This window comes from Rhinopithecus roxellana, chromosome 8 (assembly GCF_007565055.1).
Source record: "Rhinopithecus roxellana isolate Shanxi Qingling chromosome 8, ASM756505v1, whole genome shotgun sequence".
Classification (NCBI taxonomy): Eukaryota; Metazoa; Chordata; class Mammalia; order Primates; family Cercopithecidae; genus Rhinopithecus; species Rhinopithecus roxellana.
The window spans coordinates 77,218,808-77,290,653 of NC_044556.1; the positions used below are offsets into that span (position 1 = coordinate 77,218,808).

The 71,846-nt window shown below is 42.7% G+C and overlaps 1 protein-coding gene and 2 non-coding genes across 4 annotated transcripts; all 3 read left to right on the forward strand.

Annotated features, from left to right (window-relative positions):
- Window positions 1–6,471: 6,471 nt before the first annotated feature.
- Window positions 6,472–44,737, forward strand: NUCKS1 (nuclear casein kinase and cyclin dependent kinase substrate 1). 2 transcript variants are annotated; one of them, XM_010362475.2, is made up of 7 exons: window positions 6,472–6,790; window positions 27,720–27,769; window positions 29,508–29,613; window positions 33,610–33,665; window positions 37,000–37,152; window positions 38,269–38,418; window positions 39,455–44,737. In XM_010362475.2, exons 1-7 carry the CDS (start codon window positions 6,774–6,776, stop codon window positions 39,652–39,654), a joined length of 732 nt encoding a protein of 243 aa, XP_010360777.1. In that variant the 5' UTR covers window positions 6,472–6,773; the 3' UTR covers window positions 39,655–44,737. The 2 variants fall into 2 exon arrangements, with proteins under 2 accessions (XP_010360777.1, XP_010360778.1); XM_010362476.2 differs by having other exon boundaries at window positions 38,272–38,418.
- On the forward strand, window positions 25,650–25,742 carry LOC115899424. The gene has a single exon (XR_004059132.1). It is a non-coding gene; the product is annotated as a small nucleolar RNA SNORA72 (small nucleolar RNA).
- Window positions 26,002–26,089, forward strand: LOC115899425. The gene has a single exon (XR_004059133.1). It is a non-coding gene; the product is annotated as a small nucleolar RNA SNORA72 (small nucleolar RNA).
- Window positions 44,738–71,846: the final 27,109 nt, after the last annotated feature.

The following is a 71,846-nucleotide window of genomic DNA, read 5'->3' on the forward strand; positions in this document are numbered from 1 at the left end:
GTCAGGCTGGTCTCGAACTCCTGATCGCAAGTAATCTGCTTGCCTCAGCCTCCCAAAGTGCTGGGATTACAGGCGTGAGCCATTGTGCCTGGTCCGTGGAGGTATTTTAAGTAGAGTAATATTAGATTTGGCCTTGAGAAATCTCTCTGGTGGTAGCTTAAATGCTAGTACAGTTTAGCCTTTATTGTGGAAGCTGTATGGACTTATTGAAAAATTAAGTATGAGAATGATATGAGTACTGTGGTTTAGGAAGGTAGTATTGCCTGTTATATCTACTACAGATTACAGAAAAAGGAGAGAAGAAAGACTGTTCTAGTAGTTTAAGCATGAATGGTGACAGTGTAGATGGCAAGTGAAAAATGAATTTGAGAAATGCAATGAAGAAGGAATCAAGAAGTTTCTACATTGATGACTAACAGTGAGGCATAAGACGGAGTCAGTAGTACCAAGATTTGAACACAGATAGCTAAGAGGAAGGTGATAACGTACAGCAAAGAAAACAGTCTACAAAATGAAAAGGCAGCCTACAGAATGGGAGAAAATTTGCAAACCATGTTTTCAGTAAGGCATTAATATGCAAAATATATAAGGAACACATACAACTCAATAGCACAAACCCCCCCCCCACACACACACACAAAACCAAATAACCCGATTTAAAAATGGACAAAGGACCTAAATAGACATTTTTCCAAAGAAGACATACAAACACCCAACAAACACCCAGCAGGTGTATGAAAAGGTGCTCAACATCACAGTCATTAGGGAAATGCAAATCAAAACCACAATGAGCTGGGCACCGTGGCTCACGCCTGTAATCCCAGCACTTTGGGAAGCCAAGGTGGGTGAATCACCTGAGGTCAGGAGTTTGAGACCAGCCTGGTCAACGTAATGAAACCCATCTCTACTAAAAATACAAAAATTAGTCAGGTGTGGTGGTGTGCACCTGTAATCTCAGCTACTCGGGAGGCTGAGGCAGGAGAATTGCTTGAACCTGGGAGATGGAGGTTGCAGTGAGCTGAGATTGCACCATTGCACTCCAGCCTGAGGGACAAGAGCGAAACTCCACCTCAAAAAACAAACAAACAGGCCGGGCGCGGTGGCTCAAGCCTGTAATCCCAGCACTTTGGGAGGCCGAGGCGGGCGGATCACGAGGTCAGGAGATCAAGACCATCCTGGCTAACACGGTGAAACCCCGTCTCTACTAAAAATACGAAAAATTAGCCGGGCGAGGTGGCGGGCGCCTGTAGTCCCAGCTACTAGGAGGCTGAGGCAGGAGAATGGCATGAACCCGGGAGGCGGAGCTTGTAGTGAGCCGAGATCGCGCCACTGCACTCCAGCCTGGGCGACACAGCGAGACTCCGTCTCAAAAAAAAAAAAAAAAACAAAAACAAAAAGAAAAAACCACAATGAGATACCACCTCACGCCTAGTAGGATGGCTATTCTCAAAAAGTCAAATGTAACAAGTGTAGGTGAGGAGGTGGAAAAAAGGGAACCCTTATCCATTGTTAGTGGGAATATAAATTGGTACAGCCATTGTGGAGAACAGTATAGAGATTCCTCAAAAAATTTAAAAGTAGAACTACCGTATGATCCAGCAGTCCCACTTCTGGATATATATCCAAAGAAAATGAAATACCTCAAAGAGGTATCTGCATGCCCATGTTCATCACAGCATTATTTGCAATAGCCATGATATGGAATCAGATTGTCAGTGGATGAATGTATAAAGAAAATGTGATACGTGTGTTTATATACATACACATACACACGACAGAATATTATTCAGCCTTAAAGGAAATTCTGCTATTTGCAACAACATGGATGAACCTGGAAGACATTACACTAAGTGAAATAAACCAGGCATAGAAAGACAAATACTGCATGATCTCATTTATCCAGTGTGTGGAATATCAGAAAAGTGGATCTCATAGAAAAAGAGAGTAGAGGATGGCTACCAGGGGTCAGAGGGTGGGGAGAATGGGGAGATGATGGTCAAAGGGCACAAACAAACTTGCAGTTATAAGTTGAACAAGTTTTGGAGACCTAATGTACAGCATGGTGACTACAGTTAATATTTTATATACTTGAAATTTGCTAGGAGAGTAGATCTTAAGTATTCTCACTACACCAAAAAAAAAGATAACTGAGGCCATGGACATGTTAATTAGCTTGATGGTGGTAATCATTTCATAATGTATCAAAACATCACAATGTACAACTTAAATATATACAATTTTTATTTGTCAATTATACCTCAATAAAACTGACAGGGGAAAATGATACAGAGGACAGGAATGGAATCAGGAAAATAACGTGTGTGGGAAAGATGATTTTTTTTGAGATAAATAAGTTGAGCTTGTGGACATCCAAGTGGAAATACCTGTTAGGCAGTTAGGGATACCGAGCTGGCACCCATACAGGGTAGAAAGGCTGGCACTAGTTGGTGAAATCATGCCTATATGGTCATGGTTGGAGCAGATTAATTCTCCTAGGAATAGTTAGGAGGTAAAGAATGTCATTGTCTCTCTGTATGAAACAGAAAGTACATTGCAGTGCTGCGAGCTGATGGTCGTCACTGCTCATTACTGCACCTTTTCTTCATCTCATCTGGAAGCTGTGAGCAGTTTTTTTTGTTGTTGTTGTTTTGTTTTTTTTTTTTTTTTTTTGAGATGGAGTCTTGCTCTGACACCCAGCCTGGAGTACAGTAGCACCATCTCGGCTCACTGCAACCTCCACCTCCTGGGTTCAAGTCATTCTCCTGCCTCAGCCTCCCCAGTAGCTGGGATTACAGGTGTGCACCACCACACCCAGCTAATTTTTATATTTTTAGTAGAGACGGGATTTCACCATGTTAGCCAGGCTGGTCTTGAACTCCTGACCTCGTGATCCGCCTACCTTGGTCTCCCAAAGTGCTGGGATTGCAGGCATGAACCACTGCGCCTGAGTGTTTTCATAGTTTCTCCTAGTTTTTACATGTATTATCCCTTCGGGGTTATCAGATAGTGCTTCTAAAACCTGACCTATCCTATGATCAGCGTCCTTCTTCAGTTTCCAGCAAAGTGGTGATGGTTAAGACAGGGTACACAGGGCAGATCACTAGGGTACAGGTTAGAGGGAAATGACCTTGGAGACTGCATTCCACATTCTTTTGGCACTACTGGCCATAGTTCTGTACTTGTCCACTAAAAAGTAAACTCGAAATTCAAGTCTTATTTCCTCCCTGAGAGACGATGTTGATTGAAATACTAAGTGAATACATGAACAAATGGAAGGAAGATGTTAGCTGAAGCTGCAGTGAAGAGAAAGGTAGGATATGAGCCTGACCTTGGAAGGGGTAGAGTCTTCATTCAGTGGCCATTTGTATATTGGCCTTGCACTACACTGTCAGGCCAACACCCTGAAGACCTATTCCGAACGTTCCACCTGCCTGCAAGTGTTGACTATGGTCATTTCTGTCCACTACCTAATAAATGAGTAACAAGAATTATTCTGCCCCATCTCACAATACCAAATAATGGTGTTTACTAAAATAATAACAATTTGGCCTAATAAAAGAGCCTCCAACAAAGCCACTTGGTGATCACTCTGTCACCCAAGTTTCTGCCCTGGCATTCTGACAATAGTAGGAATGATAATACACTTAGTCAAAACATATATGGAGCCGGGCACGGTGGCTCACGCCTGTAATCCCAGCACTTTGGGAGGCTGAGGTGGGGGGATCACTTGAGGTCAGGAGTTCAAGACCAGCCTGACAAACATAGTGAAACTCCATCTCTACTAAAAATACAAAAAGCCAGGTGTGGTGGCACATGCCTGTAATCCCAACTACTCTGGAGGCTAAGGCAGGAGAATTGCTTGAACCCAGGGGGTGGAGGCTGCAGTGAGCCAAGATCGTGCCACTCAGACTGGGTGAGAGAGCTAGACTCTGTCTAAAAAAAAAACCAAAAACCATATATGGACACTCATTAGGATGGCTATAATAATGTTGACAAGGACATGGGGAAATTGGAACACTTGTGCATTGCTGGTAGGTGTGTAAAATGATACAGCTGATAGGGAATCCATATGGCAGTTCTTTAAAATTAAACAGAATCACCGTATGATCTAGCAATTTCCTTTCTGGGTATATATCCAGAAAGGAAAGCAGGTACTCAAACATACCTGTACCCCCACTTGCCCAGCAGCATCATTCACGATAGCCACAAGGTGGAAGCACCCCAAGTGTCCATTGATGCATGAATGGATAACCAAAATGTGGTATATACATACAATGGAATATTATTTGACCTTTAAGAGAAAGGAAATTTTGACGCTTGCTACAACATGGATAAACCTGGATGCCGTTATGCTAAGTGAAATACGCCAATCACAATAGGACCAATACTGTATGATTACACTAACATGAGATTCTGAGAGCAGTCAGGTTCATACATACAGAAAGTAAAATGGTGGCTGCCAGGGGTCGTGGGGAAGGGGGAAAGTGGGGAGTTAGTGTTTAATGGGTACAGAGTTTCAGTCTGGGAAAATGAGAAAGTTCTGGTGTTGAATCGTGGTGATGGTTGCATAACAATGTGAATGTACTTAATGCCACTTAACTGTACACTTAGAGACAGTTAAAATGGCACATTTAAGTTATGTATTATGCATTTTTTTTTACAATTTAAAAAAAAATGTGGGGGACGGGTGCGGTGGCTCACGCCTGTAAATCCCAGCACTTTGGGAGGCTGAGGCGGGCAGATCACTCGAGGTCAAGAGTTCGAGACCAGCCTGGCCAACATGGTGAAATCCCGTCTTCACAAAAAAATACAAAAATTAGCTGGGCATCGTGGCACACACCTGTAATTGCAGCTAATTGGGAGGCTGCGGCAGGAGAATCGCTTGAACCCGGGAGGTGGAAGTTTCAGTGTGCAGAGATTGTGCCACTGCAATCCAGCCTGGGCAGCACAGTGAATGACACTCCATCTCAAAAAAAAAAAAAAAATTAAAATATGGGGGACAGAGGGTGGAATGACATGGAAGAGACAAAAGATATTAACTTGTTTAATACTTCACTAGTGGACTGTGCTATTCTCTTCTTTTTGAGAAGCCAGATTTTACAAAGGGAGACTTTCAGGAGGCAGATGTGGTGTGTTTTTTTGTTGTTTGGAAAGTGTATCTTCAGATGGTTATTAACTGACTACTCATTGGAAACTTCTGCCAGATGCGCCCAGATCAGTCCGTTTGAATCATCACGTCTTCCAGGCCCCGCCCTGCTCTCTGATAGGCTCCAACTTCACCGTGGGGTCCTGTTAGTCAAGATGCTCTGAGAGCGCATGGTTACAAAACAAAAATGGTAGGTTTGACTGTGGCAGGGATTGACGTCTATTTTCGATGGCAGACTCAGTCTTAGCCATTCACATAGGAATCCTGAGCTCTGCCTTTGAGAGTGTTAGGCATCCAACAAATGCTCACGGATTTAAGTGAAATGATGTGCGTTACTTTCAGTTATATGACTTCGAAGAGTCTTTGTTTTGTTTTGCTTTTCAAAGTACAAGGGTAAATCAATAGAACTGAAAGGGTCTTGGGCCAGCTCCACCCATCTCTACCCAGGGATGGAATCATCTTTTAAAACTTGAAATTAACAGTTACATAGCACTTACTGTGAGCCAGACACTATCCTAAAGGCTTTTGATAGATATGTCAACTCATTTAATACTAATAAGCCTATGCGGTTAGGTACCCTTGTTTCCCATTTTACAGATGAGGAAACTGAGGCACAGAGAAGGAAAGTTATACCACTATTAAGTAATGGACCTGAGATTCCAACTGAAATACCTTGTAGCCCCTGAGCTCATGCTTTTAGTTATTGTACACCTGACTCTTTTCTTAAAATAGTAATGTACCAGACTGGGACTTTAATGACCCTGAAGTGGATCTCAAGGTCCAGAATGGAAAATGGAAATTGGGGGTGAAGATATTCCTTGATTATGATCCTGCCTCTTTACTCCAGGTCCTGAGGGATTAGGTCCTTTGATTAGGTCCTTGAGGGCTAATGCTGAAGCCAGGGTAAGGGGCTTGCAGGTTTAAGGTCAAATTTTTTGAACCTAAGGAATTTCCCTCCAATTCTGTAGCAGCCCCTTAGTGACGAATCTGCTACCTATCCCACAGGTTTTGCTATTAGAGGATTTTCTAGGTTATCAAGGCAGATGAGATGAAACACCATTAAACTAACACTGAGCAACGCTGAACTCTATACAAATCTTTTTTTCTAGTCTTTCTAAGATACGACCCCAGACGAATCTGCAACTCTGGAGTGGAAGCCAGGGGGCGGGCTAAGCAGCGACCATTTTTGTTTTGCGGCCGTGCGCTCTCAGAGCATCTTGACTAACAGGACCCCACGGTGAAGGTGGAGCCTGTCAGAGAGCAGGGCGGGGCCTGGAAGACGTGATGATTCAAACGGACTAATGATCTGGGCGCATCTGGCAGAAGTCTCCAATGAGCAGGCGTGTTGGGGAGGAGCGCACAAACCCTAGTGGGTTTGGTTGCACGGCGGCTTTGGCGCATTTTCGGCTGGTTTGATTCATCCATTTTGAAGAGACGGGGAGCGGGGGGCTCGTCTGTTCCAGGAGCCCTGAACCAAAGAGCAGCGGAGTTTGAGGAGCCAGCAGCTCGTGGTTCGGCAGCAGCGGTTCCATCGGCTGAAGTTTGGGGGGGGTGGGGCGCCGAGCGCGCGGGGTGGGGGGGGTCCTGGTCTTTGGCTTCTCGACTCGGTCCTGTTTCGACAGCGAACATGTCGCGGCCTGTCAGGTCAGTGCGGAGTCTGAGGCCTGGAGCGGGTTGGAGGGGGCTGGGGGCGAGTGGTGAAAAGAGTGGGGGACAGAAGACTAGAGTCGGTCATCCCGGGTGCCACGCGCGGCCTCCTCCTTTTCGGGGCCCGCGCGCACCCTTGCGCGTGGGGGGCTCTGCTGGCGCGCGGGGGTGGCGGCTGCGCGCCCGTGCGCGCGCCCCTCCCCGCCCCGCGCCGCTGCAGGGCTCCGGTCTGCTCAGCTGCCTCCCCCACCCACCGCACTGGAGCGGGCGGGGTGTCCCTGAACCGCCAGCGGCCGGAGGGGGAGGGGTGTGAAGTCAGCGCCCCCAAGAGGCCCCACCTCCTCGGGGCCGTCCCCTTGGAGCCAGCGCTGGGAGGCGGGCGGACTGGAGCTCCACTCCCCACTTTCAGCGAGGATGGGCGGAGGCATCCGTATTGCCCCTTCCCCCCGCGACTGGCTCGGGGGTGGGGGCCCTGAGCCCTTTTTCTCTAGCGGACGGGGGTGTTCCAGGCAAAGGGGGAGGGGCAGCACACCCAACCGGCCCCGCGTCTGTCCTTCGGGGTCGCTGCAGGCCCCGCCTCCCGGATCGGGCCGAGCGTGGGCGGAACCCGTTTTTTTCCCCCCGGGCAAAAGTGAGAGTTCGGGACTGGATCCTGGAAAATAATGGGCTGCTGCCTCTCTCCCCACCTCGGAGTTTTGAGAGAGTTAACCCCAAAGTTCGCTCTTTCTCTCCGACTAGAAATGTCCTTCCTCAGGGAAATGTCCGTACTCAGGGAGGTGCGGGTTAACAGCACAGCCCAAATCCCGTGTGGTTCTCGTTCACTCTCACCCGCGTACGCGTCTCGGGATATTTTTGTAACCCTCTTGTCCCCGAGTGACTTTAGTAATAAAAAGGCTAGGTTCGGGTAACCATCAGACTTCATTCTCGGAATTTCAACAAGTTTGCTATTCCCCCAGCGGTCGGTGGAATCGTCCTATGCCATCCTCCAGGCTGTTGTATGGAATGTGCCATTTATGGAGGGGTGTGGTTTAGTCCAATCTGTTGAGGCCTTGAAAAGGAGAGCTGTTGCAAATAAATATTTTTAATGTAAGGAATTGGCTTCTTTGCATAGTGTGTTTTCTAAATAAATAGATAAAGGCTTAGTTTTTAAATGTTTTAACAGTTGTTGCTTCCTCTTCATTCCAAGTTGTGTGAGAAACGGAAGTATCTTTAATTAGAGTTCTAAAGAGAGGTTTGGGACCGCGGAAAGGGTTTTGTTCTACACCGTTCTGTCTCCAGACTAAATCATCCTCCAACTGGTGGTGGCATGGGACTGCATACTCCTACACACGGGGTGGGAATGAGGAGAAAGAGCTGCTGTTAGCGCTGTTTCAATCAGCATCTGTGGTAACTCACGATCTGTACTCTGAAAGTTATGCTGGCCTTTTGGTAAGGAGTCTAGATAGCTCTTTCAGAGTTATAGTATGCATAATTTTTTGGCATAAAACTTGACCGATGTATCTCATCAACTCACGTAGAATATTTTCTTTAGGATCAGGTAAAATATACAATAAAATAAAGATTTATTTTACCTGGATTGAATCTTTGTCTTCTGGAAGTAATTACTGTGTGGTCAAATTAGGTTATTTTTCTCTACCTTTTAAACTTTAGTTCACTAAGTTTTGATGACTTTATTTTATTGTGGTGACATTCTTATCTCATCTGCCTGAATTTGTTTTCCCAGATTTAGGTATTGGAACATGAACAGAACATTTTTACTGGAAAACTTGGATTTTTTATGTTACCATGTGGGGATACATATATTAAGCACATTGTATCAGTTTTTTGGAGGCATTGGGACTTCACAACTTTTTTCTTACTCAGTATGTTGTTCAAACCAATTTTGACCTTGTTTATTGCCCCTAATTGAAAAGTGAAGTTAATATGTGTGGGCTTTTTTTTTTTTTTTTTTGCCGTTTTCAAATTATTAATTTCAGAGCACGTTGGTTACCGAGTATATTTTAGTCATAAATTCTCTTTGTAATTATTTTTTAAAAGAAGTCTTTATTCATGACCAATAATAAAGCAGAAATAATTAAACTTGAGTTTGGTGGTTTGTTAAATTTTGCAATAAAAAAGTCCTGATTTAGGGAAATGCTGTTGTTTCGAAGTATAATTGAAGAATCTGTATTAGTGCATTTAACATTAACAAAAAAAGTGATAGACTTGACCTGATTTCAGAATCATCAGCTTTGTTTTAAAAACAAAAAAGCAAAAGTTGGAAAATATTGTCACTGTGTAGTCTTTTGGGGTATTTCTGCCCTTAGGACTGTGTATAATTTTGGAGCTTTTCTGGTTCTCCTTTTACAATATCCATTTTTATTTTCATTTTTATTTTAATATGAACCTAAACATTTTAAGAGCATTTGGAAATGTACCAGTGGCACCTTAACATCAGTTTCCAAATGAAGGGTGGTATGGTGGACCTATTGGCTACTGCATGGCTTAGCACAGACCTCTGTCTAGCACGTTATGTTTAACTTTGTTCATACAAGATTGCTGTCTTTACCCTTTGCAGTGGCTGACTTCTAAATGAGAGCTCAAATATTTTAGACCTTGGATTCAAATTAATACCTTAAAATTCGTCTTGGAGCTAGGAAGAGGTTTAGGCAAAGTCACTTTATTAAATCTAGTTTAATGGGGACCTGGATAAGTGAGGTGCCTTGCATCACGAACTAGCAGGTGCAAATGTTGGGCCGAGAACCTAGATTTCCCAACTCTCAGTTCTGCTGGTCCCCACCTGCATGATCACTGTACCTTCTGCCCGATCAATATTAATGTTATTAGTGCTGATTAAAGAACATAGTATATAACATTTTTAACTTTAAAGTACTTTCATGAGTCAGCTTTGTGAGGAAGGAAGGAAAATGCCGTTACTTGTAAGGGGTAAGAAAGAAAGCTCAGATTTACTGACTTGCCCAAACTAGAAACCAGATATCTTGAAATTCAGCTTTGTTACATTCTCCAGAGATCCTCCTCCCTTATTGAAAGTGATCCAGGTTGCTCAAATCAATCTTTTTGCTTCTCCTTGTAATCTAAGTGTGCTTGATACCTTGTCTTTTAACACTTGAGATTGTAAGGAACCTTACCATTGAAAATTTAGATATGAAAACATAAGCTCTTACAAGTTGTTATAAAATTTATTTTATTGTTTGTCATGTTTACAAGTAATGTTGAGAATTAACTGCTTTGCCAGGATTCCAGTTCACTTCCTATTCAGAGAGAATTGTTTGGGCCATGCCTGGATTCTAAAAATTAATATTCTGTCCCCCAAAACAGTTAGTTTCAAGAAGTCCTCAGCTAAAGAGAAAAACTAGAAACTTGAAAATTCAAGATAATTCAAAATGTGTTATCAAATGTGCACACAAAGACACAAGTTTAATATGGTTGTAGATGAGACTGGCTCATTCTCTTCTGTAGTTTGTGTGTGTGTGTGTGAAGTGTGAGTTTATTAACCTTGGATCTATACTTTTTAAAATTACATGTCACTTTTCCTCTAAAAAGACGTAATTCCTTCAAAGACACGCCATCAAAGATACCTTACATAATTTACAACACCTAAATAATGGGGGAGTTATTTATTTATTTGAGATGAGATTTCCCTCTTGTTGCCCAAGCTGGACTGTAATGGTGCGATCTCGGCTCCCTGCAGCCTCCGTCTCCCAGGTTCAAGTGATTCTCCTGCCTCAGCCTACAGAGGAGCTGGGATTACAGGCACCCACTACCACACTCAGCTAATTTTTGTTATTTTTAGGAGAGATGGGGTTTCACCATGTTGGCCAGGCTGGTTTCGAACTCCTGACCTCAAGTGATCCACCCACCTCAGCCTGCCAAAGTTCTGGGATTATAGGTGTGAGCTACAGCACCGGCCCAGCCGGGAAGTTAATTTTATAAGAAAAGTATTCACTTTTGCTGAACATACATGTAATTAATTATCTGAAAATTACAGTGTTTAAAATGTTTTCAGAGTAACTTAACAAACATTGAGAAAAAGTGCAGAGTCAGGAACTGTGCTAGAGGTTTTCACTTTGTTTTATCCTTACTACAACCCTGTAACAAGTATTTTTCTTTATCACCATGTAACATGACAAAACAAGCTTAAAGAATATGTTACAGTTATAGCGCTATAATAGCAGAGCTAAGGTTTGAGCCCAGATCCGAATACAAAACTAGCATTTTTTTCCATGGTACTAATCTTTCTTGCCTAGTATTCAGTGTGAAGATGGTTAAGTTTTTTTATTTAGTATCTCCTCAATGGTGAATACATTCTATATACATTGATTTTTAGCTCTCTGTATAAAACATTTTAGGAAAAACAGCCAAAATGTTTAACATGAGCATTTTTGCTCAACTCAATATTTAAAATAATTTTCAGAGATACTTTTTTTTTTCTTTTTGAGACAGGGTCTCACTGTCGCCCAGGCAGTAGTGCTGTGGTGTGATCACAGGCTCACTGCATCCTCCCACCTCAGACTTTCCGGTAGCTGGGACTATAGGTGTGGCCCACTATGCCTGGCTAGTTTTTTGTGGACAGGGTTTCACCATGTTGCCCAGGCTGAGAGAGAGAATTAAAAGTACTAAATTAAAAAAATAAATAAGCTAGAAAGAACTCAAGTCCTGGCCGGGCGCGGTGGCTCAAGCCTGTAATCCCAGCACTTTGGGAGGCCGAGACGGGCGGATCACGAGGTCAGGAGATCGAGACCATCCTGGCTAACACCGTGAAACCCCGTCTCTACTAAAAAATACAAAAAACTAGCCGGGCGAGGTGGCGGACGCCTGTAGTCCCAGCTACTGGAGAGGCTGAGGCAGGAGAATGGCGTGAACCCGGGAGGCGGAGCTTGCAGTGAGCTGAGATCTGGCCACTGCACTCCAGCCTGGGCGGTAGAGCGAGACTCCGTCTCAAATAAAAAAGAACTTAAGTCCAGTTCCTTCAGTTTACTAGTGATGACTTTGAACCCAAGGAGTTAGTGTAGAGATAATAGGCCAGATTTAGATGGCATAAATCTCCTTTTTACTCTTTGTATTTACAGTATTTGATCTTTTTTTTTTTTTTTTTTGGAGACGGAGTCTCTGTCGCCGGGGCTGGAGTGCAGTGGCCGGATCTCAGCTCACTGCAAGCTCCGCCTCCCGGGTTCCCGCCATTCTCCTGCCTCAGCCTCCTGAGTAGCTGGGACTACAGGCGCCCGCCACCTCGCCCGGCTAGATTTTTGTATTTTTTTAGTAGAGACGGGGTTTCACCATGTTAGCCAGGATGGTCTCGATCTCCTGACCTCGTGATCCGCCCGTCTCGGCCTCCCAAAGTGCTGGGATTACAGGCTTGAGCCACCGCGCCCGGCCCTACAGTATTTGATTTTACAGAGAATGTATTAGAAGTCCACATTCCTAGTTTGAAACCATTGGGGCCACATGTGGTTTTAAATTATTGAAAAATTTGGAATTCCAAAAAGGTAATAGGATGCATGTACTGTATAGTAATGTACCATCACTAGTTTAGAATATTACTCCTATAAACAATCACATTAATATCTGTAGTGAGGGCCGGGCGCGGTGGCTCACGCCTGTAATTCCAGAACTTTGGGAGGCCGAGGCGGGCGGATCACCTGAGGAGTTTGAGACCAGCCTGACCAACATGGAGAAACCCTGTCTCTACTAAAAATACAAAATGAGTCGGGCGTGGTGGCGGGCGCCTGTAATCCCAGCTACTTGGGAGGCTGAGGCAGGAAAATCGCTTGAACCTGGGAGGGGGAGGTTGCAGTGAGCCGAGATCGCACCATTGCACTGGAGCCTGGGCCACAAGAACTCCATCTCAAAAAAACTAGTGAATTTGGGAATTTTCACACAGATATGAAAGGCCTCACATTTAGGTCGTCATGTTTTGCCACCATGTAAGTTATGAAAATACTTAATTTTCAGAACTTTTTGGATTTTGAAGTTGTGGGTTGGTGATTGAGGACATTTAACAGCATGAGCTGAAAAAAAATCACTTCCTCACTTAATAGAATTGTCAATTACTGAGCAACTCTTAGGTGCCAAATAATTCCACCAGATACTTTATACATATTTCAAAATCATGGCACAACTCTTCAAGGCATATGTTATCCTTATTTCATATGTTAGGCCTGAGGCTAGGATAAATAAAGTAACTGACACAGTTCACCTAACTATTAAGAGATGAAGCAGGAATTTGAATCCTGTGAACAACTCAAAGCCAGTTCGTGATCATTTCAGTGTGACATTGTCACAGGGTACACTTTGTCACGGTGTTAGCACATTGTGTCTTCTTTGGAGCAAGTTACAGTTCATAATAGAACTTTTGTGGAGAGGCCTAATTTTCTAGGGAGGAAGAGGAGAAAATGTGAAGAGATTAACGGGAGATATACCTGACAGGAGGAAAAACCAGTGGAATGTTTAGTGTGAGCCTTTGCCGAGAAAATGTTAGGTAGCATTGTTTGAAGTTTATACATTTCAAAAGATGAGGGCATTTCCCCTTGACTAGGTGATTCCAAAGCCACCTAAAGGACAAAAAGGAAATGAGGGACTCATTTTACATAAAAATATGGATGCAAAAATGCTAAACAGATTATTAGCTGACTGAAACCAATGAGTACAGTAACTCACTGTCATCAGTAGGCTCTTGGAAACTTCTAACTTTAAGCAAAACAATATACAGTAGGCAGGTTCTTGAATAATGTTTTGTTACAAGGTTGATGAGAAAGAACGGTCTTGTGCAACATTTCGCTTAAGGCCCCAGTTTCCAAGAGCCTGTCAGTGACATTAAGTGAGAACTTAACTGTATTAAAAACATATGTGACCAAGTAGGGTTTGTCCCAAGAACAAAACAATCTGTTTCTGTGAGTCCACATATTGAAAGACTAAAGGAAAAACCATTGCATTTGAAAAAGGTGTAATGCCTATTGTAAAACTTAATGCAAATGGAGATGTTGAACTCCATTGGAGTAGTAGTATTTTGCAGTTATAAAGCATTTTACAATTTTCAAAGCTTTTTCTCACTGGTTTCTTCTAGCCCAAAAAACACCATTAGTTAAATAAAGCTAATTTTGAATAAAGGTTTTTGCTTTGGGGGGTTTTTTGGCCTATTTTCCCCAAAAAATGTAATAGTCACCATACTGTGTCACTCTGGGATACTGCGCCTGTTATAATCTACGTGAATGTTGTCCCTCTAGAGTTGTATGATTTACAATCTGCATAGCCAAATGGGTTACTTTGGAAACTTTGAACTTAAAAAGTATTGAGCATGCTGAAAAGTGTTTAATTTGCATTTTTAAAACAATTCTTAGCTGTAAAAGGAAAGTGACTGTATTACTCTAAATTTAGAAGTAGCTATTTGAATTGTTGAGACTGGAGACTGCACCTAGGAGACTCGCGTGTTGTGGACAATAGGAGGAAACCTTGATTTATTTGTTTATTTTTTATTTTATTTTATTTTATTTTTTGAGACGGAGTCTTGCTCTGTAGCCCAGGCTGGAGTGCAGTGGTACGATCTCAGCGCACTGCAAGCTCCGCCTCCCGGGTTCACGCCATTCTCCAGCCTCAGCCTCCTGAGTAGCTGGAACTACAGGTGCCCACCACCACGCCCAGCTAATTTTTTTGTATTTTTAGTAGAGACGGGGTTTCACCGTGTTAGCCAGGATGGTCTCGATCTCCTGACCTCATGATCTGCCCACCTCAGCCTCCCAAAGTGCTGGAATTACAGGCTGAGCCACCACGCCCGGCCCCCAAGAGGAAACCTTTTATTTTTTAGCACAAGACCACTTTGGTCAAACTGGGCATCCCTTTGTTTTGTTGGGAAAAAATTATTGCTGTCTAGATTCTAGGAAGTGAAACTAATCGTTATACAGTTATACTGCCATGTTGTAAAATAACTAAATGGTCTTAATTATAGGTCTTTGAAACACTTTAGATGAAGAGGTCACAGGCTGCTTAAGAGCGTTTCAACTAGGTATTGCAGTTTTCAGGTGCTTCTTAGGTATTATCTATTATTTGAATTGTGTATCTGTTCAGTTCTGTGCTAAGCAAGGCGATCTTCAGGGAGATTTCCTTTCCAGCTACCTTTGATTGGAGTGTTCTAGGTCACAACAAAACAACTTAGGAAATGAACTACTGAAGAAACTAAATATTAGGTCTACTGAAAGAGTAAAAGTCGGTCCTGCTATCGCTTACGCTGGGATAACATACAGCTGCTTGTCTTCCAAGGACTTGCTGCAGGTCTAGAGATTCATAACAACCCCTCTTCCTTGAGTGACTACTGCTTTCTTACAGAGAAACTTGGTTCTGTGAAATCAGAGACTATCAGAAACTTTACTGTTTGGAATTATATCAGTAAAAATGAAACATCACACTTTGTCAGGAAGATCTAAGTCATTTTGACACAGAGAACTAGCTTTGATTTACAACTTCAGAGCTTTGGATAACATTCTGCATCTACCCTAACTTCTTTCCCAGGAAATAGGACCCTAGTTCCACTCTGCAGTCCAGACCTGATATTGATCCCTTTAACACAGTTCTGTGCTTATAGTCTATCAAGATACTGCTTCATTTATCTTAGTTCTACTACACTTCTCCAAAATTCTGTAACTTTTTCTGTTATGTGAGATGCTCCACACTTCTCTGATGTGCTTGTCCTTCATTGTATTCAGTCAGTAAACCTAACTTTGTCAGGCTACAGGTTTGTCCCTAGCATTTGAGTTAGACAGTTTGGAAGAGACCACCAAGGTTTCCAAGATGATGGGACTCTACTCAGTAATTGCACATCTGAGACCCCTTCAGTCTCACACATTGGAGGTTTCTCTGTCTCCAGTTGCATAGGTTTTACACTAAACTTCCATTAGGAAAAATCTAACCTAGCTGACTTTATTTATCAAATACTTTATCTTACGCTCATTGAAATTTGTGTGTGACTTTTTTTTTTTTTTTTGAGACGAGTCTCGCTCTGTCACCCAGGCTGAAGTGCAGTGGCGCGATCTTGGCTTACTGCAGGCTCACTTCCCAGGTTCACGCCATTCTCCTGCCTCAGCCTGCCGAGTAGCTGGGACTACAGGTGCCCGCCACCATGCCCGGCTAATTTTTTGTATTTTTAGTAGAGACAGGGTTTCACCGTGTTAGCCAGGATGGTCTCGATCTCCTGACCTCAAGTGATCCGCCCGCCTCGGCCTCCGAAGGCAGGATTACAGGCGTGAGCCACCGCGCCCAGCAGTGTGTGACTTTAAAAGAAAACATTTTCCTATACGGTGAAACTGAACATGGTAAGTTGTGAAATAAAGTAACTGGAGTCTTGGGAATAAGGAGTGCCTTATAAGAGTTAATACGTATTCATAGGGCTAACCCATTAACAAGTTGGTAAAATATATATATATACTTAGTAGGAAATTGTGATCTAGTAAATGTGTCTGGCCTAGTCATTCAGAACACCTTTACCCAACTCTGTTTTCTGCAGAAATTAGAAACATCCGATTTGAAAACATTAGGAACTCTTTTCTATAATACTATTGGGGATTTTGTTTTTATTTTTGCTTTCTCATATCTTGTGGCTTTGTTGTGAATTTTATATTTGTTTTATTTATTTTTTTGAGACGGGGTCTCAGTCTGTCTCTCTGACTGGAGTGCGGTGGCCTGATCTCATTGCAACATCAGCTTCCTGGGCTCAAGCGATCCTCCCACCTCAGTCTCCCAAGTAGGTGGGACTACAGGCGCGTGTCATCACGACTGGCTGATTTTTTGTTTGTTTGTTTGTTTGTTTTTAGAAAAGACAGGGTATTGCCGTGTGGTTCAGGCTGGTCTCCAACTCCTGGTACTTGAGCAGTCCTGCCGTGTCCGCCTCCCAGAGTGCTGCGATTACAGGTGTGAGCTACCACAACCGGAGGGAATTTGATATTTTAAATTGTGAATAGGATGGGCCAGGTGTGGTGGTTTACGCCTATAATCCCAGCACTTTGGGAGGCCGAGGTGGGTTGATTGCTTGAGTCCTGGAGTTTGAGGACAGCCTGGCCAACATGGTGAAACCCTGTCTCTACTAAACATAAAAAAAAAAAAAATTAGCCGTCTGTGGTGGTGCACAACTGTAATGCCAGCTACTTGGGAGGCAGAGGTTGCAATGAGCCATCATCATGCCACTGCACTGCATCCAGCCTGGACAACAGAGGGAGACACTCTCTCAAAAAAAAAAAAAAAAAACCTAAAGTAAATAATAGGATGATGTAAAATACAGTCAAAACAATGTATTTTAGGCCAAAAGGAACTTGAAGGTCAAGATAAGTGAAGCTATTGTAAGAAATTACCTGGAGGTGGCCAGTGCAGTGGCTCACACCTATAATCCCAACACTTTGGGAGGCCAAGGAGGGCAGATCGCTTGAGTCAAGGAATTCGAGACCAACCTGAGCGATAGGGAGACCTCATCTCTCCAAAAAAAATAAACAAAATCAGCCAGACATGGCGTGGCACAACTGTAGTCCCAGCTACTTAAGATGCTGAGGCAGGAGGATTGCTTGAGCTCACGAGTTTGAGACTAACCTGGGCAATATGCGGAAACTCCATCTCTACAAAAAAATTAGCCAGTGTTTGTAGTCCCAGCTACTGGAGTAGGGGGTGAGGTGGGAAGATCGCTTGAGCCCAGGAGGTCCAGGCTGCTGTTAGCTGTCATTGCAGAGTGAGACCTTGTCTCAAAAAAAAAAAAAAAAAAAGTTTGAGTTGTGTTCAGGCATTCTGCCCTCAAATGTTTTTACATGCTGAGAAAATCTTGCATGTGAGATTTCTTAATCATCTTTGAGGTGGGAAGAGTGGAAAGAGGTAAATGTTCCAAATTTTAAAGGGAAGGCAGCAATACTTGGTGTGCAGCAACTTTAATTGCATCAGTTATTTGGAAGAGTTAGATTTGCAAAGACTTAGGAAAGGAAGGGTTGAGAAGCTGCATCAACAGTGGCATGTGTGGATTATAGGTTTGGAAGGACTTGGGTTGGAAAATTGCTTTTACCACTTAATGGCTTGCAGTAAAGTTACTTGGCCTTTTGAGCATTAGTTTCCTCAGTTAATTAGCTCCTCTTGTGACATTAGGGTGAGAATTAAATGAGAATTTAAGCAAAGTAACTAGTATATTTCAAATATCTGAAGTAACTGCTGTTATAATTATTACTAAAAGTCACCATGGATTCACACACAAAAAGAATATTTTATAGATCAGTAGTCTTCATAATGTTTGCTTTTGGAGGTATCTTAAACATTTGATTCAAATTTTATGTAGCTGTTTATTTGAGACAGGTTCTCCCTCTGTCACCCAGGCCAGAGTGCAGTGTGGTGATCTCAGCTCACACTGCAACCTCCAGCCTCCCGGGCTCAAGCTATTCTGCCACCTCAGCCCCTGGAATGGCTGGGACTTCACAGGTGCATGCCACCACACCCAGCTAATTTATTTTTATTTATTTTTGTAGAGATGAAGTTTCTTCATGATACCTAGGCTGATCTCTGATCTCGAATTTATGGGCTGAAGCAATCCACCCACCTCGGCCTCCCACAGTGCTGGGATTACAGGTGTGGGCTGGAGACCACCACACCTGGCTCAAATTTTAGTATATGTGCTACCGAAGTGAGCACGCCTGGCTCAAATTTTAAGTATAATTTTGGGCCAGGCGTAGTGGTTCCTGCCTGTAATCTCAGCATGGTGGGAGGATTGCATAAGCCCAGGAGTTGGAGACCAGCCTGGGCAACCTGTCTCTACAAAAAAAAAAATTAGCTGGGCATGGTAGTGTCCACCTATAGTCCTAGGTACTCTGGAGGCTACAGTGAGCCACAACAGTCCAGCCTGGGTGACAGTAAAAGCCTGTCTTTTAAAAATAAATAGGCTGAGCGTGGTGGCTCATGCTTGTAATCCTAGCACTTTGGGAGGCCAAGGCGGGCGGATCACTTCAGGTCAGGAGTTTGAAACCAGCCTGGCCAACATGAGGGAACCCTGTCTCTACTGAAAATACAAAAAAGTTAGCCGGGCATGATGGCAGGCGCCAGTAATGTCAGCTACTGGGGAGGCTGAGGCAGGAGAATTGCTTGAACCTGGGAGGCGGAGGTTGCAGTGAGCCGAGATCACTCCATCTCAAAAAATAAAAAAAAATAGATAAATACAATTTTGGAAGTAAAGTTTAGCAGTTTTCTTTAATGTGGAACTTTCAAAGTTTTTCACATTAAAATTCATTTTGAATGTTTATTGGGGAGGTAATATTGATAATATCCAATTGATAATTACCAGTAAATTCTTAGAAAACCTATTTTGGCAGAACACAGGTTGGGCAATTCTGTAATGAGGTAATTTTTCAAATATGATACTAGAAGACAAATGTATACTTTTAAAATACTTTTGATTAGCTGTGTTCGATTTTATGATTCCTGGGAAGATTTTGTTCGAACAAAAAGTGTTTACTGCTCAAAAGTTTAACTGTCACTGATTTAAATGAACTAATTTCCTTTTTAAAAAAATTATTAGAGCAAAAGAATTCTGTGAAAATGTCGTGGTTTTATTTCAACAAGGATTTTGACAGCTTCACATAAGGTCCTTGCAAGATGGAGAAATATAGGCAGAATGATAGTTCAGTGTGAGGGGCTTTGCCTGAGCAGCCTTACCCAGAGAGGGCTGGCAAATAAATAGATTGTTACCCTGGAAGACTGTTTCCACTGATGCCTGAAAGGGTTCTATTCTTGGCATAGCTTATAATTAATGATATTGATGAGGACACTGATGGTGTGCTGATTAAATTTGCAGTTGATAAGAAGTTGAGGAAGATAAATAATATGCTGAAATAGCAGGATCAGGATATCAAATGGTCTTAGATTATGGAAAAGGAAGTTTTAGTCATTGGAATTACAATATGTAGTCCACTGAATGATGGAACAGTCCAAAAGGGAACTGAAATCTTGGATTGCATTTAAGTATAGAGTAGAATAGGAGGAGGAGGGTCGTAATCCTGATCTGCTCCCCATTCCCCATCTTTTTATAACCATATTATGTTTCATCCTGGGCGCTGCTTTAATATTTACTAAATCCAAGGTGGTATGGAGGAAAGCAGCTAGAGCATGAAGAGAGTACTTGAAATATGAGGAAGTGTTAAAAAGGAACCCTAGTATTTAGCTTCAAAGAAAAAATGGGAATAGTCATATAAATTTAAGGAATGCTCTGAAGAAGTGGGGTTAGATTTAGACCATGCTAATCCCAGGAGGTGGAACTAGATAGAACCAGTGAGTGGACACTAGAGGCAGATTCATCTCATTGTAAAGAACTATTTAATTATTGGAATTTTCTTTCTTTTTTTTGAGATAAGAGTTTTGCTCTGTCGCCCAGGCTGGAGTGCAGTGGTGCAATCTCTGCTCACTGCAACCTCTGTCCCCTGGGTTCAAGCTATTCTCCTGCCTCAGTCTCCCAAGTACTTGGGATTACAGGTGCCCACAAGCACGCCTGGCTAATTTTTTAACTTTTTTTTTTAGTAGAGATGGGGTTTCCTCATGTTGGCCAGGCTGGTCTTGAACTCCCGACCTCAGGTGATCCACACACCTCGACCTCCCAAAGTGCTGGGATTACAGGGGTGAGCCACTACGCCCGGCAATTATTGGAATTTTCTTAGCATAGCCTGCCTTGGAGATCATGAGAGGTTCTCAGTCATTCCCTTCTAGGGATATTTGTTAACAGGATATAAGCTACAGGTTGAATTAGATTGTCCAGGAGCTCTACTACATATAATACTCTCGGCACCACCATGTCTCCCACCCCATTACCATCAAGCTTTGATAGGCTTTATGAATGCTTTACACTTAAAAAATGATTTAAAAATTTTTAGTCTAAATGGTAACCTGAACTTTGCCATGAAGTCAGAAATAGAAATAGAGAAGGCTGGATGTGGTGGCTCATGCTTGTAATCCTAGCACTTTGAGAGGCCAAGGAGGGAGGATCACTTGAGGCCAGGAGTTCAAGACCACCAGCCTGGGAAACAGCAAAACTTGGTCTCTACAAAAAAAATTTTTTAATTAACTGGCCGTTGTGACACACACCTGTAATCTCAACTCCCCAGGAGGCTGATTTGGGAGAATTGCTTGAATCCAGGAGTTTGAGGCTGTCGTGAGCTATGATCACACCACTGTACTTCATGCACTCCAGCCTGGATGACAGAGCAGACCCTGTCTCCAAAAAAAAAAAAAAAAAAAAAAAGGATATTTTGGTATTACATTTTAGTGAAATGAACAGGAAAACAAAGACAATCTTTCTGAATGATACTAGAACCGATACTTTTAAAACTTACATTTTTCAACAAAATGATTCATCATCATATCCAAATAAGAGTTAGTTATGTGTCCAAAATTACAGTGGTATTCTGGGTGGAATGAGTTAATACTTATAAGTAATAATGGCTATTATTGATATTTATATACCTTGCATAAATGTTCTGAAATGTTCTCAACACTCTTGTTATTCCTATAACAGGTATTGTTATTCCTGTTTTACAGATGAGGAGACTGAAGTTCAGTGAGGGGAAGTAACTTGCTTGAGGATATACAACTAGTAAGAGTCAGGACGTAAATTCAACCATCTGTGTTTTTAACCTCTGTGCTATATTGAAATTTTATGCTATCCTCCAGTTCTAGTTATTGATACTCATTTTACATTGAAGAGTTAGTTTAGCTTGACATTTAACTTAATACATTTAACTTAATACAATCATGTGTCATATAGCACCAGGGATACATTCTGAGAACTGCATTTTTAGGCGATTTGCATGTATTTCCACAAAACCAAATTGTATAGTCTCCTGCACACCTAGGCTGTATGGTATAGCCTACTGCTCCTAGACTATAAACGTGTATAGCATGTTACTGTACTGAATACTGTAGGCAATTGTAACACAGTGGTAGGTATTTATATATCTAAACATAGAAAAAGTACAGTAAAAATATGGAATAATAATCTTATGAGACTGTTGTCATGTATGCAGTTCACCATAATGTCATGCAGCACATGATTGTATTGAAGAAATTAGAATGTTTCTTTGTTTTCACCTAGAAATAGAACCTCTCATGCCCTGGGACTTATGAAATTCTTAAGTGCTGGATTTCTGTCCTATCCTCTCATTAGGAAAAAATTCATCAAAAATACATTTCAACCCTAGACAAAGCAAGCCTCTAAATGGTGGAAATAATATGTTATTTATATTACTTTGAATAAGCATTTTTAGAAGACAGGACATTGTTTGGGAAATGAAACTTTTTATTGTTGTTGTTTTTTGTTTTTGAGATGGAGTCTCACTCTGTCACCCAGGCTGGAGTGCAGTGGCACATTCTTGGCACACTGTAACCTCCACCTCCCAGGTTCAAGCGATTCTCGTGCCTCAGCTTCCCAAGTAGCTGGGATTACAGGCGACCACTACCACACCTGGCTAATTTTTTGTATTTTTAGTAGAGATGGGGTTTCTCCATGTTAGTCAGGCTGGTCTTGAACTCCTGACCTCAGGTGATCCACCCGCCTCGGCCTCCCAAAGTGCTGGGATTACAGGCGTGAGCCACCGAGCCCGGCCTGAACCAAATTATTATGAGTCATTATGAGTCATCATGAATGGCCCTTGTTATCACAGATCTTTTATTTATTTAAGTTATTTTATCTTTTCCCTCTTTAGCATTTATGGATGACTATATTTGTCCTTAATAAGGCAGAATTGCTTCTATATTCATAATTTGCTTTACACTGATTTTATGGTTTTTGTGATAAAGGGCATTGTATGAGATAATTCTGGCTGTTTTCAGATCATTGAAAGTTAAAATATTTTGTGTTTCAATAGAAGGGGGATAGTCTTTCAATTTAATTTTGAAATTTAATTTTTTATATAATGCCAATATAGTCTACATGGCATTTCTGTAGTTCTGTTTGTTGAAAAGTAGGATAGAAAAAAATGTACTAAATAAGAAGTATCCTTTTTAATGTCTTAGGTTTAAAGTAACGAGTTACAGGCCAGGCCTCACAGCTGTAATCCCAGCATTTTGGGAGATTAAGGCGAGATGATTGCTTGAGGCCAGGAGTTTGAGACCAGCCTGGGAAACATAGAAAGGCCCCGTCTCTACAAAAAAAATTGTTTTTAAATTAGCCAGGCATGGTGGCTGTGTGCCTTTCTGTAGTTCCAGAAGCTGAGGTGGGGAGGATCACTTGAGCTCAGGAGTTGGAGGCTACAGTGAGCTATGATTGTGCCACTGCACTCCAGCCTGGGTGACAGAACAAGACCCTGTCTCGATGGATGGATGGATGGATGGATGGATGGATGGATGGATGGATGGATGGAAGATAGGTAGGTAGGTCTGTCTAGATAGATAGATAGATAGATAGATAGATAGATAGATAGATAGATAGATAGAGAGGAGATTAAGTTTTCTGTTGTGAAGGGCAGTTAATTTTTAATGACAGATACTATGAAAAACAGTATTGTGATCATAATGCAATATGATCATTTGCAATGACCATTTTCTGTATTATATTTTAATATAATGCCAGCCGTTATATTTATTAATTTAATATTTATTATTTAATTTATTATTTAAACTGATTTAATTGTATAGAATATCTTTTAAATTTGTCAAGCAACTTAGGTTATCAGTTCCAACAGAGGAAGAACTAAGTAAGGCCCAGAGGAATTACATGATGTTCTTGACATTCTAGAACCAGAACCCAGGATTCCTAGTACAAAGATTCTGTACCTTTCTTGAGTGTTTCTAGTGATAGAGTAAGGAAGTAGCCATTGTTAGCTAACAGTTAAAAGCTCTTTATGTCGAACCTACACTTAATGTGGATTGCTGAAGCTCAACTGTACCTCTACTACTCCTTTCACATCAAAGCCCTAAAGTAGCTAACATGTTTTCCCATTTTACAAGTTAAATATTCTCAGTTTATTCATTTGTTCTTCATATATCATTTACCATTCTGATTGTCCATTCTTATATAGTTTCATAGGATATATCCATTGCTACGTCATACCCGGAAACTGGGTAATAATGTTAGTTGCCACCCCACAAGCACGGGATAAGCTAGAATTATACCTACAAGTTCAGAACCTGTATTTTAATTATTAGAGGACAAGATGTAAGAGTTCCTCTTCTAGGCCGGGCGCGGTGGCTCAAGCCTGTAATCCCAGCACTTTGGGAGGCCGAGATGGGTGGATCACGAGGTCAGGAGATCGAGACCATCCTGGCTAACACGGTGAAACCCCGTCTCTACTAAAAAAATACAAAAAACTAGCCGGGCGAGGTGGCGGGTGCCTGTAGTCCCATGCTACTCCGGAGGCTGAGGCAGGAGAATGGCATGAACCTGGGAGGTGGAGCTTGCACTGAGCCGAGATTGCGCCACTGCACTCCAACCTGGGCGACAGAGCAAGACTCCTTCTCAAAAAAAAAAAAAAAAAAAGTTCCTCTTCTAGATACCTTCCTTCCCCTGGTTCCATGACCCTCCTTTTTTTTTAATCCTAAATAATACAGAAAATGGTCGTGTTTGCATTATCATCATGCTATTTTTCATGGCATTTGTCATTAAAAATCAGTTTTGCCAGAACATGGCAGGCATTTCCATATTAGCCCAAAAATATTAGATTTTTTCATAGTCATATTTTTAAGAATGAAAATATATTTTTATTGTAATAAAATATGCTTAGCAGAAAATTTACCATCTTAACTTTTTTTTTTTTTTTTTTGAGACAGAGTCTCGCTCTGTTGCCAGACTGGAGTGCAGTGGCGTGATCCCTGCTCACTGCAACCTCTGCCTCCTGGGTTCAAGCAATTCTCCTGCGTCAGGCTCCTGAGTAGATGGCACTACAGGCACGCACCACCACACCCAGCTAATTTTTGTATTTTTAGTAGAGACGGATTTTCACCATGTTGGCCAGGATGGTCTCGATCTTTTGACCTTGTGGTCCACCTACCTTGGCCTCCCAAAGTGCTGGGATTACAGGCACGAGCCACCGCGCCTGGCCCATCTTAACCGTTTTTAAGTGTATAGTTCAGTACTGTTAAGTATGTGACGTTGTAAAAAACTCTTATGCAAAACTGAAACTAAACCCACTAAACAATAGCTCCTCATCCCCACTCTTCTAGCCTCTGGCAACCACCACTCTACTTTGTGTCTCTGTGAATTCATCTACTCTAGGTCCCTCATGTATATGGAATTAATGGTCATATTTAAAGTTAGCTTCCCTAATAATATGGTATCTTTGGTAATATAAACTCAGCTTCTTACAATGAAATATATAGTTGGAGTATATTTAATGGTTGTGATAAACTAAAGAAAAACAGAAGGTGGAACTCCGTAAGAGCCTTGTTTTTTTCCCTTTCTAATGCTGAGTACATAACTATATCTTCCTCTACATATAAGCCCAAGCCTTTTTTTCCAGAATTCACCTCCACCCATATCATCTCCACATACTATACTAGAAGGTGGACCAGTGTTTGCATTCTGACCATCCTGTCTTTGAATTTAAACGATGTCTTAATCTATACAACCAAGAATATCCCTCTGTTCAGGTTTAAGTATAGGTGGTAGCATATATTTCTCTTAATTTTTTAAGTTCACTTGATCGATTTAGGCCTACAGTAAAAGTGCATTTTTTAATCTAAGGCTCTTTTGCCAGGTAGGCTGTTTGGGTACTAACATGGAAGCATATATATGTCTCTCTAGAGAAGGAGTATTAAACTTTTAGACTTAGAATGCAAAGTACAAAAATAGAAATGAAGCTTTGTTTGAGATGTTAAAGGTACCTTACTTGCTAGGGAGTACTTAAAATCATTTAGAGTCAAATAGATTGTGCAAATATTCTCACTGTTTTGATTTTATAATAGTCAGGACAGGCTAACCATTCGCTTTATTAAGACCATGCAGCCGGGCGCGGTGGCTCAAGCCTGTAATCCCAGCACTTTGGGAGGCCGAGACGGGTGGATCACGAGGTCAGGAGATCGAGACCATCCTGGCTAACACGGTGAAACCCCGTCTCTACTAAAAAATACCAAAAACTAGCCGGGCGAGGTGGCGGGCGCCTGTAGTCCCAGCTACTCGGGAGGCTGAGGCAGGAGAATGGCGTGAACCCGGGAGACGGAGCTTGCAGTGAGCTGAGATCCGGCCACTGCACTCCAGCCTGGGTGACAGAGCGAGACTCCGTCTCAAAAAAAAAAAAAAAAAAGACCATGCATATATCCCCAGAACTAGTTCTTTCCCTAGGTCTAGTTTTATAAATGCTGCTGATAAACCAGGTCTGTAAAATTGGAAAAGGAGAAAAAAGTTTAGAAACAAAAGAATAAAGTCAAATACATAGATATACATAAATTTGTGAGGCTTTCATAGTTTTTTAAATAAAGCATCTTTTGATTGGACCAATTAATTTGTTGCCTTCCCCTTCTGTATAAGGCTTAACATTACCATAATTTTTGTGCATTATAATGTAACTGTACTATACCTAAAAATTGCCTTTGCCTTGAAAAGCTTAGTAATAACCTAATAACCTTGTTTATCAAGTATACATATATGTGTGTGTAGCAGTAAGAGTAAGATATCATTTACAATGTTAGCTTATAAATATGGTAGCTTTGTATATAATGAATATATAGGTACATGGTGATTTGGTTCATTTTGCTGTTTTATGTATATTTGTTTGGAGAGATGGGAGATTGTTTTGTAGAAAAGAATGGTATTTGAGGCCAGGCGCGATGGCTCATGCCTGTAATCCCAGCACTTTGGGAGGCCAACGCAGGCAGATCACGAGATCAGGGGTTTAAGACCAGCCTGGCCAACGTGGTGAAACCCTATCTCTACTAAAAATACAAAAAATTAGCTGGGCGTGGTGGCGGTTAACTGTAATCTCAGCTACTCAGGAGACTGAGACAGGAGAATCGCTTGAACTTGGGAGGCGGAGGTTGCCATGAGCTGAGATCTCGCCATTGCACTCCAGCCTGTGCGACAGGGCAAGACTTCATCTCAAAAAAAAGAAAAGAGAGAAGAAAAGAATGGTATTGGAATTATCACTGAGATGAGCAGTATGAGAATTGTAGCTTGACATACTTGTGGTTTACACTATGCTTTCTTGTAACAAAATGTTAAGTATTTTGGCTTGAGAAGTCGGGGCCCTTAAAAAATACTTTTTGCCTGGGTGCAGTGGCTCGTGCCTGTAATCCCAGCACTTTGGGAGCTGAGCCAGGATGACTGCCTGAGCTTAGGAGTTTGAGACCAGCCTGGGCAACGCAGGGAGACCCTGTCTACAAAAAATGAAAAAAATTAGCCAGCATGCGTCTGTAATCCCAGCTACTCAGGAGGCTGAGGCAGGCGGATTACTTGGGCCCAGTAGGTCAAGGCTGCCATGAGCCATGATTCTGCCACTGCTCTCCAGCCTAGGCGACAGAGTGACACCCTGTCTCAAAAAATTAATTAAGTAATTTTATTTTCTTTCCTTTTCTTTTTTTTTTTTTTTTTTTTTTTTTTTTTTTGAGACGGAGTTTCACTCTTGTTGCCCAGGCTGGAGTGCAGTGGAGCTATCTCAGCTCACCACAACCTCCGCCCCCTGGGTTCAAGCGATTCTCCTGCCTCAGCCTCCCAAGTAGCTGGCATTACAGGCATGTGCCACCACGCTTGGCTAATTTTGTGTTTTTAGTAGAGATGAGGTTTCTCTGTGTTGATCAGGCTCATTTCGAACTCCCGACCTCAGGTGATTCGCCCACCTTGGCCTCCCAAAGTGCTGGGATTACAGGTGTGAGCCACCATGCCCGGCAATTAAATAGTTTTCAAAGAGCTACTTCAGTTCTGTTTATGAAAGAGAAATGTGTGTTCTGATGTCTTAGAAAAATCCTACAGTTTTATGATTTTAATTGGAGTCTCTTCTTTCTACAGAAATAGGAAGGTTGTTGATTACTCACAGTTTCAGGAATCTGATGATGCAGGTAAGTTTTATGGTTTCAACAAATTGTAAGTTGGACCAGTGGAGGTTACCAGCTTGTATACTTTTATTATGCTTTTGGAATAAGTTTTACTTTTTTATTTTAGAGTATTTACCGAAACTATGTCATGATCTGTGTCAACCAAAGCAAAAGTTGAACTTACATGGATTTTAACTTTTCCATGGTAAATAATTTATAATAAACATTAAACAATTTTTTTCTTATTTGGTTTTGGAGTCCAAAGTTTAAATGTCCAGTAATTCTGATATAGTGTTCATTACTTAAAATACCTCCTGCTGTCAGCCAGGTGCCATGGCTCACGCCTGTAATCCCAGCACTTTGGGAGGCCAAGGTGGGCGGACCAGTTGAGGTCAGGAGTTCCAGACCATCCTGGCCAACATGGTGAAACCCCATCTCTGCTAAAAATATAGAAATTAGCCGGGAGTGGTGGCATGTGCCTGTAATCCCAGCTACTCTGGAGGCTGAGGCAGGAGAATCGCTTGAACTCAGGAGGCAGAGGTTGCAGTGAGAGGAGATGGCTCACTGCACTCAGGCCTGGGCAACAGAGACACCCTGTCTGAAAAAAAAAAAAATTATTCTACAAGCCAGGCACAGTGACTCACGCCTATAATCCCAGCACTTTGCAGGGGGGAAAAATCTCCTGCTGTTATTACAATAAAACTTGTGCCTTGTATTATGTTTTTACATAATAAAGCAACTGAGAGTCTGTTTTGTGAAACAGCTTTGATTTGTGAACTAATTCATCACAGAATGAGTGTTGTAACTAAGTCTTAGCCGTAAGAGGTTTTTTCAGAGTTGTCTCCTTAATCTCACTACTTTCCAGATATGTTTACTATTCTTTTTTCTTTCTTCTTATTCTAACTTTTATTTATAAAGATAATATGTGCCCTTTGGGAAGACTTAGAAAATACTGAAAGATACGAAGAAGAGTAAAAAATGTAATGTGTAGCACTAATATTTATTAAATGCTTGCTACATGTCAGGAATTGTTTCAAATGTTTGTATTTCATATTTACTTAGAATAATCTTGTTAATATGTGATATACTATTATTTTTATTTTGAGCATTTTATGTTATTAAAAGGTATTTGGAAAATTCCTATCAATGGTTATATAATATCCCATAATGGAATTTATAATGTTTCTGACCACTTAATAATTGCTAATGCTCCGGACTACTTCCAGCATCTCGCCATCGTGTGTGTGTGAGTGTGAAGGGTGCAGTAAACAGTTTTGGAAATAATTTCCTTTTAAGGTAGAGTCATTTTCGTTAGTTTTATAGGGCTTTTGAAATTGGAAATATTTTCTTCAAATGCAAGATTATGTTGTATTTAATACTTTAGTTTAAAAGTAATTTGCTTATTAATAGTAATTGTGTTTACTTCCTGAAATGTTGGTAATATAACCATATTACGATAATTTTCAAATAAGTGTGAACGTGTTGAAATCAAAAGGGGAGGGTATAAAATGATAAGAGAGGCTTAGCTAAAAATAGATGAAATATATATCGTAAGGACTAGAGGGTAATATGCAAAAATGAAGTTAAGGTGATAGGACTGGGTTTGGAAATAATTTAGTGTTTTAAAACTGAAAGAAACTATTTGGGAAATCCTGCTCCTCTCACCATTTAAACAGCACGAGAGATAATTATGTCAGTAAATATAGTGGTGATTTTAACATGCAAAAATCATAGTTAATTAAGTTTGAAAAACACTGTTTAGATGAAGATTATGGAAGAGATTCGGGCCCTCCCACTAAGAAAATTCGATCATCTCCCCGAGAAGCTAAAAATAAGAGGCGATCTGGAAAGAATTCACAGGAAGATAGGTAAGAGGCATTGTTTTTCTGTTCCCGGTTACATTGTCACCACTCTGAGATGAGAGTAGTCTCTGATCTCTAAATTGTTGGAATCTCATATACTTTTGAAAAGTACTTACTGTCCACTTAATATTTTGCATATTTCATATTATCTCAGGCTGTGCTTGAGTATGTAATTTGTTATCTAAGGTTAATATTGACACTTTCATTGTAGTGATAACAAAAAATAAGTGATATATCCCGTTCAGTCACAAATCACTGGCACAATTATAACTAAAGCTTGTAGAATCTTTTTTTTTTTTTTTTTTCTTTTGAGACGGAGTCTCACTCTGCCGCCTAGGCTGGAGTGCAGTGGCCGGATCTCAGCTCACTGCAAGCTCTGCCTCCCGGGTTTTATGCCATTCTCCTGCCTCAGCCTCCCGTGTAGCTGGGACTACAGGCGCCCGCCACATCGCCCGGCTAGTTTTTTGTATTTTTTAGTAGAGACGGAGTTTCACCATGTTAGCCAGTATGGTCTCGATCTCCTGACCTCGTGATCTGCCCGCGTCGGCCTCCCAAAGTGCTGGGATTACAGGCTTGAGCCACCGCGCCCGGCCAGCTTGTAGAATCTTAAGTTGTATAGCCTGCTGCATTTTGCTGTCTCATAATCAATTCTCCTTTGTTTAAATAATTTAACCATTTTGGAGAGTTTCTTTTCCCTTCGTTTTACAAATGAGTTGTGATTTTAACTATAATTTTGCCTCAGAAGACCAGGATATTAGGAGGACACGGTGGCTCATGCTTGTAATCCCAGGACTTTGGAAGGCCTAGGTAGCAGGATCACTTGAGGCCAGGAGTTTGAGACTAGCCTGGGCAATATAAGGAGACCACGTCTCTACACAAAAATATAAAATTTGTCTGGGAATGGTGGCATTTGCCTGTAGCCCCAGCTACTCAGGAGTCTCAGGCAGGAGGATCCTTTGAGCCCAGGAGTTCAAGGCTGCAGTGAGCTATGATTGTACCACTGTACTCCAGCCCAGGTGACAGAGCCAAGACTGTCTTGGGGGAAAAAAAAAAAACCAGGATATTGTAATTTCTGCCCTCTTAGTAAAGGTATACACACTCTCACACTCGGTATAACGTAACTTTAAGACCTTCTTGGTGATAATGGTGATTATAGTGATGATGATGGCTACTGTTTATGATTATTATGTGACAATCTCTATTATGTGTTTTACATACACTATCATTTAATTCTCACAACATCTCTATTTGGGTAAATATTAACTTAGAGGGGTTCTGTGATTTAACCAAAGTTATCCAGCAAATGGACAAACAGGTTTTGAAACCATGTCTGTTGGACTCCAAAGTACATTTTTTAACCATTAGAGCTCTATACCGCTTCCAAATAATACTATTACAAATGAGCAGTTCAAATAAATGAAATATTTCTCACTAGTTCTCCTAAGAATCTTGGAGCACCAAAATCATTATTAAATTCATATATTTACTTAGTAGTTTTATTTATGTTGACAACCTCTAATATTTTTTTTTGCTGGAACTTTTCAGAAATGTGCTTTTAAGGAAAAATAATACAGAATTATATGGTTGGGAAACAAGCCATCTAGAGCTTCTTGGTATATGTCTAACATAGTTGTTGTTTGTTTTTAATAGAGATGGGCTCTGGCCATGTTGCCCAGGCTGGTCTCAAACTCCTGGGCTCAAGCGATGCTCCCATCTCAGCATCCCAAAGTGCAGGGATTACAAGTATGAGCCACCATGCCTAGCCTAAAACAGTTTTTTGTTTGTTTGTTTTTTGAAACAGTCTCACTCTGTCACCCAGGCTGGAGTGCAGTGGTATGGTCTCGGCTCACTGCAACCTCCGCCTCCTGGGTTCAAGTGATTCTCCTGCCTCAGCCTCCCAAGTAGCTGGGATTACAGGCGTCTACCACCACACCCAGCTAATTTTTGTATTTTTAGTAGAGACGAGGTTTCACAGTGTTGGCCAGGCTGGTCTTGAACTCCTGACCTCATGATCTGCCCACCTCAGCCTCCCAAAGTGCTGGATTCCAGGCATGAGCCACCTCACCTGGCCAAACAGTTTTATATGGCAGCCCAACTCAGAACTATTTTTCATTATGTTCATTATCTTATTTCTCCTAGGAAAGACCTGCTTTGTGGCATGTTATAATGTCTCATTTACATAATTAACTTCTAGTTTACAGTTTTTCTTGTTGCAGTCATTTGATTTTATTATTCTAAGTGCTGGAAGGATTGAAATAAATATAGGTTTTATTCCTATCTGTATGCCTTGTGTATTTATTCTCAGACCAGTGCTCTGTTGATTTTTCTGTTTTCAAAGTTCAGCCTTCACTTAACTTTGCTGTAGTGGTGCTCAAAGATTAATGCAGTCTATAAACTCAATAAAAGAGGTAGAAAAAATAATATAATTCATCATTGTGTTAGAATTATGAATTTGGTGCTTATTTTGCATAAAAAACATTTATACAGAACAGTCACAGATTTCAGAATTATAAAGTGTCTTGGATTCAAGTTGCTTAGTAAAAGAATATGTTTGGTCATTCTCTTTGCTTAGGAATCATGGATTCAGTATTTTCTCATTTGAGTGTGGTCTAGATTATGGGGAATACCAAAAGTGATTTATAAGACCTGCTATTTGAGAAAGGAAAACTTTGAAGGCAGTTTTTATGTGCGAGTTTTTGGTTTTTGTTCTTCAGAATTTTGCATGGAATAATACAATTGTAGCATTGAAGAATACCAAGTGGATTTGCCTAAGATCATACAACTAACTAATGACAAAGAGATAGACTACTAGGGGCTGGGTATGGTGGCTCACGCTTATAATCCCAGCACTTTGGGAGGCCAGGACAGGTGGATCACTTGAGCTCAGGAGTTCGACACCAGCCTGGGCAACATGGTGAAACCCCATCTCTATTTTTAAAAATATGTAAATTAACAAAGAGAGGTAGGATACTAGAATCCAGATTCTGGAGTTAAGACTTATGAAGACATAATGTGTTGGTTGTGACTAAAAATTGTTTTTAAAAACTTCCCATTGAGCTTTGAAGCTCCTTAACATCTTATTTTACTTTGCAGAGTGATTTTGAGCTCACTTTTGTTTTCTCCATGGTACCACCAGGCAGGACTATATGTTGATATTTCTGATGCAAAGAAATATTGGAAGGAAATACTAATAGGGGATAATTCAATCAATTTATTTTCCATTTTGTTTTAGGTAAATTTTTAGGCATATTGTAAGTTAGATAACTGAACTACAATTCCTGTTTTTTGTTTTTTTTGTTTTTTTTTTGAGATGGAGTCTCGCTCTGTTGCCCAGGCTGGAGTGCAATGGTGTGATCTCAGCTCACTGCAACCTCCACCTTCCGAGTTCAAGTGATTCTCCTCCCTCAGCCTCCTGAGTAGCTGAGATTACAACCATGTACCACCACATCCAGCTAATATTTGTATTTTTAGTAGAGACAAGGTTTCACCATGTTGCCCAGGCTGGTCTTGAACTCCTGGCCTCAAGCGATCTGCCTACCTTAGCCACCCAAACTGCTGAGATTACAGGCATGAGCCACCACGCCCGGACTACAATTCCTTTTAATAATTTTAGATATTTTAGCAGTTTTTCACATGTATAGTTAGTGATCTTTTAGTATTTTACTATTTTATACTCTGCCTCTATTCAAGAATATTTTTCTTATTAAATATTCTTGTGAACCAGGCTTTGTCCGTAGGTGAAAAAATTCCAGCCTGTGTTGAGACACCTTCTTTTTTTCCTTTGAGTCTTTGGAAGCAGTATTTTGTAACGTAGATAAAATTGTGCTTATTCACCAGCATCCCTGTAAAGTAAGGAAATAAAGTACTCCTTAGCATTTGTTTGAACATTTTATATAGAAGAGGTATTTTTCACTTCTTCTCAAGTCAGAAATCAGAGATCTGTGTTCACTTAGATTTTGAGCTAAGACTTACATGCATTTGCTTTTTTGCCTCCCTTTATAGTGAGGACTCAGAAGACAAAGATGTGAAGACCAAGAAGGATGATTCTCACTCAGCAGGTAGTAAACTATTTTAAATGTAAGAGGTATAATTCTATTTATATAATATTTTATTAGATGTTTTAATAAGCGATTTGTATGCCAGATACTGTTGCAAATCTGGGATTACAAAGACGTTTCCATCTTCAAAGAGCTCCTAATGATTCTCAGTCCTGGTGGCTTATTACAGTCATCTATGAATCTTTTTAAAAATGCATATTCTGGGTCCTGTCCCAAAATTTCCGATTAAATAGATCTCGGGATGTTGGGGCTTGGTTTTCTTTAAGTATCTACACATTATTATGCATGGTCAATATTAGAAATCATTTACATAAACAAAAGACATCAAACTAAATAGAATAATATATAAATATAAAACTTGGTAAAATAGAGGCATTAAAAAGGGGGAGTGGTGGACTCTGGGTGGAAAAGCAAATGAAAGTTTCATTCCACTGTTTTTAGTGGAGACATAGTCTTTTGAAACAGTAGCCATAGAGAAAGCTTTTTTTGTAAAAATTTTAACTTAAAAGAATTAATATGAAGTAATGGGGAGTTTCCATGGCCAAATAAAATGTTCAGTCCTGATGATTCTACTTGCTGTTGGTATTTATTTTTAAATTTAATCTTGTAAGAATTGAGATTTTTAATCCATATTACTTCCAGCCATGTTAGTTTTGACTTACATTCCCTTGCTGTTGTCTCCCTGGATCTCCCTTTAAATGAGACTGCTGTTTAGCTAATACAAAGGGGAGAGGCAAAGTTCGGCTAAATTCACTCTGCTTAGCTGTTTTGCTTTCCCGTCTGTTCAAGTATGCTATCTGGCTACCTAAGTTGAAAAGAAACTGTATTAATCAATTTTGCATTATCTGTTGATCCTGTGATAATACAGTACATGCTTTCACTCATCTGCCTTGTAAATCCTAATTTGAATCTCTTACACTTGCTAGTTTATTGAGCACTTCTGGATAAATAACTCTGTACTAGTATTAAGCTAAGCTTCTACCAAGTGGGTTTAGTTTTGGGTCTGCCATGTCAGCTTTATTTTGTTTGTCTCTAGATGAGATTTTTAAAAGTGAAAGAGATGACTTGAACACTGACCATGGCAAGGCTCATAGGACTAGAAGTGTTTTCCAAAGAGTGACCACTTAACCTTGACAGAATAAGGGAGCCTAAAACTTCAGGGCTGTAGGTAGAGACTAATGCAAATATGGTTTACTCTAGAGGCAGTAGGCTGGCAGCCTACCCTTTAACCAAATTTATTCACAAACACAACTGTGTGTTAAAAAAGTTTTTTTTAGGCTGAGCATGGTGACTCATGCCCGCCATCCCAGCACTTTGGGAGGCCAAGGCGGGTGGATCACCTGAGGTCAAGGGTTCAAGACCAGCCTGGCCAACATGGCAAAACTCTTGTCTCTATCAAAAATACAAAAATATGGTTGAGCCCAGTGGCTCATATCTGTAATCCCAGCACTTTGGGAGGCCAAGGCCGGTGGGTCACCTGAGGTCAGGAGTTCGAGACCAGCCTGGCCAACATGGCAAAACTCCTCCTATACTAAAAATTTAAAAAATTAGCCAGGCGTGGTGGCATGTGCCTGTAATCCCAGTTACTCAGGAGACTGAGGCAGGAGAATCGCTTGAACCTGGGAGGCAGAGGTTACAGTGAGCCAAGATCCCATCATTGCACTCCAGCCTAAGCAAGAAGAGCGAAACTCCATCTTAAAAAACAAACAAACAAACAACAATAACAGCAAGAAATTAGCCGGGCATGGCAGCAGGTGCCTGTAGTCCCAGCTACTCGGGAGGCTGAGACAGGAGAATAGCTTGAACCCAGGAGGCACAGGCTGCAGTGAGCCAAGATTGTGCCACTGCACTCCAATCTGGGCGACAGAGTGAGACTCCAAATTAAAAAAAAAAAATTATTTTTAATTAATAGACTCTAAGAATATGTGAAAGTAAATTTTTTATAGGCTTCTCGGCTTCTCCAAACATCTTTCACTAATTGATCTAAATATGTATTTTAAAGATTTTCCAGCCAGGCACAGTAGCTCACGCCTGTAATCCTAGCTCTTTGGGAGGCCAAGGAGCGTGGATTACCTGAGGTCAGGAGTTTGAGACCAGCCTGACCAACATGGTGAAACCCCGTCTCTACTAAAAATACAAAATCAGCCGAGCATGGTGGCATGCACCTGTAATCCCAGTTACTCGGAAGGCTGAGGCAGGAGAATCGCTTGAACCCAGGAGGTGGAGGTTGCGGTGAGGCGAGATTGCGCCATTGCACTCCAGCCCGGGCAACAAGAGCAAAACTCTGTCTCAAAAAAAAAAAAAAGATTTTCCTCAGTCCCCTCTAAATTGAAATGGTCACAAGCCATTCATTATAAAGGATAACAGTTTGACATTATTTTAGGGTTTTCATGTTTTATGTCTTAGAATAAAGATTATTGGAAGACATTCTTTCCCTCTCATACTATGTTAAGATATTTTTCTAACTTTAGCTTTTAAAAACAGTGAACATAGATTTGAATGTAATTGAGAATTTTAGAGCAAAGCAATGATGTAACTTTAAAGTATAGGAGTTAAGTGTTCACGCTTTAATTCAGCTTAGCTACTGCTTAAAATTACATGTCTTTGTTACTTTATATGTAATAGTGGGTACATAGTCTTGTCCAAGCTCATTCTTTGTGAATTTAGGTCCTCCTTTATACATTTTGTAGAATGTTTTTTTAATTTTTATTTTATGTTCTGGGATACATGTGCAGGATGTGCAGGTTTGTTACATAGGTAAATGTGTGCAATGGTGATTTGCTGCACCCATCAACCCATCACCTAGGTATTAAGCCCAGCATGCAGTAGCTATTTTTTAGTGCTCTCCCTCTCCATCCCCCTACCCTGCCCCCTCCCTCGCCACAGGCTCCAGTGTGTGTTGTTCCCCTCCCTGTGTCCATGTGTTCTCATTGTTCAGCTCTCACTTATAAGTGAGAACATGCAGTGTTTGGTCTTTCGTGCCTGCATTAGTTTGCTGAGGATGATGGCCTCCAGCTCCATCCATGTCCCTGCAAAGGACATGATCTCCTTCCCTTTTTATGACTGCATAGTATTCCATGGTGTGTATGTACCACATTTTATTTATCCGGTCTATCATTGATGGGCATTTGAGTTGATTCCATCATTTTGCAGAAATGTTGAAGGATAGAATTTTCCCTTTTACAATGAAATAAAGCTGCAGATTATATCCTATATTGGCCACTATGTTGGCTTTTTCAGTCAGTTACATTTTCAGTCAATATTAATCTTTTGCACTATCTTGTCAAATACAAAATTCTTAAATCATTATGTCATGGTAATTCTGATATTGCAGAGGATAGTGAAGATGAAAAAGAAGATCATAAAAATGTGCGCCAGCAACGGCAGGCGGCGTCTAAAGCAGCTTCTAAACAGAGGGAGATGCTCATGGAAGATGTGGGCAGTGAGGAAGAACAAGAAGAGGAGGATGAGGCACCGTTCCAAGAGAGTATGTGAAGTTGTTTTGTGTACTTTGGTCATTTGGTCATAATTGTAGTTTGTGACCTTGGTTACTTTGCCATTTCTAGGATGCTAAATGTTATAACCAGTCCCTTAAATTGGATAGATACTCCCTGTTAAAAGAGATGACTGTGTTGGTTCCTGTTAATATTTTAAAGGTTCAGAGATTCTCACGATTGCCCACCATTTGTAATGGTTGCACTCTTTATTTAATGATGTTTGTGTTCAAACACTGAATGAACAGTTGCTTAAGTAACAGTCACATTAGGCACTGTGATAGAGATTTGTATTTTGCCCTGGTGGAGGAGGTTGTAGACCTCTTTTCACAGAAAAAAAAATGTTCATAACAAAAGTTAGGTGTTTCACAGGTTAGTCATATTAGTTCATTCTTTTTTTTTTTTTTTCTTTTGAGACAGAGTCTCGCTCTGTCGCCCAGGCTGGAGTGCAGTGGTGCTATCTTGGCTCACTGCAAGCTCCGCCTCCCAGGTTCACGCCATTCTCCTGCCTCAGCCTCCCGAGTAGCTGGGACTACAGGCGCCCGCCACCACGCTGGCTAATTTTTTTGTATTTTTAGTAGAGAGGGATTTCATTGTGGTCTCCTGACCTCGTGATCCGCCCGCCTCGGCCTCCCAAAGTGCTTGGATTACAGGCATGAGCCACGGCGCCCAGCCCAGATTAGTTAATTCTGTGTATTTTTGTTTCATGTTTGGTTTTCTTGTTTCACTTATTCATAATTGGACCAAAAAGGCCCTGTTGGTTCAGTTTTGTTTCCCTGGTCTCAACCAGTACTACATGAAAGTGATGGAATTACCAAAAGTTATTTGATAGTTTCAGTTTTGATTCAGATTAGCTCTTACTCTTCCTGTTTTCAGTCTACTTTTCAAACACATCACTCATGTAACTCTCTCATGTAAGGTGCATGCAAAATCCATTTGATAACTGAGGCCAGTGATGACTCCAGTCAAATTGGTGCCACAGCTCCAAATAGAATCCAAGGGTGTTTGACTCCCATCCCATCCTCTAGTCATTCTTAGTACTCTCTTCCTTTTTCACTTGGAAGGATACGTACATTAAGTTAGACGTTGAAATTCTTCTTTCTTCTCAGAAGATTCTGGCAGCGATGAAGATTTCCTAATGGAAGATGATGATGATAGTGACTATGGCAGTTCAAAAAAGAAAAACAAAAAGATGGTTAAGAAGTCCAAACCTGAAAGAAAAGAAAAGAAAATGCCCAAACCCAGGCTAAAGGCTACAGGTAAGTTCTGCAGAAGTGAAATTAAATGTACTGCTTTAAAAATTTTGAGAAACATTATTTTCAACACAGAAATTCTTCATTAGGATTTGGCATTGACCTGATGTTTAGCAGGAATACAAGAAATCTAAAAGGGTCTTGTATTCTGCAACTGGAAGTATCTCTTATTAATAAAGACACTAGCCTGTTTAAGAGTCTAGTGGACTTAGCCATGTTCTTCAACTATTGCCAGTACTTGAGCGAGATTTCAGAGAATAATCTATTTGTTTCAGACACAGTGGTAGAAATGCTGTATCATCATACCTGTTACTGCTCTTTTTTCCTCACTGGTATCACAGTCTCAGCAGCCAGCAAAGACTTAATTATGAAAATGCACAAACCTAGAGTAATACATTTAAGTTCCATGTTCTGAACTCTACCCCATCCTCTGTGCTATCAGAATAAAACCACACTTGATGACATGAGTTAATTTTTTTCTGCGCCCTAATGGGTTCTCCTAGTTGGAACTAATTTGTTAACTAAATCAGAGATCAATTTGCTTTTTGTGTAGGTGGTTTTATTCTGTTAGGTAGAACTAGTCATTGTTAAACTTCTATTTATCACTTCCTACTGTTAAGAATGATGGAACTATCAAGCGTTATTTGATAGCTTTAGTTTCTGATCAGATTAATTATTTTCCTTCCCTCTTTTTGACCTGCTTTTTATAAACAACTTTTAGCATAAACAACTGTTAGTTTACCAAGGAATTAAGGATGTTGTGCACGTGCTTCTTCATTACAGGTATTACTGTTAACATCATGGAGTGTTGGTAAAAACTGATGGGAAATACTGCAACATAGTGTAGTAACTTATGAACAGTTTAGAAATTGAGCTAGATTTACTTAGGGATATATGCGCTCCCTTGTGCCCACCTTGATTTTTAGTAAGTTGCGTATTGTCTTTATAGATTTTATTCTTACAGATTGTTTTATTTTATAGCTGACTTGTATTAAAGACATTTTTTTCTCTTCCCTTCCCCAAATTATTTTTTTATTTTCAGTGACGCCAAGTCCAGTGAAAGGCAAAGGGAAAGTGGGTCGCCCCACAGCTTCAAAGGCATCAAAGGAAAAGACTCCTTCTCCCAAAGAAGAAGATGAGGAACCAGAAAGCCCGCCAGAAAAGAAAACATCTACAAGCCCCCCACCCGAGAAATCTGGGGATGAAGGGTCTGAAGATGAAGCCCCGTCTGGGGAGGATTAGAAGTGATGATGGTCTGGGGAGAGATTTTATTAAAAAAAAAGAAAAAAAAAAAAGAAAAAAGAGGGAGGAAAAAAAAGAACCTACTTAAGATAGAACATGGTTTTGGCTATGGCTTGACTCATGGGCTTTCAGTGCTTTTTTCCATTTGTTGAAAGTAACATTTCTCTCTCTCTCTTTTTTTTTTTTTTTTTTTTAAAGCAAACCATTGTATGTTTAAGTGTTTAAGTCACCTTTTTGTCTATTGGTCTCTTTGCCAGCCCTCCCCTTTCCCAATGAAAGCCATGTCAAATTAATCATTGGATTGACTGCTTCATCTTTTTGTTTTTAATGAAAGGTGTACCACAGTTGTAAAGCAATAAGATTTGAGATGAACATTATTGAAACTTTGCTTTTTGCTAAAAAATAGCAAGTTGAATAGTAATCAAAAAACATAGATTTTAGTTCAAAATGATTGCTCCTTTCTCTACCTGGACTTTTAAAAAATCAATTGTCATCTAATAGAGTTTATTTGTCTATAGACACAGGTATCAATATCTAAAAAAAATCATGACCTTAAACTTCCACTGATGAGGCAGGTAGGAGATAAAGATGAATTCCGAACTGTTACTAAAAGTACTCATTTTTTTACCTTGTGGGGAGGGTGGGCAATGGGGTTACCTGACTTTATTTGAGGGTGTGGGCTTTCTTTTTTATTTCATCACTTGTTATCTCAAAGAGACTTGGAGCCAGTGATCCTTTTATCCTGCTACAGTCTTTAGGGAGCTAAATAAATAAATAAATAAGCAAGGGCCGCCAAAACTGAAATCACTCTTGATTTCATATTTCCTTCTCTAAATATATATGTATCCTGTTTTTTGGATAAAATTTTACCAAGAAGCAAAAAAAAAAAAAAAAATACTCTAGAATTTAATCGACAAGATCAGTCTACACGTCACAGTGGATTTCTTTTCAAACTGACAATGGGTTTTAAGCAAATAAAGTTCCAGTTAATGTGAAACTCAGTCACAAAGAGTTGAGATTTTTCCTTTATGAGATAGAATTGACATTCTTTTATGCTATAAATGTGCATTCAGGTCCCATTAACCATGTTCTGCTTTTATTTGGGGCTAGAACATTTTCTTTTTCATACCCCAATCTTCCCATTTCTTCGTAGAAATGTGATAAGAAGTACATCCCTGTGATCTTGCTGCTTCGTAGGGCACCACTGCACACTCTGCCCTGAGTGCCAACCACCTCTGCTATAGGACACTATTTTCCTGGCCCTATTCTTCACTTACTTCCCATCCTGTCCTTGACTAGGAATATGTTAAATGCTGCTCCCATACAATTCAGTTAGCTCTTGTCTTTTTAGTTGGTCCAACCCCTGCTTTACTGCTTATGCTGCTTAAAGTGGAGGGACTAGAGAAACCAGGCATTTTAGCAGGCCTGTGTGCAGTTGATAACAGACTTTTTGCATGCCTTATAAAAGCAGTCAGGAGATAGATCCATAGGTTTGATCCTTCACATCTGATACCATGCGCTAATGGGAACAAGGTTTAAAGGGTCCTGGTATGCTAATAAATTGAAAAATTAGTGAAATTTAACTTCTGCCTTTTTTTTCCTGCCTTTTAATCTAGATTTGCTTCCTCAATATCCTGCTTTGCGGTTTACTAGGAACATGCTTACTCTGATTCTTTTTAAAAAAACACACAGTGGCAGAGTCATTTTGCTGTTGCACTGTGTGTTAAAGAATGAATAAGGAGTTTTCAGTACATGGCCAAAAACACAGGACTTGAACATAAATGGCAGTTGGCTCATTCTCTTTCATGATGGTTAAATTCAGAGTTGTGAACTTTGTAATGAGGCAAATGATTAATCTATTTGCCTAAATGGGTTTGTTCAGGTATCCATTTTTAACAAAGAGGTTTGTGTTCATATAGTCAAAGACCGATCAGTGTTTCCACCATGCACTTCTATTTTTTAGGAGTTTATAATTTTAAGTCTTACATTCCTAGTAACGTGGGCTTTTCTTAGGTTATGTTTCGTGAAGATTCGGGGGGAGGGCGCTTTTAAAACTTCAGCCTCAATTGTTTGTGTAACAGTCTGTTTAATATATTAATCTGCACTAACATCTCTGTGATATATGCACATGTTTTAGAGGTAATCATGTCTTCTAGGTTACTTGTGTGCATTTGATTGTGCTTCTTGTTTAGAGTCCCTTTTAAAATTAATTCATTAGATTGAAAAATGTACTCTATATTTCTGATAGACTGGACAGAAGGATCTGTGTCCCCAAGTGAGACAGGCTCTGAATAACCTTTGTTTTCTCCACTTTTTATTGATGATTTGAAACACTTTAAAAGTCTTCCCCTCAAATCATGCATGCAAATAGGAGGACAGTGGTGGTGACTCAACTGGATACAGGTGCTCAATAGTCAGGCTTGATAGTGATGTCAGAATGCATTACAAGCTGTAAGCCGATACTGACTGGCCATTGGCACCACCCTTGACTAACCTTCCTCTTTTTCTCTAGTGTGCCTATGGTGAAATGGCAATAGCATTCACTGTCGTATTTTGCAGTGCTCAGGAAGTGGGACGTTAACTTTGAAGGTGCTTGTTTGTATTAGCTCTGCTAGGTTTACCTCTACAACATAGATTTCGGCAGCTATGCTGACTGACACTACATTCTAGTTCTTAAGATTTTTTTTCCAGATCCCCCCTTCCCCAGCTAGACATACGTAGCATACTTCCACCTTATTCAATCTTTCTGTAACCTGCTGCTGCTTTTCGTCCTCCTCACCTCAGATCGGAATCAATAGAGTGGGCCCAGAGGATACATTTTAATTCCAGTAATGGTAGGTAGATTTGTCCTGCTTTCTAAAACATCTCCCCATTTCATATTTCCACTCCATGTTGATTCCATAAGGGAAAATTAAAGGGTGTTTCCTCCTGTAGGGAGGTAATGTAATGAGTGTGGACATCTTTTAATCTTGAGGAATAGTAGTTGATTTCCCTTGAAGGAGCTTACATACTGTTTTCACAATAACCTGTTTGCCCCAGTTCAATCCTCAGTTTAATACTTAATTTGGTACTGGCTCAAATAGCATTTTCTTATAGATAACAAATCGAGTGAAATTTGAGGTTATACACCAGTAAAGTTTTTAACACTTGTGAATATGGTCAGCTAGACTAAACTTGACTTTTTTTTTTTAATGGTTTTTTAATCTGTGAACATTCAAATAAGTGGATTTTCAAGTACTGGTTGGGGAAGGGAATCGTGCTTTTCTTTAAACTTTTACGAGATGCTTGGAGTGTTAGGCAAAAGCAGAAATAAATATCAGGAGCAACAGGGAAAGCTTTATAAAAGATCATGGTGGCCATTGTTGCAGCTTTGAAGAATGAGTGCTGGTTTGAACAGATCTTTGCCTGCATCATTGGTAGCTGCACTGAAAAGGAAAAACTTTCACCTTAAGAATTTGAAAGGGAAGAAACCTGGGCTCTGGTCTTCATGGCATTTAGACTGAGATACTTAAACAGAACAGAAGTAATATGCATTTCCTGCCACAGGATAGGGAAAATGTAACAAGCTGGTTGCTCTTGAGGTTAGAAAATTGTCTTTTTCTCTGTGGATGAAGCTGGATTTACTTGAAAATGGAGAGTTGGTTTATTGTTTGAATATTGGGACATCAAGCTATAGCCAAGTTTCAGTTGCAACCAGTTTTCCCTTTGAGATAAATTCGATACAAATTATTCTTTTTGAATCCTGAATTTGTAAATTATACTTTTCTTTTCTTTTTTATTTTTTCAAATTCACAGAATTCACAGTGGTGCTGACTGTGTAATAACCACTATTGGGAAAAATCCCGTAAACCTGCCTGTTGCCATGCCAATGGAGTGACTGAACTGGTGACATCTGTTTGAGCATGCTTTGTGTGGCTGGTAGAATGCCACCGTTGTGCATATACTTTGTACATCAGGGGTGAAGGGAGGGTTTTCTAGATTATTGGGGGAGGGTAAAATTGGGATTTTTTGTTGTTCCTTTTTTGATGGGGTGTGGGGGTATAGTACTCAGCTTATGCCCTAAAATAACATGTATAAAAACTCCTGAAGTATTGTGTGGGTGTGTATGTGTGAGTGTGTGTTTGTATACGTCTGGCAATTAAAGCTTTGTCTTCTGGAACTTAGTGAATTCTTTTCTCTTTTTCCTCCAGAAGTATTTGTTACAAGATTTGTAAATAAGAGCTCTACTTAGTTTGTTTACCATGAACATGTTGCAGCAAACCTTATGCATCTAATTCCTACAAGGTTAAAGAAAGACTTTTAGACTTGCCAGGTTAAGCAACAGCCAAGTTCTCAGTAATTGTTTGCCTTGATTTATCTTTTAGACTTCATTTTGCCAGCTCTAAAACTCCCAGTTGCTTGATTTTAGTCCTTAATCTTTTACGTTCTGAGCAGGAAGGGTAAAAGACAGGAACCTGCTTCACTGTATTAACTAGTCCATGGGCTGAGACCGGGACATCTCTTTTCTTCATACTGCAATGTTGCTGGATACATGATCAGATACCAGAGGGTTGGGCATTCTTGCAATACCTTAACAGTGCTGAAATCTGCAGCATGGTACTAAGGAAGTTAAAGTTTGAATGTAACCACTTTATTTAAAGGGTTTTTTTCTTTAATTTAAATGAAATGAGGTTGAAGTGAACATGATTTTGTTGACCATGTTCGTGAATTATAGATGCAACATGCATTGGTAGAATCGTGTGATGGTCTTTTGTGATCCTTAATTTTTACATATCCCAGTCTCTGTATGTATCTGCATAGACAAAGAAAAAACAAACTCCTGCTTTGCTTTTATTGAAGGGTTTCCAGGACTGCGTGTCTGTCCTGAGCTCTGTTTTAAGTATGTGTATCCTTTGCTTGTATTTTGTATTAAAAAAATAAGAAAAAGAACCCTTTATTGTTGAGCATGTTGGCATAGTCCCCTTTATTTTTTTCTCTTTTTGGGACTTATGAAGCAAGTTATTCTTTTTCTGTATCTTTTCTTTTGTAAACTTTTTTTTTGTTTTGTTTAAAAATGGCTTTATAAAAGGGCTTTTATAACCCAGATGTGTGCTCTGTGTACTTTTTGTAATACTTCAAAGTAAACATACTAACTTACACGGCTTTGATAATCAGCTCCCAGTCCAGCCTGACTTTGGGGGAACTTATTTCCCTAATAAATTATTTAGAAACTTTAACAGTGACCATCCCTGTTGTTGGTAAAAGATAAGCATGTCTTGGTTCAAAAGTCAGTACCTCAGGATGGAATCAAAAAGCAGTGGACTTACCAGTTTCTGATTGATAAGGGAGCACTGGACTGGGTGCATAAGGATTCTTAATTAGCGTTTTTTCTCATGTTTACATTCAAGGTTATGAAGTGTTGTGGAAAGCAAAGTTTAACAATCATATATAATAAAAGATAATGTTTATACTCAAAAACACACTTGGATTCAATTCCAAATACCCGTAAGAACTACACTGAATTTTGAATTAAAGATTACTCCTTAGGTGGAGAATGTGGTACAAGATCCCTCTTTAGAACTGGGCTGATACTGTAGCTATTAGGGCTTTTTTCTTTTAACTTTTCCTCTTGTTTACATACTTGCCTTGTCAGCTAAATACTATAATTTAAATGCAAATTTGGCTTTGAAATTAAATGCTTTTTGCATCCTGTTACCCATCAGTGACTAGCTAACTTTACTTTTTTTTTTTTTTTTTGAGACGGAGTCTTGTTCTTGTCGCCCAGGCTGGAGTGCAATGGCATGATCTCAGCTCACTGCAACCTCTGCCTCCCGGGTTCAAACGATTCTTCTACCTCAGCCTCCCGAGTATCTGAGATTACAGGCGCCTGCCACCACACCCGGCTAATTCTTGTATTTTTAGTAGAGATGGGATTTCACCATGTTGGCCAGGCTGGTCTCTAACTCCTGGCCTCCCAAAGTGCTGGGATTACAGATGTGAGCTGCTGCACCTGGCCTTATTTTTCATTTTTTGTATTTTTTTGAAATGGAGTCTCTCTCTGTCACCCAGGCTAGAGTGCAATGGCGCAATCTCAGCTCACTGCAAACTCCACCTCCCAGGTTCAAGCAATTTTCCTGCCTCAGCCTCCCAAGTAGCTGGGATTACAGGCATATACCACCACACCTGGCTAATTTTTGTACTTTTAGTAGAGATGGGGTTTCACTATGTTGGCCAGGCTGCTCTCGAACTCCTGACCTCAAGTGATCTGCCCACCTCGGCCTCCCAAAGTTCTAGGATTATAGGCGTTAGCCACCCCTCCCAGCCATTTTTTTCTTTTTTAGAGATATGAGAGTCTTGCTATGTTGTCTGGGCTGGTCTCAAATTCCTGGGCTCAAGGTATCCTCCTGCTTCAGCTTCCCTAGTAGCTCAGATTATGAGTAGCTGAGATTACAGGTGCAAGCACCCTACCCACATACATTTATTTCTTAATGAGTTGTCTGAGGTTAAAGTTGACTTTGGATGAACATTAACCATCTACTTTTCCTCATAATCCTTAGGTATTTTATGGATGACATAGACAATTTTATATTTCAGGACAGTGCTGAAGAAATGCAGTCTGATTTAAAGGATTTCAAAAATCAACAAGTGGATAAACAGATAAAGAGGTAAAACACAACTTGGAGCTACCTAGACTCCTATCCACGAACATTGGTATAGAGTACTACAGTGTAGTTGTGCAACACATATTACATTTAATTTTTCCAACAGTGTGAGATCAGCAAGTGTTTGTTCTTCCAATATTGTAAAAAATAATCTGGTTCAGTTTGAGGTTTGATGTGGCACCTCATGTAGCTAGTATGTAGTACAACAAGGGTTTGAATCAGTTCTGTGTGCTTTAAGTTATCACAGTTGTTCGTTCTAAAGCCAGCTCCATTTGGTATAAATCGGTCCGTTAAACCTTCTTCCTGGTATTGAGCTTTTGAGCATTTTGCTGTTCTCTCACATCTCCCAGTAACAGTGATACGTGAACCAGTCCAATGAGTTACATCAAAGATTTAATGGGAAAAATCGGAAACCATTGAGTAAGGAGATTTCTCATTGAATATTTCAGTTTGCTTGAAAATCCTGGTAACCCCTAGATACAAAACCTCAAATTATTTAAAAGCTTTTGTTTTCTGATTATGTCTCATGATAGTGACTTGAGGAAAATGTTCATCGTCTTGACTATATAGCAGTTACAGTCTGCCAGTAGAGGGCAGTGTTTGTCCTCCATAGATAGTGGAATGCTTGCTCTTCCCATCTCATTTTTAGGTACTATGGGCTAGGCTCAGGACATTTTTAGATACTGTTGGCTAGGCTCAGTTGATAATCTGCAAGTGTATCAACACCTTGCCACTTACTTGGGTTATCGAAGCTCTATGATCAGTGTACCCAGTTAACAACCTAGTGTATGTAGCAGCAATCTTTTCTGAATTTTAAATAGGAAATAGAATTTCTTGATTCACGCACATCTGTCCTCTTGTGTTCTTCCGTCTTTACATCTCCTAAGCCTATGTGGATAACATCACAAAATAAAAGTGCACACTGAATTTTCAAAATGCAGCTGTGAACTCTTTGCCCTATTTTGAAACAGGTGTTGTCTTTTGAAATTGCCTTCCAGCTCAAAAGCCTTGTTTCTTGCACAAGCAGCACTGATACGTGTTCACACATAACAAATACTCAGATTTGTTTTCAAGGTAATGTGGTAGTTTGTGTTCCTTTATCTTGATGGCATGCTTCTCTTTTCCTCCATTATCTTAATAGAATAGATAGGTACTCATTTTGACATGCTCCGGCTGGGTCGCCACCACGAGAAATCAGTGTTACTCATGGGTGTGTCCCCTGGTTCAATAAAGCCCTGCACAAATATTGTGAAATAAATGCTGTGTTAATTCTGGGGTCAGGGAGTGAGAGGGTACAGCCAGAGTTCCCATCCTAATAAAGCAAATAATTACTTTAAAATATGATAACAAAATGTTGGAAATAATTGTTTGCCTTGATTTAGCAGTAAGCTGGCACCCAGAAGGGATTTGTTTAAAAATCTAACGTTAAGGAATAGGTTGATCAAGGAAGAGTACACATATATATTATTATTGGTAATGTTTCAGCTATTAAGTTGAATACACAAACCCTTTTATTAGAATGTGTAAGACTACCTCCTTGGCTGATGTACAATGCAATGTGTCTAATAGTTACACTTTTTCCATCTTGGGTAGAAACACAAATACATAGTCTATATGTAGTCAGAGCTCTCCTGATTATAAGAGATTGGGTAGATGGGTAAAGTAAGGCTCTGAAGGAGATAGAAAGTCACTGATCCAAGAAAAATGATGGCCTAAATTTTAGGATATGATAACTACCAATTTGGTAACCCTACCTGGTTAGATATCCGGTAAGAAGTGTCTCATCTATAATGAACTGAACATATGTAGTAATATAATTTAACAAAAAATAAGGTGCAATGGCTCACACCTGTAATCCCAACATTTTCAGAAGTTGAGGCAGGAGGATCGCTTGAGGCCAGGAGTTCAGACCAGCCTGGAAAACAGTGAGATCCCATCTCTACAAAAACAAAATAAACAAATTAGCTGGGTATAGTGGCATGCACCTGTAATCCCAGCTACTGGGGAGGCTTAGGAGGAAGAATCACCTGAACCCAGGAGCTCAAGGCTGCAGTGAGCTATGATCGCACCACTGCACTCCAGCCTGGGTGACAGAATGAGACCCTGTCTCTTAAAAGATTAACAAAATAATAATTAACAAAAAATAGATTGTGAAACACTGGTGTTTACTAAAAAGTGTGTAGACGGTGACCCACACTAGATCCTCATTTTGTGGCTATAAATTGGGTCTCTTGTAGTTTACTAATTCAGCCTAGAGGTATACAAATACTAAACACTTCAAAAATATCGTTTTACTTCTGAGGTAGTTAGGAATAATGATATAGCAAAGCTCTTTTATAAGGCATTAAATGTCTTTAGGAATCAAAGACTCAAAGGACGTTCTGTTTAGACCTAGAAACATAACCTGGGGCTTCAGTAACCTGACTTCAAATCTAATGCATGCCACATCTCAGTTACAAACCCCAAGCTCCCCGTTTTGTCTTTTCCTCCTGCCTCTGACCTAATTTTCCCCATCTTTCTTTTCCTTCTTGAGTGTGTGTATGTGTGCGTGCGCGCGTGCGTGCGCGCGCGTGTGTGTGTAGATGAACAATTAGTTTCCATGGGGTTAGTGTTGTTGATGCAAAAATATTGTTTATACATGAACTAGGTAGCCCTAGAGGTGGATGGGGAACCAGCTGTTTGGTAGACAGCCACACAGTTGGCCTGAGTACAAGATAAATAGCATTCCTAAGCTCTATTGTAGGGAATGCTGGTATGACTTGAAGTACACAGGATATACACAGTATCTAATTCAAAAGAGTGGTTTTTGTGCTAGACTTTATAAAATGGACCAGTGCTGGGCCATTGGCAAAGCAAGTCAGTCCTTTTATCACCTTGCTTTCCCTCTTTCTCTTGCCATGCACTTAAGGGAAGCAGTAAGACTTCTAATATTTGGCTCTTGGGCTACTCTTCTCTAGAAGTCAACACCATTGCGCAGTCACTGAGAAGCAGATGGCTCTCTCTCTGGAAGAGCTAAGTCTAAGTAAGGACACACTAATAATGCCAGACAGTGGAAACAGGAGCACGTGTTGCGTCCACAGGTCACCTCTGAATTAGCCAGCAGTATTTATTGGCAATGAAAATTATGGTGACTATGTTCCAACCAAAAACTGGGACCTGTGCTAGTGAAGAGTTCTTTCATACTCCTCAACAGGAAAAACAGTTTAAGATACAGTTTGGTCTCATAATATTGGCATGTCTGGATATTTCTAAGGTTTAAGGAACTGAAGCAGGCAATGTTGAAAACGAGTATTCCAGGTAATGCATGTGAATAGTATGAAAAGTACAACAGGTGTTCCACAACAGAGTGCAGAACAGCACATAGTGCTAACTATAGCATGAGTAGTCATTTGTTTTATTTGAATCCCCAATCACTTTTCCTTGTCTGATGACCTGCTTTGGAGAAGCTATGTGGCTGGCTGCAGATGAAGTCAGATCAATCGACAGCGTGATCTTGGGCAAGTCAACTTACCCACCTACCTCCCACTCTGCTCGCTGCTTCTTTTTATATAATGAGGATTATAAGGGACTGATTCTCCTCTGCTTCAAAGGGACATTATGGGGCCAGGCACTGTGGCTCATGCCTGTAATTGCAGCACTTTGGGAGACTAAGGTGGGCAGACCACCTGAGATCAGGAGTTCGAGACCAGCCTGGCCAAGATGGTGAAACCCTGTCTCTACTAAAAATACAAAAAAGCTGGGCATGATGGCAGGCGCCTGTAATCCCAACTACTCGGGAGGCTGAGGCATGAGAATTGCTTGAACCTAGGAGGTGGAATTTGCAGTGAGCCAAGATTGCGCCATTGCACTCCAGCCTGGGTGACAGAGCAAGACTCCGTCTAAAAAAACAAACAAACAAACAAAAAAAAAAACAAAGGGACATTATGAGAATGAGTAAGGCCATAGGTACTCACTGCCTGGAACACAGGCTGTCTATGCACATGTGTTGCTGTTGGCATTGTAGACCAACTAGCCTCAAACAAAAGCAGCGATGTACCTCCAGGCAAGGTTTATGGGGGCTGAAAACCTCATTCCTGCAGAACTGAAATCCTTTTAGCTTTGTCTGTGACGTATAAATGAGTTATTTATTAGTAAGAACACTCTTGCAGAAAGGTAAACTTTAACCAACTCACAGTATAGGATGGTTTTAGAGGGGAGTGAAGGGTGACAGGAACTTCCAAGTCACCTGCATTAGTAAAAGTTTTGTTTTGTTTTGTTTCTTCCCAGTGTGCATACACAGAATTATTGATTGGATCTTGAATGCTTCTTTTTTTTTTTTTTTTTTTTGAGGCGGAGTCTCGCTCTGTTGCCCAGACTGGAGTGCAGTGGCCAGATCTCAGCTCACTGCAAGCTCCGCCTCCCGGGTTTACACCATTCTCCTGCCTCAGCCTCCTGAGTAGCTGGGACTACAGGCGCCCGCCACCTCGCCCGGCTAGTTTTTGTATTTTCGGTAGAGACGGGGTTTCACCGTGTTAGCCAGGATGGTCTCGATCTCCTGACCTCGTGATCCGCCCGTCTCGGCCTCCCAAAGTGCTGGGATTACAGGCTTGAGCCACCGCGCCCGGCCTTGAATGCTTCTTTAGCTTCTCATAGGAAAAAAAGAATTTTATCCAATAGTTTCAAACTGTATTTCTAGTTATGGGATACATATTACAAGTGAGAGAACATTCATTTTGGACTGGAAACCTGATTAGAAATACTTGTCAATAGCGCATTTTCAGTCTATGAAATCATCCTACTTTCGTGTCCTTGATCTTTCAAGTTCAATACCAGAAAGGAAGCCACAAAACTTATAGGAGCCATGATTGGGGACAGAACCCTGGGGCTCAGCTGGGCTGTTTTACTGATGAAATGTGACATCCTGTGTTCTCACAATACTGAAGCCTCACTAGAATGTTTTTTATAGATGGCCCCTATCATGACACCCTTACATAGACTGATAACATTTTGGCAATGGAACCCCAGGGACAAGCTATAAGATAGACACCGCCCTCATCCCCTGCAAATTCTCTTCAATCTCTGGGGAAGACCTAATTTCAACATAGTGAAGAGGCCTTTTTTAAATGTTTGATTTATGTAAGTTGAGTAAGAGACTGTATAAATACTGAAATTTTGGTCAGGAGCCTGTTATCTTGTAATACCCACTTCCTCCAGATTGCTAAGATCATCATGTGTGCTTCTTGGATAGATAAGATAACTCTCAGAAGTCTGAAGTTCCTCTTGTCGTGTTATCTTGCTGAAGGAGATAGAACTAGTCATTTAGCTTTGGTAAAATTTTCACTTGTCTCAACACAATTTCTATCACTGAGTTCTGTTAATGTGCATGACGCATGCTTCCCCCTCATTAGGTCTTTTGCACAAGTGTCAGCATTTAAGGTCGTGAGAACTGGATTTTGTTCCCTCTTAAGAGTATGGTATTAAGAAAACTTCACTGAAAACTGGGATAGCATTTTTTCCCGAGGCTTCGCTTTCACAACATTCTTGTGGAGTCAGAATACTAACTTAGTTGGAGATAAACATACGCAAGGCCAATTCTCAGTCTGAAGGCGCTCAGTGGTGAAGGAGTAGAGTGAGAAATAAGCAGCTCTGCTTCTGGAGCCCCCGTGTCTACCTACTTGACAAGCCAAGTTAGTTCTTGTTATGTCAATCAGACTTGCAAAGGAAGTTTCTTGTTTTGGGTTTTTTGCTCTTGATTTTTCCTGTTTTACCATAAGATTCTTAATTAAGAACACAGATATTCATTTTCAAATCAATGTGAATGAAGAGAGGAGAGAGGTTAATAAGTAAATGCAACTGTTATACATATTGAGTATCAAGGTATTAAGAATTCTGCAATTTGAGGCTGGGCGCAGTGGCTCACGTCTGTAATCCTAGCACTTTGGGAGGCTGAGGTGGGCAGATCATGAGGTCAGGAGATCGAGACCATCCTGGCTAACACAGTGAAACCCCGTCTCTACTAAAAACACAAAAACAAAATTAGCCAGGCGTGGTGGTGGGCGCCTGTAGTCCCAGCTACTCGGGAGGCTGAGGTGGGAAAATAGCGTGAACCCAGGAGGCGGAGCTAGCACACAGCCGAGATCTCACCACTGCACTCCAGCCTGGGTGACAGAGCCAGACTCTGTCTCAAAAAAAAAAAAAAAGATTTCTGCGATTTGATATTATTTGATTGCCCATAGAAATGTGCTTTAAATCAGTGGTTCTCGAAATGTGGTCCCTGGATGGACCAGCAGCCTCCGCATCAGCTGGTAGCTTGTTCAAAATGCAAAATCCTGGGTACCACCCCCAATCCATTAAATCAGAAACTCGGGATGAGACTTCGCAGTTGGATTTAACAAGCCCTCCAGTTGATTCTGAGGCACACTAAGGTTTGACAACCACTGCTGGTTTAAATCATGCCGAAGGATCAGCTGGACTAAATCCTTATTCTTTCCTTCTTGGAAAAAGCAACTTGGCCGGAGTGATGTTATTGAGACAGACCCATTATTGCACCCTCTGGGTTTGGTTTAACAACAATAACTAAATCCTATGGTTCCATCCTCATTTGCCATTCCTGGAAATAATTTTCTTCATTCTTGGATGGTTTCATTCCTCTGTTGGAGTCACCAGAGATAGAGCTGACCTTTTCCTCTTCGATGAATTCTACTGTCAGATGCCTCTTCAAGCATCTCCACTTTTTATCTTGTGACTTAAGAATCCTGGGTGCGCCGGGCGCGGTGGCGCAAGCCTGTAATCCCAGCACTTTGGGAGGCCGAGATGGGCGGATCATGAGGTCAGGAGATCGACACCATCCTGGCTAACACGGTGAAACCCCGTCTCTACTAAAAAATACAAAAAAATTAGCCGGGCGAGGTGGCGGGCGCCTGTAGTCCCAGCTACTCGGGAGGCTGAGGCAGGAGAATGGCGTAAATCCAGAAGGCAGAGCTTGCAGTGAGCTGAGATCCGGCCACTGCACTCCAGCCTGGGCGACAGGGTGAGACTCTGTCTCAAAAAAAAAAAAAAAAAAAAAGAATCCTGGGTGCATTTGGACTTCCTATAGATTCAGGCCTTGGGGTTTTTTTCCTTCCTCTTTTTGAAAAGAAACCTGGATCCTGAAAATGTCTTTGAGAAACCACAGATGTTCATGTTCAAGAGAGGAGCCAAGAGAACATATACAGTATCAGCCTTTAATAATCTACGTCTTACCCTGGAGAAACTGTGGCTCTTGTACTTTCTCCAACACTGTCTTAGTAATAACCTCAGCTCCCCTTTATTGAGGGCTTACTATGTTCAAGGCATCATCTTGAGCACTTATCCTGCCTTTTATCATTGAATCTTTACCACTGACCCATGAGTTATAGGTAATATTACTGTCCTCAATCTACAGAGGAAGAAACAGAGGTCTAGAGATGGGTAAGCAGCAAAGCCTGACAAGCACAACTCTCTGCAAGCTTTTTGTTGACTAAGGTCAGCACTGATCAGCTGTATTTTGCTTCCCTTCACTTGCTTCCCAGAATATCGAGCCTCCAGCAGAAGCATCAGGGAGCAGTGAATTGACCAAAAATAGATGAAAAGAGAGATAGAGTGGGTAAAACTCTAGACAGAAAGTTAGGGACCTAGGTCTGAGTTCTGGCTCTCCACTAACCAGCTAGGTCTTTGGGAACACAATCTCTCTGAGTCTCAGTTTCTGAGACTGTTAACCAGGTCAGTAACATCTACTTTTCAGGGTTGTCATAAGGATCAAACATGAAACTGCCCGGCAAAAGGCCTTGCTGTAATATCTTCACCCTGGGAGATAAGTTAAATGGACATCAGTAGCAGAAACAAGGAGGAGCCTTGGTTGCTGAGCCACAGTACCTTTCATTCTTGCTGCCAAGGGAAGTTCCCTTTTTCCATGTTTTCTCTCAAGGATGGGATGATGGTGCAAACTGGGTAAATAAGGGGAAGGGAGGGCGGGTTGGAATCCTACGGTCCACCATGTCTCAGCGCTCCTGACTCCCTCTGTGCCTCCCTGGCTGCCTTGCTGCAGACGCTATCTGTTTATTTATACTTGTTCTGTGAACTATCTGGCAAACAACACGCTTCTTATGTACATTCTGATACTTGCAGATGGAGCCAGACAGAGGTCTCTGTTGGAATGCCCTAACTTTCAGAAGGGCACCAACCAGGCTGGCCTCATAACATTCTCTTGGCTGGTCAGATCTCCCTGGTTAGGTGATGGGTGGAAGGCATGATGGAAATGATAGGTAACTAGTAACCCCTGTGAGACACTAAATGTGAAAGCTCCACCCTAGGAAATGGGACCATAATAATAAGAGCTGGGCAGTGGGGTGGGTTGGGAGTACTGTGAGCTCGCTCTTGCCTCTCTCTCTAATGCTACAGTGGATTCCTAAAAAGGAGGGAGGGGCCGGTGGTGGGCTGTTGAGATGCAGAATAACCCCACACAGCTCTCTTGTTCCTTTTCCCTTGCTCCCTGTGTGCACATGACTTGAGTTTATTTGAGCCTTGGAGAGGAAGACAGGCCACACTGGGTATTTCCCATCAGTCAGCTTTTGGCTCGCCTCTGCCTCCCTACAGGGGCTTAGCAGAGTCAGAGTGTAGTGGAGAGGCCTGAAATTCACATCCACACATAGGTGGATAGACTCTCATTGTCAGCTTTGTAGAACTACGGGCTCTTGGTCTTGCTGGGAGGTAGAGAACAGCTGATGATGAATGGAAGGTGAACAAGAAGTGTGAAGCATGAAGAAAAGGACCACCTCCCTCTAGGAACTCAAGTTGCTCATGGCTGGGGGTGGTCTTGCACCCACCATTCTGAAGGGAAATGGTGGAGGCTGTGATCTGAAAGAGGGCTTTGCACCTTCATGGCCTAGAGACCTCTTCCCTCCAACCTAGCTGTCAGGCTCACTATTTGCTTAGTGTAGGCTTTCAGAATAAACAGTGGCGACTAGGTAAACAAGGCTGTACTCTTTACTTACAGAGATATTGTTTTATTATTTGGCTGTGTTTCTCCTTTTTTTTTTCTTTTTTTTATAAATGTGCCACTGTGGAAGGGGATGAAAGCTGATCTGCCAGCTAAATGGAGGACAAATTTTTTGTCAGTGGGGAGCTTTGCTTTCATTTTTTTTTTTTTTTTTTTTTTCTTGAGAGAAGAAAAATCGACCTAAAGTGATCAGGAAGTGATACCTTGTTAAGTGGACAGTTTTGTGGGTTTTTTTTTTTTTCCTGTGGGATGGGGAGGAAGGAGAAATTTTTATCCTAAGGAGTCAGAGAAATGTTGGATTATCTAAATCAGGATTTCTTTTTTTTTTTTTTTTTTTTTTGAGACGGAATTTCACTCTTGTCACCAAGGCTGGAGTGCAATGGAGTGAGCCATCACCCCTAACCTAAATCAGGATTTCCTAACCTTAGCACAAATTGACAGATAAGTCTTTGTTTTGGGGAGCTGTCCTGTGCATTGTAGGATGTTTAGCAGCAGCAACCCTGGCCTCTACCTGTCAGATGCCAATAGCATTCTCTTCCCAAGTCATTTTTTTGTTTGTTTGTTTTTTGAGATGGAGTCTCACTCTTTTGCCCAGGCTGGAGTGCAGTGCCATGATCTTGGCTCACTGCAACCTCTGCCTTCTGGTTTCAAGCAATTCTCCTGCCTCAGCCTCTGGAGTAGCTGAGATTACAGGCGCATGCCACCACACCCCACTAATTTTTGTAATTTTAGTAGAGATGGGGTTTCACCATGTTGGCCAGGCTCGTCTCGAACTCCTGACCTCGTGATCCGCCTGCCTTGGCCTCCCAAAGTGCTGGGATTACAGCCGTGAGCCATCGCACCCGGCCTCCCTAGTCGTTATTAAAAAAATAAAAAGAGCCGGGCGCGGTGGCTCAAGCCTGTAATCCCAGCACTTTGGGAGGCCGAGACGGGCGGATCACGAGGTCAGGAGATCGAGACCATCCTGGCTAACATGGTGAAACCCCGTCTCTACTAAAAATACAAAAAACTAGCCGGGCGAGGTGGCGGGCGCCTGTAGTCCCAGCTACTCGGGAGGCTGAGGCAGGAGAATGGCGTGAACCCGGGAGGCGGAGCTTGCAGTGAGCTGAGATCCGGCCACTGCACTCCAGCCTGGGCGGCAGAGCGAGACTCCGTCTCAAAAAAAAAAAAAAAAAAAAAAGAAAGAAAAAGAAAAGTGTTCAGACACTGCCACGTGTCCGCTGGGGAACAAAATTACCTCCAACTGAAAACTACTGATCTAAATGTTTCCTACATTTTTTTCCCTAGTGATTTGGTCTTGAGTTTTTCATTCTATGGGTCTTATCAAAGAGCAAGGATCAAAGCTGGCTTCAGGGGAAAAAGCCCAACCCTTGGCCCCACTTGCCCTGCCTGGCTTAGGGAGCCCCATGAAAGCTCTGCTTTTTCACCTTGACCACTGCAATCCATCTGGCAACCCAGACCTGGACTAGAAGCAGAGAGAAAAGGATCACAAGGAGGCACAGCACCTCTAGGACCGCACAACTAGGACTTATAGCTGGGGCCAGGCTTGCATCTGCCTGCCTCCTGTGCACAGAGCTCCTAATGCAGCAAGATTTTAAGGGGCTTCTATGTACCCTAGGGCACACTTAGTGTTTCTTGTTTGTGTTTAGCCTCTTCATGTGTATGATAGAGAAATAGAGGGGCAGAGTGTGGAATTTTTGTGTGTTTGGGAGGGTGGGGGGCTGGAACAGGGGCTTCTCATCTCTCTGGAGCCCCTGTCTTGTCAATGCAGCAAAGGATGTGTTCACTCTCCAGGGCCCTCCCATTTCCCTGGGCTAATTACATGCCTCTTTAATGAAAGGAAATAGTTTCTTAGCTGAGCTGGGAAACCCAAGTCCCTGGTGCCCCCTCGTCATGGGTATCTGGGAAGGACAAGAAAGGAAGCAGCTGCTCCTACTCCTTGCCTTCCCCACCCTCTCGAGGGGTGCCCAGCCCCACCTGGAGACAGGAACCATTTCCTTCTGCCAGCAGGAGCCTCCAGACCTGCCACTGGGCACGGCCAGGACATGGATATGTTGAGAAAACCCAAGCAAAGGATGGGATTAGGTGGTGGATACAGGCTGGATGTCAACCAGACCCCTGAGGAAGTCAAGTTTTTTATTCATTATTCACAGCCCCTTAGCTGCAGCCTAGGAGTGAGGGAGTGTGACTGTACCCCACCCCTGCTGTGTACAGCTGCTGGGGACAGAGCCGGCTGCTCCAAGCTTGGCTGGGGTTGGGGGCAGGGACACAGTGGGGAGGCAGGGGAGATTGGCTGAAGTCCCAGGACGAGGCTGAGAGATCTTCCTCTCCCTCCAGAGCATCCCTCAGTCAGCACAGTCTCTGGGAGGTGGTTTCAGAAAACAGTCAGTTGGAGACTATAGGTGAGGAGGGCTGGGGAGAGAAGTTACCAGTCCAGGAAACAGCTGGGCTGCTGTTTCCCTAGAGAGGTTACTCATGGAGCAGATTCCAGGATGTGAGGGTTCTGGGCACCTTTCCTCTTTCCACTACTGGAGAGAAAGAGAGAGAGAGAGACCTACAGCAGTTCCATGGTCTCTTCAATACCTACAGTGAGATGGAAACTGGTCAGCTGGGAGCCTGGCAATGTGGGATTACACAAGAGAAAATCTCTGGCCTCTTCTCTTTCAGCCCCCAACCCTCCCAAATACACAAAAATCTCATACTCTGCCTCTATTTCTCTATCATACACATGCCAAACACATACACAGGCCAAACACAAACATACACAGGCCAAACACAAACAAGAAACACAGGGCTATCCTGAAGTTTCTAAGAGCTTCCCACCTCCCAATTCTCCTTTAAAAAAATAAAATGTCAAAGTTGAAGAGACTGGAATTGGGGAAATTGGGAAGAGGAGTAACCTGAATATATGGTCCTTCACCGATCATTTAGCAATGTCTTCCCGGAAGAAAATCAGGACAGTCACTTGTTGTGCATTGATGGCATTCAGCTAGATAAGAGAAACAGGCAGAGGAAAGAAACCAGGAACACAGTTGAGAGTACAAGCCCTTTGAGGGCAGGAGACCTTTCGTCTTTTGTGTTTGGTTGTTTTTTGTTTTGTTTTGTTTTGTTTTGTTTTTGAGATGGAGCCTCGCTCTGTCGCCCAGGCTGGAGTGCAGTGGCGTGATCTCTGCTCACTGCAACCTCTGCCTCCCAGGTTCAAGCAATTCTGCCTCAGCCTCCTGAGTAGCTGGGATTACAAGTGTGCACTACCACACCAGACTAATTTTTTTATCTTTAGTAGAGACAAGGTTTCACCATGTTGGCCAGGCTGATCTCAAACTCTTGACTTTAAGTGATCCGTCCACCTCGGCCTCCCAAAGTGCTAGGATTACAGACATGAGCCACTGTGCCTGGCCTCAAGTCTTTTTTTGAATTAAACATTTTATTGAGATCATTGTAGATTCACATGCAGTTATAAGAAACAATACTGAGAAATCCCTTGTATACTTGCCCAGTTTCCTCCATTGATGATACTTTGCAAAACTACGGTAAAATATCACAACCAGGATATTGACACTGATACAATCCAACAACCTTATTCAGATTTCCTTTTATTTGTACCTGTATGTGTGTGTGTGTGTGTGAGTGTTGAGTTTTATACAATTTCATCACCCACATGTGAGTATCCACCACCTCAGTCCAGATTCTGAACAGTTACTACACGAAGGGGTCCCTCATGTTGCCCTCTTATAACCACACTTCCTCCCTTCCCATTCTCCTTTCTGTACCTAATTCCTGGCAACGACTATTCTGTCCTCCATTTCTAAATTTTCTTTTGAAAACGTTGTGTAAAGGGAATCATATGGCATGTGACTTTTAGGGATTGGCTTTTCTCTTGGCAGAATTCCCTACAGATCCATCCAAGTCATTGCATACATCAAAAGTTTATTCCTGGCTGGGCACGGTGGTTCACTCCTGTAATCCCAGCACTTTGGGAGGCCAGGTGGGCAGATTGCTTGAGCTCAGGGGTTCAAGACCAGCCTGGGCAACATGGCAAAACCTCATCTCTACAAAATATACAAAAATTAGCCAGGCGTGGTGGTGCGTGTCTGTAGTCCCAGCCACTCGGGAGGCTGAGGCATGAGAATTGCTTAAACCCAGAAGGCAAAGGTTGCAGTGAGCTGACATCGCACCACTGCACTCCAGCCTCGGCAACAGAGCGAGACTCTGCCCCAAAAAAAAAAAAAAAAAAAAAAAAGATAGTTCATTCCTTTTTATTGCTTAGCAGTAATCTGTGGTATGTTAGTACCAGAGTTTGTTTGAACATTCACCTGTCGAGGGACATTTGAGTTGTTTTCCATTTGGGGCTATACAAATAAGGCTGCTATGGACATTCATGTGACAGTTCATTTTTATGTGAGCATCAAGTTTTTAGGTGTTTGTCTATCCAGTGACAGTATCGTGCTGGGCACACATCAGATCCTCAGTGAGCGTTCCTTGGACATGACTCAGGACAATCTGCTCTAGCACTGCAGTCCAGGTGGGAGTAGGGAAGAAAGCAAGAATGATGGTGGGGGGTGGTCGTTTCCACGAACAATGAGCCAAAAATCAAGGCTCAGTCTGATGAAAGGATTGATCAAAGGATGCATGGTCATCATTAGTATTAAGCAGTTGGGACTACAGGAGGCCAAATTACATATAGGGAACAAATGGTGATATATGGGTGAGAGTGACAGTGGACATGGCATGGGACAGTGAGTGAAATGATATACATGCAGATCACAGGAATCCTAAAGTAGCTCTAACAGTGATGACAGCAGGGGCTTTCGGAACACCTTATTCAAACCCTGCCTCCCCCACTTTTTAGCTGTGTGTTCTGGGCAAGGTACTTAATCTCTCTGAGACTACATTTTCTAATCTGTAAAATGAAGATATAATAGTATTTTTCTCATAAGAGTCCTGAGGAATGAGTAAAATAGGATACATAAAGTTCTTGACTCACAGTAGTCCCTGAATGAATATTAGTTTCCTTTCTGCCTCCCCTCCCTAATGGGAAGTAAAGAAGTAATAGATATTAGGGGTGCAGTGACTCATGCCTGTAGTCCCAGCAGTTTAGGAGGCTGAGGCAGGAGGATCACTTGAGCCTGGGAGTTCAAGGCTGCAGTGAGTTGATTGTGCCACTGCACTCCAGCCTGGGTGACAGAGCAAGACGCTGTCTCAAACAAACAAACAAAAAAAGTAAGGCTTGGTGTCTCATGCCTGCAATCCTAGCACTTTGGGAGGCTGAGGCGGGCGGATCACCTGAGGTCAGGAGTTCGAGACCAGCCTGGCCAACATGGTGAAACCCTGTTTCTACTAAAAATACAAAAATTAGCCAGACATGGTGGCAGGCGCCTATAGTCCAGCTACTGGGGAGGCTGAGGCAGGAGAATCACTTGAACCTAGGAGGCAGAGGTTGCAGTGAGCCAAGATTGCACCACTGCACTCCTGCCTGGGCAACAGAGCAAGACTCCATCTCAAAAAAAAAAAAAAAAGAAAAAGAAAAAGATATTGGGGCTGGTTAGTCAGGAAAGACCTCTGAAAAGGAGTTTGGTTTAAAGAAAGCTTGTAGGGGGCATATAAGTAAGACAGAGGACAGATTGAACTCAGGTAGGGAGACCGGACTCAGCAGTGGACTGAATTAGATACAGGCCCCCTCTCTGGAGCATAGGGTTTGCCTCAAAGCAGAGCAGGAATTTGCAAATAGGGTTTGGCCCAAGGAGTCATTACTTCAGTTACTGCTTCGCTGGGTACTCCACACTCTGTTTTTTCTGCTTTCAAGGTGAGCTTCTCCTTGCTTTATTAAAGGCCTGACACAGACAGTGGGCATCCCTCTTTGGAGCAGCTACTAGGGTGTGTTGGACAAGATGCTCGCCTGCCCCTCTCCTCCAGCCTGGCACATGCAAACCATCCACTAAACCACCCCTTCTTCAGATTCCAAACCCCAAGCAGCCAAAGTCCTTGGTCCCTCCAACGCCTTCCAGAAAGTGCCTGGCCCTGCCAGCCCTCCTCCCAGGGCTACCTTTGATCTCATGAAGACACTTGACCTTTTGATCCCATCGTGGGACTGTTCCCCAGCCCTAGGCCACTGGAATGGGGGGGAAATAGAACCCTCCTTTCCTTGTTCCCACTCTTGTTTCTTTTGAACATGGGTTACCTCCCTTCAGGTCTTTTGGAAGAGAAGGGGATCACAGGCTCTCGAGTCTCTGTTTCCTGCTCTCATCTACTCTTCCCGCCTCTGGCACCTCCCAGCTCCTGACTTCCTCCTGCTTTCCCCTGGAGCCAGAGATGTGGGTGGGAAGAGCCCCTGGCCTTTGAAGCCAGTGGTGGTGGTGACCAGGGACAACAGGCCACCGTACTCCTGAATGCATGGTCTGCCAATTCTCTCTCCCATCATCCTTTAGGCCTCTGGTCTTGCCTCCTCCAAAGTGGGCATGGGGTAGGGGAGATAGAAGGAGGAGGATAGAGACAGAGTTTGCTTTGTATATGGCCAGGTTAAAAGAGCCCTCCCACCTCATTCAAGACCCTCCCTGCCACTCTAGTGGTCACAGCACACTTTCTGTTCTATTCCAAACTTCTTTGTGGCAATCATTACTTTTTTCACTGGTTTTATTGATCCCTGCCAAATTTATACCTCTCAAAATGACCTTTAAAAATGTACATTATGGCCGGGCGCGGTGGCTCAAGCCTGTAATCCCAGCACTTTGGGAGGCCGAGACGGGCGGATCACGAGGTCAGGAGATCGAGACCATCCTGGCTAACACGGTGAAACCCCGTCTCTACTAAAAAATACAAAAAACTAGCCGGGCGACGTGGCGGCCCCTGTAGTCCCAGCTACCCGGGAGGCTGAGACAGGAGAATGGCGTGAACCCGGGAGGCGGAGCTTGCAGTGAGCTGAGATCCGGCCATAGCACTCCAGCCTGGGTGACAGAGCGAGACTCCGTCTCAAAAAAAAAAAAAAAAAAAAAAAAAAAAAAAAAAAAAAAAAAAAGTACATTATGGGGCTGGGCATGGTGGCTCATGCTTGTAATCCTTGCACTTTGGGAGGCCAAGGCGGGCAGATTCCCCGAGGTCAGGAGTTCGAGACCAGCCTGGCCAACAGGACAAAACCACATCTCAACAACAAAATACAACAAAAAAAATTAGCTGGGTATGGTGATGCATGCCTGTAATCCCAGCTGCTCGAGAGGCTGAGGCAGGATAATCTCTTGAACCCAGGAGGCAGAGGCTGCAGTGAGCCTAGATCGTGCCACTGCACTCCAGCCTGGGCGATGGGCAACAAAGCGAGACTCCCTCTCAAAAAAAAAAAAAAAAAGTACATTATGGGTAGACTGGGCACGGTGGCTCATGCCTGTAATCCCAGCACTTTGGGAGGCTGAGGCAGGCAGGTCATGAGGTCAGGAGTTCGAGACCAGCCTGGCCAGCATGGTGAAACCCTGCCTCTACTAAAAATACAAAAGATTAGCCGGGCATGTTGGCATGCGTCTGTAGTCCAGCTACTCGGGAGGCTGAGGCAGGAGAATTGCTTGAACCCAGGAGGCAGAGGTTGCAGTGAGCCGAGATCATGCCCCTGCACAACAGTCTCTCTGTTGCCTGGGCAACAGAGAGAGACTCTGTCCCAAAAAAATAAATAAATAAAACATAAAAATAAAAATGTACATTATGGCCAGGGGCAGTGGCTCCCACCTATAAGTCCCAGCACTTAGGGAGGCTAAGGCAGGAGACTTACTTGAGCCAGGAGGTTGAGGCTGCAGTGAGCCATGATGGCGCCACTGCACTCCAGCCTGGACAACAGAGCAAGCCACTGTCTCAAAAAACAAAATTTTTTAAGTCAATTACATCATGTCACTCCTCTGCTTGACTCCTTTTAATGTCTTCCTGTTGCGTGAGAATGAAATTCATGTGGTCTGGTTTCTGCCCACTTATCTCACCCCATTTCTGCCTCTCTTACTCTGGCTTTCTTTTCTTTCTTTCTTTTTTTTTTTTTTTTTTTTTTGAGACGGAGTCTCGCTCTGTCGCCCAAGCTGGAGTGCAGTGGCCGGATCTCAGCTCACTGCAATCTCTGCCTCCCGGGTTCACGCCATTCTCCTGCCTCAGCCTCCCGAGTAGCTGGGACTACAGGCGCCCGCCACCTCGCCCGGCTAGTTTTTTGTACTTTTTAGTACAGAGGGGGTTTCACCGTGTTAGCCAGGATGGTCTCGATCTCCTGACCTTGTGATCCGCCCGCCTCGGCCTCCCAAAGTGCTGGGACTACAGGCTTGAGCCACCGCGCCCGGCCTCTTTTCTTTCTTTCTTTCTTCTTTCTTCCTTTCTTCCTTCCCTTTCCTTCCCTTTCCTTCCCTTTCCTTCCCTTTCCTTCCCTTTCCTTCCCTTTCCTTCCTTCTTTCTTTCTTTCCTTATTTATTTATTTATTTTTGAGACGCAGTCTTATGCTGTTGCCCAGGCTGGAGTGCAGTGGCGCAATCTCAGCTCACTATAATCTCCACCTCCCGGGTTCAAGCAACTCTTCTGCCTCAGCCTCCCGAGTAGCTGGGATTACAGGCGCACACCACCATGCCCAGCTAATTTGTTTTGTATTTTAGTAGAGACGGGGTTTTTCCATGTTGGTCAGGTTTGTCTTGAACTCCTGACCTTGTGATCTGCCCGCCTCAGCCTCCCAAAGTGCTGGGATTACAGGCGTGAGCCACTGCGCCCGGCCAAATACTTCGTTGGGTGATAAATGAATCCCTCTGATGTTGCAGTGAGACTGGAGAAGGCCCATTTGTGGGCAGAACACTGACCTCAGAGACTAGAAAACCAAGTATAGGAACAAAATAAACCAAACAAGCGTAGGTTTGCATCCTAGGTTTGCCATATATTAGCTGTGTAATCCCAGACAAGTTACTTTACTTCTTTGAATTTAATTTTCCCCATCTGTAAAACAGAAATGCTATCGCTTGGCTTCTAAGATTGCAGTGAGGATGAGAGAATTACACGAAAGTGCAAAATAGATATGGATTAAAAATAATCCACGTGGTTATCCAGAGATAGTAAAATAGAGTCTGGCTGCCGTTACACACTAATCTCACCTCCACTCCTTTAATTAACTGTATCATGCTCTTCATTTAAGGAGGCTGCAATACGAGGCAACCCTGATGGAGGGATAAACAGAATGCCACCATCCACAGACCAAATCCAGACCACCGCCGGGTTTTGTTTTGTTTGTTTTTTGTTTGTTTGTTTTGTTTTAGATGGAGTCTTGCTGGAGTGCAGTGGCATGATCTTGGCTCATTGTGACCTCTGCCTCCTGGGTTCCAGTGATTCTCCTGCCTCAGCCTCCTGAGTAGCTGGGACTACAAGCACTCGCCACCACGCCTGGCTAATTTTTTTGTATTTTTAGTAGACGGGGTTTCACCGTGTTAGCCAGGATGGTCTCGATCTCCTGACCTCATGATCCGCCCGCCTTGGCCTCCCAAAGTGCCGGGATTATAGGCGTAAGCCACCGTACCCGGCCACACCACCGGGTTTTGTATGATCCCTGAGCGATCAATGGTTTTACATTTTTAAGTAGTTGAAAAAAATCAAAAGAAGAAGAATATTTCATGACACATGAAAATTGTATGAAATTCAAATTTCAGTGTGCATAAATAAAATTTCATTAGAACACAGCAACACCCATTCATTTCTGTGTTATCTATGGCTGCTCTGTGCTACAAGCACAAAGGTGAGTAGTTGTGACGGAGACTATATAGTCCCTGCAATATTTCCCATCTGACTCTTTACAGATTCTAATAAGGAGCTTGTCTAAGAGACTGCGTGGTGACAAGGAGAGGACAGGCCAATCTCAGGGGGCTGTTTCTCTTGGGGCTCTCTGCTGCATGCTTCAGAAGATTCTGTTTTACCTCTGGCTACAGAGGCACTGCCAGCCTCCTGGAGCCCAGAGAGAGCTTGAGGGAGCTGTCCACCTCCTAAGTGTTTTAGGGAAGGAGCACCAGAGGGAAGCCCCCCAAGGGAGAACCCCCACCTCCCCGAGCCACTTGCCCTGTGGCAGCTCCTCTGACCTCCCTTTTTCCTGGGCTTAGTTTTCTCCAGAAGGTAGGGAGGATGGCATGGTTAAAGGGCTGGACTTCCGGATACCAGCTCTCCAAGACAGAGGCGACCCACCCCAAGTGGCAGCCCTGGGCACCCTCTCTCCTCCCAGAGGCTGCTGCACATCCGCACTGCAGGCCTTATGTAGGCGGGCAGTCTGCGAGAGCCCTGGTAGATTATTCTTAGGAAAAGCAGGAGAGCCAGCCGCTTCAGGGAGGTGGAAAGGCTGCTCCTAATGACAGGCCTCTCTCTCTAGGGAGCTTATAATCACCGTGGGAGGCTCCCCCTTCGTGTGGCAGAGACACCAGGGCTGATGGAGCCAACGACATTGAAGAAGGCTGCTGTGTGGCCTTGGGGGTGCATATTCACAGGGCTGTGCAGAGAAGGGACAGGAATTTAAATGCAAACGCAAAGGCTCTGTCCTTGCAAACACCAGGGTACTGGGGATAAACAGGAAATTGACAGTAGGAGGAAACACTGGCTGCCCTCCTAAGTGCAGGGGCGAGGGCACAGTGCAGTGCAGGAGTGTGGCCGTGCAGCCAGCTCACCTCTTGAATGCCTCCTTTTTTCCCCTTGTCCTTCCTCCACCATCTCTGGGAAGTCTGGAGAGCTGGGCCAAGCCCCCACCACTGCCCTGCTCCCTCCAGGGAAGAAAAGTCCTGTTTTCCCAGACTTCTCAGGTAACAAAGGAAGAACATTGTCCTTTCTCAGCATCCCCAGTTCCAAGCATCCGGCAGCCTCTGCCCCCTTTGGGTCACCTTCCTTAGGAGTAGATCTGGATGAAGAAGTAGAAGTTGAGGCTGTGCTCCAACACTGAGTGGTTTCGTGGGCGAGTCACTACTTCTCTAAGTTTACATTTCCCTCATATAATAACACCTGTCTCCCAAGGTCATTGTGAGGACAAAATGACATGCTGCACATGAAACCACTTTGAAAACTGTAAAGCCCAGGAAGGAATATTCATGTGAACAAGCTACGACCTACGTGCGCACACCTAGGCATGGTCATCCAGGCTGGAGTGCAGTGGCACGATCATAGATCACTGCAGCCTCTAACTCCTGGGCTCAAAGGATCCTCCCATTTCAGCCTCCCGAGTAGGTGAGACTATAGGCATGCCACCACGCCCAGCTAATTTTCAAAAAATGTTTGTAGAACTGGGGTCTTGCTATGTTATTGCTCAGGCTGATCTCAAACTTCTGGCCTCACAGTGTTGGGATTACAGGCATGAACCACTGTGACTGGCCACGGGGATGAGGCTTCTATCACCAAGATGTTGTATCCAATCTAGGAGAAGTGAGTGAGAAGAGGAAGGCCCTTCCAACAGCTAGGAGGCCTTGGAGATGCTATCAGGCCTGTGGTCTGATCTCAGCATCTCTGACAGGTCCCAGCCTTCCTGTTCGACCCTGGCAGTTGGACCGTGATAGTGGTCTGCTGCCCCCACTCTGGTGCTGCAGCTTCTCCAGGGTCTTGGCCCTCCTCTGCTGCTCAGCTGTTCAAGGCAGGAAGGGCGGAGGTGAGGTTCTGAATGTGGTGGACTTCAGGTGCCACTCCCTTTCTCCTCTTTTATCCTTGGAAGGGGAGCTCGGTGTGAAGGGGAGTGGGCCCCAAGCTCTAGTCCAGGCCTGCCACTCAGTAGCCATGGAGCTCTTGGAAGTCACTTAATCTTCACTGCTTGAACCTCCTCCCATAAACCGCAGAATCGATTCCCTTCCTGTCCACTCTCAGAGTGCCGAGGAGCAAAAGTGAGGCGCTTATGGAAGTGCTTTGAAAATGGCTCCATTTCCATGCAAGGGATGGCGATTTTTGTGGAATGGGAAATGGGGAAGCAGACACAGACTGGCAGGATAATGGGGACAGAAACAGGCAGCTGGCCCGAGCCAGGGGCTGGGGGACAGAGGGGGAAAGGTGTGGAGGGCCTGGGGGGCAGGGGGAAGTGATTATTTAGTGCTCTATGTCAGACACTAAACCAAACATTCTCTGATCCTCTCACAGCCCGTGATATGGACACTATAACACCCATTTTACAGAGCAGCAACCTAGGCTCAGTGAAGTTCAGCAATTTGCCCAAAGTTTGTGGCTAGTAAGGGCAGAGTTGACCAGCAAGCCCAAATCTATCTGACTCCAGAGTCTGTGTCCTTTGCACTCCACCAAGTTTCCAGAAAACCTATTCTGGGGGTATACATAAGAGTAAAATGGAGATAGAAGGAGAAGAATCCACTGGAATACAGGAAGTGAGAGACAGGAAGTATTTCTACATGCCTGGCACGGTACCTGGCCCAAAGAAAGTGCCAGGGCTACTGCTGGTCCATATAGTGCTTTTATGCAACTTAGAACAAGGTAGATACAACCATGAGGCATGCCTATTTGTGCTTGGGAAGTGAATCACATGTACAACTGTACATGGAAGGCCTGGGAGACACTCTGAAATTAATTCATTTATTAATTAACTAATATTAAAGGAAAAAGAAAAAAGTCTAGAAAAAGGGGGAGTTAAACAATAAAGAATAACTGGGAATGGGAAAGAAGAAGAAAAAAACATGGGAAAGAATATATAAATGGAGGCCAGGCGCGGTGGCTCATGCCTGTAATCCCAGCACTTTGGGAGGCCGAGGTGGGAGGATCACGAGGTCAGGTGTTCGAGACTGGCCTGGCCAACATGGTAAAACCGCGTCTCTACTATTAATAAAAATTCAAAAATTAGCTGGCCGTGGTGGCGCATGTCTGTAATCCAAGCTACTTGGGAGGCTGAGGCAGAAGAATTGCTTGAACCCGGGAGGCAGAAATTGCAGTGAGCAGAGATCGTGCCACTGCGCTCCAGCATGGGAACAGAGCGAGGCTCCATCTCAAGAAAAAAGGTATATATAAATGGGAGGAGTGTCGCGGGGGGAGGAGTGTCGCTGGGGGAGGAGTGTCGCTGGGGGAGGAGTGTCACGGTGGGGAGGAGTGTCACGGGGGGGTGGGGTGTTGTGAAGAAGGGAGGTAGAGGGAGGGCGCTCTTTGCTCCAAAGAGGTCCTCTAGACTCAGTACCCATGGTAAGCACATCTCCGTGTGACTGCTTGCAAGTGCTGCTTCATCTGGGGCACCATCAGCTCTGGACAGCCAGGGAACAAATGGATGTTCTAGCATTCTTTTTTTTTTTTTGAGACAGAGTCACTCACCGCCTGGCCTCCCAAAGTGCTGTGATAACAGGCATAAGCCACCACACCCGGCTGAGTGTTCTAGCATTCTATCTCTTCACTCCTTACTGAACAAAGGATGCATTATCTGACCAACATGACTGGATGGTGCTCTGCCACTACTTGTGTCTGTTCCTTCTCCCTTTCCTGGTCCTCAAGCCCAGCAGAGGGACCCTTCCCACCAACTCCTTCTGTTATTCTGGAGCTTCTTTTGGAGTCTGGGGCTGGTGTTCCTGCTCAGACACCTGGACTCAGGCCAGTGTCTCTCCTTCCTGCAGGCCTGGGGATGGATTGTGCAAAACGGTACTATGCCTTGGAGCGAGAGGTTAGTTCACAACCTAGTTATTAATTACTCACTTGCTTTTTATCTTGAGCATTGCATCAGGACCGTGAGAATGACTTTACAGCCACTTGAAGTAGGCAGTATCAGCTTCTTGCTCCTCCCTCAACCCCAAAGGTCCAGATACAGTAGTAAATCCTGCCAAAACTTACTGGAATCCCAGCCATCTCTCACAACTCCTAGCACATTCAGGACATCCCTTCCAGAATGGGAAAAGCTACTCAGCCAGGAGGACCCCCATCATCAGAGCCCTGCAGTGGGGCCTCCATATGCCATCTCACCCATCTATCATATTCAGGCTGTATTGCACTGGATTCAGTTGTGGGGACATTTAGAGAGGAGAAGGCAGAGATTTTACACCTTGCCTCAGATGCCCTGGGAAGTCCCTCCTCTAGTGTGATTCCCATCCGTCTTGCTGCAGTTCTAGTATTTTTTCCCCTTGTTTGGCCCTCCTTGTCACTGGTTGAATAAATACTGTGAGCACACTTAATGGTGGGTGTAGCAGATTCCTCCTCCTTTTATTCCTATCTTGAAGTCAGAGAGTCAGCCCTACAGGGGAGAATGGGAATGAGACCTCTCGGCCTCTCCCCTTGCGCCCTCCTGCCCCTTGTTTGACCCTTTTATATTCCCCACTCTGAAGACTGTCGAGTCACAGCCGGCAACCAAATCCCTTTTGAGCTCCTCAGCCTCCCGATCTGGGCTGTGTCTGAGCCTGCTGCTGCTGCTGCCGTAACACACTGCTGAGGTGCAGATCTAATTTAGTGACAACCAAGCCCTCTCCTCTGCTGCCCGACAGAGAACTCAGGGCTCTCAGAGCACACCCAGCTGATGGGGACTCAGCTCTCATTCTTCAGAGATGCCACCTTAGGCAAGTCACTTGACCTCAGTTTCCCCTCTGTAAAAGGAGGTGGCACCTGCCCACCTTAGAGGTACTTGTGAGAATCAAACCTGATGATGTTTATTAAAGTGCTTAGTAAAGCCCTTAAGTATAGCACAGAAATAAGTAATTATCTTTCACCATCACCAGCCAACTGGCCTCAAAAACTCAGCTCAGAACTTCCCCCACTCCACCCTGCTTCCTTGGATTTATCCCACTTAACTCGAATCATTTTTACCCTCTGGAGTTGGTTTGCAGCCTTGAGATTTTTGCATTTGCTGCCATGTTGCTGGGTCACGTTTGTGTACAACTTTCTATTTTCCAGAGAAGACTGTCATCTCCACAAGGAGAGAAACTGTATCTTATATGATCTTCTCCATTGCCACACAGCATCACATTTAGGATTCTACACAGACAGAAGAATGAACAAACATTCATTGTGACCAAGTAAGGTGGCTCCCATGCCTGTAATCCCAGCACTTTGGGAAGCTGAAGAGGATCGCTTAAGGTCAGGAGTTCAAGACAGCCTGGGAGACATAGTGAGTCCTTGTCTCCACAAAAAGTTTTAAAAATTTGTCAGGCATAGTGGCACACACTTGTGGTCCCAGCTACTTGGGAGCCTGAGGCAGGAGAATCACTTGAGCCGTGATTGCGCCATTGCACTCCAGCCCGGGCAACAAAGCAAGACCCTGTTTCAAAGAAGAAAAAAAAGCTTTCTGCATTAAAAAAAAAAAAAAAAAAGTTAAATGACTTACTCACAGGCATAAGGTTACTAGATCCTAGCACTAAGCCTGATTTGTAATTGTTATTTCCTTAAATGGTCATCGAATGAGAAATGAATGACTGCATGCATGGTACATGGCACTGGGTCTGTCTGGTTCCAGAGCACACAGTTTCTCCACTGTAGCACACAGCCTCTCCGTGATATTAGCTGAGGAAAGATCTCCATGGGAGATGTGGAGCTGGCAGAGGTCTGTCGCCTCTGGCTGTCCCTCCCCAGTCTCAAACTCCACCCTGCAGTTAGCACCTCAGGCATCTGAGCTTGGGAGTAGAATCCCTGGTATTCACAGTGACATAATCACCTCCTCGCTCCAGGCTTTTCAGAAGCCAGTCCAGTTACCTTGGTGTTTTTGTTATTTAGAGATTTATTGGGAGGTTGTCTGGTTCTATCCTGAAACCCTCAGGGGGAAGGAGATAGCATTACCTTTTATGCCTCTGCCTCTCAGCCTTGACTGAGCTCCACCAAGCAGCCTAACCCCAATCCCAATCTGTCCTGTAATTTCCGTTTCTAAAATATGAGCCATCATAGCATTTTGCTGCTGCCTCTAAAACATGGGAGGCTGAGAGACCCAGCTACTTGGGTCTTTGAGAGGAGATTGTGACGGGCTTCATTGGATTTCAGAACTGAAAAGGAACATTGTGTTCATTCGGTCTCACCTCTTACCTGGTGCCTGAAAGTCTCACAGTGTCTCCATCATGCTTAATCTCTGCTTAAAGTCACTTGGGACTTGCCCCTTTGGGAAACTCCCTTAGACCTCTTCTTCCCTAACTTGAGCTCTGATCTGGCTTCCGAACTGTCTCGTCTGATGGAGGTTTGCCCTCCGGAGCCATTTCTTTTCAGCGTGGACTTTGCCTGCAGAAGAGCCAATATGTTTCCATGGCAAGAATGGGTTCGGCATTTCCCCACCTCTGCTTTCTGCTCAGCTAAATCTTTCTGCTTTGGAGGCACTTCTGGTCTCTTCTCTGACTTCCCGTAGGTCTGGGTGGGGAAGGGGAAGATGCAGAAGGAGGTTCAAATTGGGAGGAAAGATCCCTTTACAGAAGTGTTTCTGATGTTCATTTGTCAGGGGGATGTTTCCTAAAGAAAGCGCCCTTGAAGGCCATGTTTGTTGTTGTTTCAAAATCTTCCCTGCAGGGGCAACACTCAAAACTGAGCATCACCAGCTGTGTAGTGAGGGGCTTATCTGTCAGCAGCTCCAAGGCTCTGCCAGCTTGTGATGACAGTCAAGGTGGAGCACGGGTGACCTCCAGAACTAGAGGTCACGGTCATTCCTAAGCTTGGGATTTGAGAGG

Excerpts from the sequence above, each read along its gene's own strand:
- NUCKS1 (XM_010362475.2), top strand. Across the intron at positions 27,770-29,507 it reads TCAGGAATCTGATGATGCAG|ATGAAGATTATGGAAGAGAT; the intron begins GTAAGTTTTATG and ends AACACTGTTTAG. Across the intron at positions 33,666-36,999 it reads GGATGATTCTCACTCAGCAG|AGGATAGTGAAGATGAAAAA; the intron begins GTAGTAAACTAT and ends CTGATATTGCAG.